This window comes from Heterodontus francisci, unplaced genomic scaffold (genome assembly GCF_036365525.1).
Source record: "Heterodontus francisci isolate sHetFra1 unplaced genomic scaffold, sHetFra1.hap1 HAP1_SCAFFOLD_121, whole genome shotgun sequence".
Lineage (NCBI taxonomy): Eukaryota > Metazoa > Chordata > Chondrichthyes > Heterodontiformes > Heterodontidae > Heterodontus > Heterodontus francisci.
Window position 1 is genome coordinate 1 of NW_027140425.1, and position 66,468 is coordinate 66,468.

General features: G+C 48.3%; 1 protein-coding gene across 1 annotated transcript; it reads right to left on the bottom strand.

The window, feature by feature from the left end:
- Positions 1–36,971: 36,971 nt before the first annotated feature.
- LOC137359681 (NACHT, LRR and PYD domains-containing protein 12-like) lies at positions 36,972–60,104 on the bottom strand. The gene is made up of 6 exons (XM_068025462.1): positions 60,075–60,104; positions 59,649–59,820; positions 59,478–59,543; positions 50,070–50,894; positions 49,157–49,958; positions 36,972–37,107 (listed from the first exon to the last, which is right to left on the bottom strand). Exons 1-6 carry the CDS (start codon positions 60,102–60,104, stop codon positions 36,972–36,974), a joined length of 2,031 nt encoding a protein of 676 aa, XP_067881563.1.
- Between the last annotated feature and the right edge of the window lie 6,364 nt (positions 60,105–66,468).

Genomic DNA, 66,468 nt, shown 5'->3' on the forward strand with positions numbered 1-66,468 from the left:
CCTGTGTGTTAATAACCTTTGTATCTTTATGAAATGAGTCTTGTTTTATAATAAATTAATAATTTTGTTTATTATTAAAGAAACTTGGTTGGTAGATTTTTATTCAGAAACTGAAATAGATGAAGTATATAATTAGCTGTATCAGTAACTGAGTAAAACATTTAAATATATGTTGTGACCTGTGGAGAAGTGGAACTAGAGAAAGACAGTGCACTCCTCCATCCTCGCTCATAACACCAACCAGTGGAGAGTTTTCCCCCTGATTCCCACTAACTTCAATTTGCCTCGGGCTCCTTGATGTCCCACTCGGTCAAATGCTGCCTCGATATCAAGAGCAATCACTTTCACCTCACCTGGTCATATGGTTCAGATTCTGAGAACATCGGAGGGTAATCAAAGCCCAACAATTTAAACTTGCTTTCGGCTATTTCTGATCATTGCTGCTAGGATTGTAGTTTTTTGTCTGTTATTTTTTTCGGAATATCTCCTGACAATGCAGAGCATGTGCAGATCGATCACTGACGTCATCACTGTGTCTGAACATTTGTCAGCTTGCCAGTATGGGTCTGTGCACGTGTGTGTCAACGTCACCATGTAATGACGTCAGACGTAATAATGCCCGAGTGTTGCTTCACCCCTCAATGGCCGTGTTCACAATCTCTCTCCCTCCAACAGTACCCCGCTCCCTCCCACCATCACGCCTCAGTCGCTGCTTCTCTTCCTCGCTCTCTCCCACTGTTCTCTCCGTGCCCGCCTGCTCACCACTCCCGACTCTTCACTGCTCCATCCTGCCTCGTCGCTAAATCCCCACCCACACCCTCCAACTGCCCCGGCCACTTCTCCTGCTCCATCCCGCCACTCGCTTCCTGCTGGACTCACTTCTGTCACCCACACATACAGCCCCAGCACCCCCGCTGCTTCTCTGGGTGGTGAGGTGGGGATCGAGCAGCGGGAGGAACAGCGAGCAGACGGGTACGGGAGAGAATGGTGAAATGGAGTGGCAAGAAGTCGGGAGTGGCAGGAAGATGTGTGTGGGAGGGAGCGGGAAAGAGAAGCGGCAATCGCGGGAGGGAGTGGTGTATTTGACAGGGGTGGAAGTGGTGCTCACTGCTATTGAGGGGTGAAGCAGTTCGGGTTCAATTGTTTTTGTTTTGTGTTGAATTGAGCAGCCTGACATCATCAGACTACACCGAGCTGTACACATGTGCAAACAGGCTCCTACTCTCTGCACGTGTGTGGCATTCCGCATTGCAGGACTGGTTAGTGCATGGGCAGAAGATGTCATCACGTAACGCGGGGAAACGGGGAGAAAACGAGAGAGAGCGAGTGGGGGAGAAGCGGGGAGAGAGCGAGGGGGGAAGTGGGGAGCGCGCGAAGGGGGGAAGCGGGGAGAGAGTGAGGGGGGAGAATGAGGGGGGAAGCGGGAAGAGAACGAGGGGGGGAAGCGGGAAGAGAACGAGGGGGGGAAGCGGGGGGAGAGCGAGAGGGGGCGAAGCGGGGGAGAGCGAGAGGGGGGGAAGCGGGGGAGAGCGAGGGGGGGGAAGCGGGGAGAGAGTGAGTGCGGAAAGCGGGGAGAGATTGAGGGGGGGAAGCGGGAAGAGAACGAGGGGGGGAAGCGGGAAGAGAACGAGGGGGGGAAGCGAGGAGACAGCGAGGGGGGGGAAGCGGGGGGAGAGCGAGAGGGGGCGAAGCAGGGGGAGAGCGAGAGGGGGCGAAGCAGGGAGAGAGCGAGAGGGGGCGAAGCAGGGGGAGAGCGAGAGGGGGCGAAGCGGGGGAGAGCGAGGGGGGGGAAGCGGGGGAGAGCGAGGGGGGGGAAGCGGGGGGAGAGCGAGGGGGGGGGAAGCGGGGGGAGAGCAAGGGGGGGGAAGCGGGGGGAGAGCAAGGGGGGAAGCGGGGGAGAGCGAGGGGGGGGAAGCGGGGGGAGAGCGAGGGGGGGGAAGCGGGGAGAGATTGAGGGGGTAAGCGGGGAGAGAGCGAGGGGGGGAAGCGGGGAGAGAGCGAGGGGGGAAGCGGGGGGAGAGCGAGGGGGGGAAGCGGGGAGAGAGCGAGTGGGGAAAGCGGGGAGAGAGCGAGTGGGGAAAGCGGGGAGAGATTGAGGGGGGTAAGCGGGAGAGAGCGAGGGGGGGAAGCGGGGGCAGAGCGAGGGGGGGAAGCGGGGGCAGAGCGAGGGGGGGAAGTGGGGGGAGAGCGAGGGGGGGGGAAGTGGGGGGGGAGCGAGGGGGGGGAAGCGGGGAGAGAGTGAGTGGGGAAGCGGAGAGAGATTGAGGGAGGAAAGCGGGGAGAGAGCGAGGGGGGGAAGCGGGGGGAGAGCGAGGGGGGTGGGAGCAGCCTGAAGAACTTGGTGGCGGCAGGTACGAGCGTGCACTCCTCCACCCCGGCCACTGACTCCCTGCTTCCTCCCGCGCTCTGCCCCCACCGGTCGCTCCCCACACCGCTCTTTGCTCCCCTCTCCCCACCCCTCTTCGTTCACCATCCCCACTCCCCCTGCTCCTCACCCCCCATCCTCTCACTGGCCATCCGCTGCCCCACCACTCCCTCGCTCCGCTTACCCCCCACACACACCGCTCCCTGTCCAGCGATTGTTTCTGCTATGGGTTTGGGTTGCCTTTCTGTGATTATTTGAGCAATGCCATCTTTAGTCCCAGCAGTTACCCGAACACCGCAGACAGTGACGTTTCAGTGCAGCAGGCTGCATTTACACATGTGCCAGTGCAGCGCCACCTAGTGGTTACATTGTCAGCAAACGCAGCCTTTTTTTCATAACCTTCGACCTTCACCTTGAGGTGAACATTCCCTGTTACCATATTCTACTCTGGAAATCCAGTTGGTGAAGAATATTACTGGAGCTAATCTTTACTCAGTTTTACATTAATTTAGAGTTTAGCATTACAAACATACACCTCCTCACTCAACCACACCACAGTATCGATAAGTGTCTCTTTATATGTGCTCAAGTGAAACCCCAGTTACTGCCCACTACCTGAACACAATTAATATATAATTAGCACTTACTGGAGTTTCTGTATTTTACAGTCTGGGTTCCTCAGAGCCTCAGACAGTAGTTTCACTCCTGAATCTCCGAGTTTATTATCATTCAGGTTCAGATCCGTCAGTGATCGGTTTGTATTGAGAGCAGATGCGAGATCTTCGATACAAGAATCTGAGAGATTGTTTCGTCCCAGCCTGGGATCAAAGATAGAGAAATAACAGGAATCAGAGTAAATCCCCAGTGTTTATTAATAACATTATTACTGATATTAATAGTAATGTACAGTGTCAGATACCCAGTTATTATAAAGGAGGGAAGCAGGGAGGGAGCGAGGGGGGAAGCGGGAGAGAGGGAGGGGGGGAAGCGGGGAGAGAGCGAGGGGGAAGCAGGGAGAGAGGGAGGGGGGAAGCAGGGAGAGAGCGAGGGGGAAGCAGGGAGAGAGCGAGGGGGGAAGCAGGGAGAGAGCGAGGGGGGAAGCAGGGAGAGAGCGAGGGGGGAAGCAGGGAGAGAGGGAGGGGGAAGCAGGGAGAGAGGGAGGGGAAAGCAGGGAGAGAGGGAGGGGGAAAGCAGGGAGGGGGAAGCAGGGAGAGAGGAGGGGTGAAGCAGGGAGAGAAAGAGGGGTGAAGCAGGGAGAGAAAGAAGGGGGAAGCAGGGAGAGAAAGAGGGGGAAGCAGGGAGAGAAAGATGGGGGAAGCAGGGAGAGAGGGAGGGGGGAAGCAGGGAGAGAGGGAGGGGGAAAGCAGGGAGAGAGGCAGGGGGGAAGCAGGGAGAGAGCGAGGGGGAAGCAGGGAGAGAGCGAGGGGGAAGCAGGGAGAGAGCGAGGGGAGAAGCAGGGAGAGAGCGAGGGGGGAAGCAGGGAGAGAGGAGGGGGGAAGCAGGGAGAGAGGGAGGGGGGAAGCAGGGAGAGAGGGAGGGGGGAAGCAGGGAGAGAGGAAGGGGGAAAGCAGGGAGAGAGGGAGGGGGAAAGCAGGGAGGGGGAAGCAGGGAGAGAGGGAGGGGTGAAGCAGGGAGAGAAAGAGGGGTGAAGCAGGGAGAGAAAGAAGGGGGAAGCAGGGAGAGAAAGAGGGGGAAGCAGGGAGAGAAAGAGGGGGGAAGCAGGGAGAGAAAGAGGGGGGAAGCAAGGAGAGAGGGAGTGGGGAGAAGCAGGGAGAGAGGGAGGGGTGAAGCAGGGAGAGAGGGAGGGGGGAAGCAAGGAGAGAGGGAGGGGGGAAGCAGGGAGAGAGGGAGGAGGGAAGCAGGGAGAGAGGGAGGAGGGAAGCAGGGAGAGAGGGAGGAGGGAAGCAGGGAGAGAGGGAGGGGGGTAGCAGGGAGAGAGGGAGGGGGGTAGCAGGGAGAGAGGAGGGGGAAGCATGGAGAGAGGGAGGGGGGAAGCAGGGAGAGAGGGAGGGGGGAAGCAGGGAGAGAGGGAGGGGTGAAGCAGGGAGAGAAAGAGGGGTGAAGCAGGGAGAGAAAGAAGGGGGAAGCAGGGAGAGAAAGAGGGGGGAAGCAGGGAGAGAAAGAGGGGGGAAGCAGGGAGCGAAAGAGGGGGGAAGCAAGGAGAGAGGGAGTGGGGAGAAGCAGGGAGAGAGGGAGGGGTGAAGCAGGGAGAGAGGGAGGGGGGAAGCAAGGAGAGAGGGAGGGGGGAAGCAGGGAGAGAGGGAGGAGGGAAGCAGGGAGAGAGGGAGGAGGGAAGCAGGGAGAGAGGGAGGAGGGAAGCAGCGAGAGAGGGAGGGGGGTAGCAGGGAGAGAGGGAGGGGGGTAGCAGGGAGAGAGGGAGGGGGGAAGCATGGAGAGAGGGAGGGGGGAAGCAGGGAGAGAGGAGGGGTGAAGCAGGGAGGGGGGGGAAGTGGCGGAGAGAGGGAGGGGGCACGTCGGGGGAAAGCGACGGGGGAAGAAGGGAGAGAGCGAGGGGGAAGCGGGGAGGGAGCGAGGGGGCAAGCGGGGAGCGAGTGTTGGGGAAGCAGGGAGAGAGGGAGGGGTGTAGCAGAGAGCGAACGAGGGGGATAGCGGGGATAGAGTGAGGGGGGGAGGAAGCACGGAGAGAGCGAGGGGAGAGAAGCGGGGAGAGAGCGAGGGGGGAAGCGGTCAGACAGCGAGGGGGGGAAGCGGGCAGAGAGCGAGGGGGGGAAGCGGGCAGAGAGCGAGGGGGGGAAGCGGGCAGAGAGCGAGGGGGGGAAGCGGGCAGAGAGCGAGGGGGGGAAGCGGGCAGATAGCGAGGGGGGGAAGCGGGCAGAGAGCGAGGGGGGGAAGCGGGCAGTGAGCGAGGGAGGGGGAAGATGGAGAGAGCGAGGGGAAAGAGGGGAGAGAGCGAGGGGGGAAGAGGGGAAAGAGCGAGGGGGGAAGAGGGGAAAGAGCGAGGGGGGAAAAGGGGAGAGAGCGAGGGGGGAAAGAGGGGAGAGAGCGAGGGGGGAAAGAGGGCAGAGAGCGAGGGGGGAAAGAGGGCAGAGAGCGAGGGGGGAAAGAGGGGAGAGAGTGAGGGGAAGAGGAGAGAGAGTGAGGGGGAAGAGGAGAGAGAGTGAGGGGGAAGAGGAGAGAGAGTGAGGGGGAAGCGGGGATAGAGTGAGGGGGGGAAGCAGGGACAGAGCGTAGGTGAAGAGGGGAGAGAGGGAGGGGGAAGTGCGGTAAGAGCAGGGGGAGAGAAGTGTGCAGTTAGTGAGGGGGGAATCGGGGGGAAAGTGAGGGGGGGAAGTGGGGGGAGAGCAAGGGGGGAAGCGGAAGAGAGCGAGGGGGGAACTGGGGAGAGAGGCAGGGGGGAAGCGGGGAGAGAGGGAGGGGGGAAGCAGGGAGAGAGGGAGGGGGGAAGCAGGGAGAGAGGGAGGGGGGAAGCAGGGAGAGAGGAGGAGGGAAGCAGAGAGAGAGGGTGGGGGAAGCAGGGAGAGAGGGAGGGGGAAGCAGGGAGAGAGGGAGGGAGGAAGCAGGGAGAGAGGGAGGGGGGAAGCAGGGAGAGAGGGGGGGGCAAGCGGGGGTGAGCGACGGTGGGGGAAGCGGGGAGAGAGCGAGGGGAGAGAAGCGGAGAGAGAGCGAGTGGGAAGCAGGGAGAGAGGGAGGGGGGAACAGGGGAGAGAGCGAGGGGGAAGAGGGGAGAGAGCGAGGGGGGAAGAGGGGAGAGAGCGAGGGGGAAGCGGGACAGAGCGAGGGGGGAAGCGGGGACAGAGCGAGGGGGGGAAGCGGGGAGAGGGAGGGGGGAAGCGGGGAGAGAGGAGGGGGGAAGCAGGGTGAGAGGGAGGGGGGAAGCAGGGAGAGAGGGAGGGGGGAAGCAGGGAGAGAAAGAGGGGGGAAGCAGGGAGAGAAAGAGGGGGGAAGCAGGGAGAGAAAGAGGGGGGAAGCAGGGAGAGAGGGAGGGGGGAAGCAGGAGAGAGGAGGGGGGAAGCAGGGAGAGAGGGAGGGGGGGAAGCAGGAGAGAGGGAGGGGTGAAGCAGGGTGAGAGGGAGGGGGGAAGCAGGGAGAGAGGGAGGAGGGAAGCAGGGAGAGAGGGAGGGGTGAAGCAGGGAGAGAAAGAGGGGTGAAGCAGGGAGAGAAAGAGGGGGGAAGCAGGGAGAGAAAGAGGGGGAAGCAGGGAGAGAAAGAGGGGGGAAGCAGGGAGAGAAAGAGGGGGGAAGCAGGGAGAGAGGGAGGGGGGAAGCAGGGAGAGAGGGAGGGGGGAAGCAGGGAGAGAGGGAGGGGGGAAAGCAGGGAGAGAGGGAGGGGTGAAGCAGGGAGAGAGGGAGGGGGGAAGCAGGGAGAGAGAGAGGGGGAAGCAGGGAGAGAGGGAGGGGGGAAGCAGGGAGAGAGGGAGGTGAGAGAAGCGGGGAGAGAGCGAGGGGGGAAGCGGTCAGAGAGCGAGGGGGGGAAGCGGTCAGAGAGCGAGGGGGGAAAGAGGGGAAAGAGCGAGGGGGAAAAGGGGAGAGAGCAAGGGGGAAAGAGGGGAGAGAGCGAGGGGGGAAAGAGGGGAGAGAGCGAGGGGGGAAAGAGGGCAGAGAGCGAGGGGGAAAGAGGGCAGAGTGCGAGGGGGAAAGAGGGGAGAGGGTGAGGGGGAAGAGGAGAGAGAGTGAGGGGGGAAGCGGGGATAGAGTGAGGGGGGGAAGCAGGGACAGAGCGTAGGTGAAGAGGGGAGAGAGGGAGGGGGAAGTGCGGTAAGAGCAGGGGGAGAGAAGTGTGCAGTTAGTGAGGGGGGGAAGCGGGGGGAAAGTGAGGGGAGGAAGTGGGGGGAGAGCAAGGGGGGAAGCGGGGAGAGAGGGAGGGGGGAAGCAGGGAGAGAGGGAGGGGGGAAGCAGGGAGAGAGGGAGGAGGGAAGCAGAGAGAGAGGGAGGGGGGAAGCAGGGAGAGAGGGAGGGGAAGCAGGGAGAGAGGGAGGGAGGAAGCAGGAGAGAGGGAGGGGGGAAGCAGGGAGAGAGGGAGGGGGCAAGCGGGGAAGAGCGACGGTGGGGGAAGCGGGGAGAGAGCGAGGGGGAGAGAAGCGGAGAGAGAGCGAGTGGGAAGCAGGGAGAGAGGGAGGGGGGAACAGGGGAGAGAGCGAGGGGGAAGAGGGAGAGAGCGAGGGGGGAAGAGGAGAGAGCGAGGGGAAGCGGGACAGAGCGAGGGGGAAGCGGGGACAGAGCGAGGGGGGGGAAGCGGGGAGAGGGAGGGGGGAAGCGGGGAGAGAGGGAGGGGGGAAGCAGGGTGAGAGGGAGGGGGAAGCAGGGAGAGAGGGAGGAGGGAAGCAGGAGAGAAAGAGGGGTGAAGCAGGGAGAGAAAGAGGGGGAATCAGGGAGAGAAAGAGGGGGGAAGCAGGGAGAGAGGGAGGGGGGAAGCAGGGAGAGAGGGAGGGCGGAAGCAGGGAGAGAGGGAGGGGGGGAAGCAGGGAGAGAGGGAGGGGTGAAGCAGGGTGAGAGGGAGGGGGGAAGCAGGGAGAGAGGGAGGAGGGAAGCAGGGAGAGAGGGAGGGGCGAAGCAGGGAGAGAAAGAGGGGGGAAGCAGGGAGAGAAAGAGGGGGGAAGCAGGAGAGAAAGAGGGGGGAAGCAGGGAGAGAGGGAGGGGGGAAGCAGGGAGAGAGGAGGGGGAAGCAGGGAGAGAGGGAGGGGGAAGCAGGGAGAGAGGGAGGGGGGAAGCAGGGAGAGAGGGAGGGGTGAAGCAGGGAGAGAGGAGGGGGGAAGCAGGGAGAGAGAGAGGGGGAAGCAGGGAGAGAGGGAGGGGGGAAGCAGGAGAGAGGGAGGTGAGAGAAGCGGGGAGAGAGCGAGGGGGAAGCGGTCAGAGAGCGAGGGGGGGAAGCGGTCAGAGAGCGAGGAGGGAAGCGGACAGAGAGCGAGGGGGGGAAGCGGTCAGAGAGCGAGGGGGGGAAGCGGTCAGAGAGCGAGGGGGGGAAGCGGGCAGAGAGCGAGGGGGGGAAGCGGGCAGAGAGCGAGGGGGGGAAGCGGGCAGAGAGCGAGGGGGAAGCGGGCAGAGAGCGAGGGGGGGAAGCGGGCAGAGAGCGAGGGGGGAAGCGGGCAGAGAGTGAGGGGGGGTAGCGGGCAGAGAGCGAGGGGGGGAGCGGGCAGAGAGCGAGGGGGGGAAGCGGGCAGAGAGCGAGGGTGGGGAAGCGGGCAGTGAGCGAGGGGGGGAAGCGGGCAGTGAGCGAGGGGGGAAAGAGGGGAGAGAGCGAGGGGGAAAGAGGGGAGAGAGCGAGGGGGGAAAGAGGGGAGAGAGCAGGGGGAAAGAGGGGAGAGAGCGCGGGGGAAAGAGGGAGAGAGTGAGGGGGGAAGAGGGGAGAGAGCGAGGGGGGAAGAGGGGAGAGAGCGAGGGGGTAGAGGGGAAAGAGCGAGGGGGGAAGAGGGAAAGAGCGAGGGGGGAAGAGGGGAAAGAGCGAGGGGGGGAAGAGGGGAAAGAGCGAGGGGGGAAGAGGGGAAAGAGCGAGAGGGGAAGAGGGGAAAGAGCGAGGGGGGAAGAGGGGAGAGAGCGAGGGGGGAAAGAGGGGAGAGCGCGAGGGGGGAAAGAGGGCAGAGAGCGAGGGGGGGAACGAGGGCAGAGAGCGAGGGGGGAAGAGGGGAGAGAGCGAGGGGGAAGAGGGAGAGAGTGAGGGGGTATGAGGAGAGAGAGTGAGGGGGGGAAGCGGGAGAGAGTGAGGGGGGAAGCGGGGATTGAGTGAGGGGGGAAGCAGGGACAGAGCGTAGGTGAAGAGGGGAGAGAGGGAGGGGGAAGTGCGGTAAGAGCAGGGGAGAGAAGTGTGCATTTAGTGAGGGGGGGAAGCGGGGGTGGGAAGTGGGGGGAGAGCAAGGGGGGAAGCGGGAAGAGAGCGAGGGGGGAACTGGGGAGAGAGGCAGGGGAACTGGGGAGAGAGGCAGGGGGAACTGGGGAGAGAGGCAGGGGGGAACTGGGGAGAGAGGCAGGGGGGAAGCAGGGAGAGAGGCAGGGGGGAAGCGGGGAGAGAGGCAGGGGGGAAGCGGGGAGAGAGGTGAGGGGGAAGCAGGGAGAGAGGGAGGAGGGAAGCAGGGAGAGAGGGAGGAGGGAAGCAGGGAGAGAGGGAGGGGGGGAAGCAGGGAGAGAGGGAGGGGGGGAAGCAGGGAGAGAGGGAGGGGGAAGCAGGAGAGAGGGAGGGGGCAAGCGGGGGGAGAGCGACGGTGGGGGAAGCGGGGAGAGAAGCGGGGAGAGAGCGAGTGGGAAGCAGGGAGAGGGGTAGGGGGGAAGAGGGGAGAGAGCGAGGGGGGAAGAGGGGACAGAGTGAGGGGGGGAAGCGGGAGAGAGGGAGGGGGAAGCAGGGAGAGAGGGAGGGGTGAAGCAGGGAGAGAGGGAGGGGGAAGCAGGGAGAGAGGGAGGGGGGAAGCAGGGAGAGAGGGGGGAAGCAGGAGAGAGGGAAGAGGGAAGCAGGGAGAGAGGAAGGGGGGAAGCAGTAGAGAGGGAGGGGGAAGCAGGGAGAGAGGGAGAGGGAAAGCAGGAGAGAGGGAGGGGGAAGCAGGGAGAGAGGAGGGGTGAAGCAGGGAGAGAGGGAGGGGGGGAAGCGGCGGAGAGAGGGAGGGGGCAAGTCGGGGGAAAGCGACGGGGGAAGAGGGGAGAGAGCGAGGGGGAAGCGGGGAGGGAGCGAGGGGGCAAGTTGGGAGCGAGCGATGGGGAAGCAGGGAGAGAGGGAGGGTGGGTAGCGGGGAGCGAACGAGGGGGGGTAGCGGGGATAGAGTGAGGGTGGGGGAAGCACGGAGAGAGCGAGGGAGAGAAGTGGGAGAGAGCGAGGGGGGAAGCGGTCAGAGAGCGAGGGGGGGGAAGCGGCAGAGAGCGAGTGGGAGAAGCGGGCAGAGAGCGAGGGGAGAAGCGGGCAGAGAGCGAGGGGGGAAGCGGGGAGCGAGTGGTGGGGAGTGAGCGGGAGGAAGCAGGGAGTGAGTGGCCTGCAGTCAGTGGCCGGGGGCTGGGGAGTAGGAGTGCACACTCGCACCCACCGCCACCAAGCTCTTCAGGATACTCCTGCCCCCCCCTCCCCCCACCGCTAACACCCCTCGGTCTCCCCCCGCTTCCCCCCTTCGCTCTCCCCCCGCTTCCTCCCCTCGCTCTCCCCCCGTATCCCCCCTCGCTCTCTGCCCGCTTCCCCTCGCTCTCTCCCCGCTTCCCCCTCGCTCTCTGCCCGCTTCCCCCCCTCGCTCTCTGCCCGCTTCCCCCCTCTCCCGCTCTCTCCCCGCTTCCCCCCTCGCTCTCTGCCCGCTTCCCCCCCTCGCTCTCTGCCCGCCTCCCCCCTCCCCCCCTTGCTCTCTGCCCGCCTCCCCCCCTCGCTCTCTGCCCGCTTCTCCCCCTCGCTCTCTGCCCGCTTCTCCCCCTCGCTCTCTGCCCGCTTCCCCCCTCGCTCTCTGCCCGCTTCCCCCTCCTCGCCCCTCTCTCCCGCCCTCGCTCTCTCCCCGCTTCCCCCTCGCTCTCTCCCGCTTCCCCCCTCGCTCTCTCCCCGCTTCCCCCCCTCGCTCTCTCCCCGCTTCCCCCCTCCCCCCTCGCTCTCTCCCCGCTTCCCACCTCGCGCTCTCCCGCTTCCCCCGTCGCTCTCTCCCCGCTTCCCCCGTCGCGCTCTCCCCGCTTCCCCCCGTCGCTCTCTGCCCGCTTCTCCCCCTCGCTCTCTCCCCGCTTACCCCCCTCGCTCTCTCCCCGCTTCTCCCCCTCGCTCTCTCCCCGCTTCCCCCCCTCGCTCTCTCCCCGCTTCCCCCTGTTGCTCTCTCCCCGCTTCCCCCGTCGCGCTCTGCCCGCTTACCCCCCCTCGCTCTCTGCCCGCTTCCCCCCCTCGCTCTCTCCCCGCTTCCCCCCGTCGCGCTCATCCCCGCTTCCCCCCTCGCTCTCTGACCGCTTCCCCCCCTCGCTCTCTCCCCACTTCTCTCAGAGTGGAGGGGGGGGGAGGAAGTGCAGAGAGTGCGGGGGGGGGGGGTTTTATTAATAACATTGTTACTGATGGTGTTATTAGTAGAGTAATATGTAGTGCTTAGTAATAACATTATTGCTGATACTAATAATAATGCACAGTGTTTATTAATAACACCATTACTGATATTAATAGTAATGTACAGTGTCAGATACCCAGTTATTATAAACACAATCTCACACAGTCTGGTACTTACCCCAGTTTCTGTATTTTACAGTCCGGGTTCCTCAGAGCCTCAGACAGTAGTTTCACTCCTGAATCTCCCAGTTTATTATAACTCAGGTCCAGATCCGTCAGTGATCGGTTTGTATTGAGAGCGGAGGCGAGATCTTCGATACAAGATTCTGTGAGATTGTTTCCTCCCAGCCTGGGATCAAAGACAGAGAAATAACAGGAATCAGAGTGGAGGGGGGGGGGAGGGGGAGGAAGTGCAGAGAGTGCGGGGGGCGGGGGGGGTTTATTAATAACATTATTACTGATGGTGTTATTAGTAGAGTAATATGTAGTGCTTCGCAACAACATTATTGCTGATACTAATAATAATACACAATGTTTATTAATAACACCATTACTGATATTAATAGTAATGTACAGTGTCAGATACCCAGTTATTATAAACACAATCACACACAGTCTGGTACTTACCACAGTTTCTGTATTTTACAGTCCGGGTTCCTCAAAGCCACAGACAGTAGTTTCACTCCTGAATCTCCCAGATTATTGGAATTCAGTCTAAACACAAACAGACAGAGAGTGAGAAACAAACTGAATCAAACCCTGGACCTGATACAATTCACTTTCTGTTGAATGTTACAGGAAACACTGAAAAAGACTTGAGGAAATTAATAACCAGATTTTCCCATCACTGACAATGAATCTCACACTTTAGAACTCCTCATATATTCAGGAGCTGTCAATAAACATCAAAGAGGGAAGTAACAGGACAGAAGGTAGGTGATTGGTTGTTGAGTATTACAGTGTGTTTTTGTCTCTCTCAGTGACAGCATTCGAATAAAGTATTGCTTGGGGAAATAAATCTATTATTTTATTAAATTAATTCGATAAATGAACTAATTAATACATTTATTATGAATTGTTTTAAAAGACCTAATTACATTTATTCAGGTTATCAATAAGGAAATTAATGATAAAAGACTGGAGATGACAGGGCAGGCTACGTGTTGTGACTGTAGGATGTGGGAGTTTGTGGATAGTGAGACTGTCCCACATTCCCACACCAGCAGGAAATGTCTCCGTCTTCAGTCATTCCAGCTCAGAGTCAATGGGCAGGAATGTGAGTTAGAGACATTCCCAAACATAAGGGAGGGGGTGGAATGTATTCACAGTTTTATCCAGAACACAGTCACAGCTCAGAGAAAATCACAGGTTCAAGAAGAAGATGTAACCATTAGGGAGCAGCATGGTGAGGACTGAGGAGAGATTGAGAAGGAGGTTCCTCAAACACAGGTCCTGTCCAAAAGGTACAATGTACTTGTTACCTGTGAGGACAAGGAGAAAGACTGTGGGGAGGACAGTCACAATATAGACCAAGGTACTGTGGCTCAGAAGACTGTCCAAGGGGGAAAGAGCAGAATAGAATGTGGTAGTGATAAGGGTTTCTATAATTAGAGGGATGGATAGTGTCCTCTGCAGACATGAATGAGAATCCTGTCGGACGCGTTGTCTACAAGGTGCCAGGGTAAGGGATATCTTATGGTGGCAGGAGAGCAATTTGGAAGGGGAGGGAATAATCCAGTTGTCGTGGTCGATGTTGGAACAAACGACATATGTAGGAACCGGGAGGAGATCCTGCTGAGGAAATATCAGGTGTTAGGAGCTAAATTAAAAAGCAGGACCTCAAGGGCAATAATCACTGGATTATTTCCCAAACCACATGTAAATTGGCAAAGAAACAGTCAGATCAGGAGAATTAAAGTGTGGCTAAAGAGCTGGTGTGGGAAAGAGGGGTTCCTTTAAATGAAACACTGGCACCGGTACTGGCACAGGAAGGAGTTATACTGAGTTTACAGACTCCACCTGAACCGGGATAGGACCTGTGTCCGAGTGGAAAGGGTAAATAGGGAGATGGTAAAGGCTTTAAACTAATAAGACGGGGCAGGGTGGGGGAGGGTGGGGAGATGGGGAGGGATGAACAGAAAATGAAATGAACCTGAAAATAAACAATACAGGTAAGTGGAGCATTCTCATAGAGTCGTACAGCATAGAAACAGACCCTTCGGCCCACTGTGTCCATGCCGACCATAAAGCCTATCTATACTAATCCCACCTGCCTGCATTAATTCCATATCCCTCTATGTCTTTCTCATTCAAGTACCTTTCCAGATGCCTCTTAAATTTTGCTACTGTCCCTGCCTCCACCACCTCCTCCAGCTCATTCCAGATACCCACTATTCTTTGTGTGAAACATTTACCCCTTTGATCCCCTTTAAACCTCCTCTCTCTCACCTTAAATCTATGCCCTCTATTTTTAGTCACCCCTACCATGGGAAACAAACTCTGGCTATCTACCCTATCTGTGCCTCTCATAATTTTATATACTTCTATCATGTCCCTTCTCAGCCTCCTTCGCTCCAGGGAAAACAGACCCAGCCTATCCAATCTCTCTTTATAACTCAGGCCCTCCAAACCAGGTAACATCCTTGTGAATCTTTGCTGCATTCTCTCTAGCTTAATCACATCTTTCCTGCAGTACGGCGACCAGAACTGCACACAGTACTCCAAGTGTGGCCGAACCAACGTTATGTACAACTGCAACATGACGTCCCAACTCTTGTACTCAATGCCTCAGCTGATGAAGGCAAGCATGCCAGACACCTTCTTCACCACCCTGTCTACCTGTGTTGCCACTTTCAGGGAACAATGTACTTGCACCCCAAGGTCTCTCTGCTCAAGAACACTCCCCAGGGCCCTGCCATTCACTGTAAATGTCCTGACCTGGTTTAACTTCCCAAAATGCATCACTTCACACTTGTATGCATTAAATTCCATTTGCCAATCCCTTGCCCACTTTCCCAGTTGATCGATATCCTTTTGTAACCTGAGACAACATTCTTGACTGTCCACTATACCACCAATTTTGGTGTCATCTGCAAACGTACTAATCATGCCCCTTGCATTCACATCCAAGTCATTAATATATATGACAAACTACAGAGGGCCCAGCATCAATCCCTGCGGCACACCACTGGTCACCGGCCTCCAATCTGAAAAACAACCCTCCACTACCACTCTCTGCCTCCTATCACCAAGCCAATTTTTGTATCCAATTGGTTAGCTCACCCTGGATCCCATGTGTTCAAACCTTCCGGACCAGCCTACCATGTGGGACCTTATCAAAGGCCTTGCTAAAGTCATGTGGACAACGTCCATCGCCCTGCCCTCATCAATCCTCTTGGTCAAATCCTCAAAAAATTCAATCAAATTCGTGAGACATGATTTCCCACGCACAAAGCCATGCTGACTATCCCTAATCAGACCATGCCTTTCCAGATGCATATAAATCCTGTCTCTCAGAATCCCTTCCAATAACTTTCCCACCACTGATGTAAGGCTCACCGGCCTGTAGTTCCCTGGCTTATCCCTGCTGCCCTTCTTAAATAAAGACACAACATTAGCTATCCTCCAGTCTTCCGGTACCTCACTGTGGGAGCAGTTTTGCTGAGCTTTTGCTTCTGTAACTGTTATTTGAGTAAGTAGATTAATATAATCCTAGCGATATATATATATATATATATATATATATATATATATATACTCTCATATATAAGTTGAAAGTATAGTTACATATTGGTACAAAATGGAGTATTTACCCGAGGCATTGTGGGACAGGTTAGTTAGCTCGCAGTTTGAGCCTGGTACAGCATAGCACAGACACCGAGAGGGGCCCCTCTTATCAGTGTAACTGCAGACTGCACCGCACCCTCAGGAATGCAGGCCCAATTAAAGTGATAGTCGGAAGACTCCAGGATAATTGATGGGGCCTGAGATCATCAATTGGTGATCAGGGGCTTGCATGAGCTGATCACGTTGCCACATGATGATTAATCAGTAATCTAATTGGTAATATGTGTAATGTATGTAATCAATAACCATTCTGATTGGATTGTGTCCAGCCGGGATGGGCTGAGTAACTGTCTATCCATTGTGGATTTTCCTTTGTCCGGTGGAGTAGCACTGGACCGCCTTAAGGGAAGGTGTGCACCCCATGATATCATGCAATAAAGTGTTTATTCTCAAAGTCTGAGTCCGGAGAATTTGTTCAACAATTTGACATAATCTGGATTTCTCCAACAGTTTGGCGCAGTCGGCAGGATCCCTTTTGTATGGGATCCTAAACGAACCTAACAGGGATTCGGAACCTAAAGTAGAAAATCCAGAAAATTAGAAAATTTGGCGTAGCACCAAATTCCGGGAATTTGGTGATCCTAATTTGAGTTTGCACAGGCTGTTCCTCCACCGGGTGGAGTAAAGAGGCTGTGGGACAAAAGGAGTTAGGACAACCGTCTGGGACGGTAAACGACTGGGGCTGTAACTAAATTTAATACCAAACTGACCCGACAGGCACGTGATTGTTGCTCCTGAGTACATGAGCCGGGATCTGGCCCTAGAGAGAGAGGCTGTGAGACGGAGGGAGAACGGAAGAGCGTTGGCCTGAGAGACAGGGGTGAGCCGGTTAGCTGACCTTGAGAATTTAACATTAACTGCGCCTGTTTGTCTCCTTGTGTGTGGTTCGTCCTTTCTTTGTGTTACTGTGTCTATTCGTTTTCTTGTGTCTTGTTCGTTTTCTTTTGTTTTAATGCTACTTGATTCATAGAAAAGAACTCGCAAGTGAAGAAGGTTTTTGAGAAAGTAGAAGGAAATCTGGACTCAACGGCTTCCAAGAGGGAAGGGTCGCCCCCGGGGACAAGTAATTCGTGTCCTCTGGAGAAAGGCGACCCACGTCCGTTTGACCCCTCGAAGGAGACGCAGAAGCACCACGGTAAATATGTGTTTTAAAGATAGGTCTGTTTTAGAGTAAAAACAAGTTACTGTATCTTTGATTCGACTGTGAGAATGTTGGAAGCTTCCGCGAATGAATTGAATGTCTGGGATGTACAGCTTGTGTTCTGTAGAACTGACTGTCGTTAACTCTTTGTTGTCTGGCTTTGGTGTTGAAAGCATGAGTCTATTAAGTTGTTTGGAATTGAGTGAGTGTGAAAAGTGATTGTTGAGTGTGTTCATTTCAATTTAAGATTGTGCACCCAGGAATGGGATATAAAATGGAATTATATTTTAACTTAAAGTTTTATGTTTAATTGGTTTTGCAACTGTGAAAAGACAATGAACAATTTTCTAAGAGATAAGCTTCAACCTTGACGGTCTGAAGATGTTTGGCAGAAATCCAATTTGAAATTTACAACTCCTGCTTTAATTGGAGTTCCAGTTTAAAATCTGTTCTAGTTTTTTTTGAGTTTAAATTAAAGACATGTTTTACTGACTGTTTTTAAGTAGCAAATGTCAGGAATTGAATATTGTTTTAAGGGAGAGAAGGATTAAAAAAAAAGGAGATAATGGGAAAGATTAAAGTTTGTGGAAGGACCTAGTGTTAAATCTTTTGTTGTAAGAATGTTAAATAACTTTTTCTTTAGTTTTTGGTTTTATTACAGTCATTTGAAAGGCGCCTGAAGAACAAGAAAAATGAAGTAATTTACCTATGTTTTAAAATAAGCACATGCTATTCTATTCTGTGTGTAGTTATAAGTATTATAAGTTAATAAGTCTGAATTGAATTAATACTGTTAAGGTTAATTGACCTGTTTAAGTTGAAGAACTGGAAATTTCATTTGTTGCCACAATGAACTTACAAGTTTATTATGTCATATTTTGGAGGAGTCTTCAGTTCCGGACAGAGGACTCACTCATATAACATTGGCAGTTTTGATTTTTAAATATTATTGCAGTGAATTGGAATTTGGAATCATCTTTGTTTAAAAAAAATAATAATCCTTGGATTAGGAACCTCTTATTTAAGGATAAAAAAAAACATTTAAAATGAAATTTAGTTCTTTTCCATTAAAACAAAAGGGTTACGTAAAGCGACGCAGCGGAGAATGCTTTGCTCCGCCCCCTTGGAGACAAGCAAGAAATTAACCCTGCTGCAACTATCTTTATCAATGAGACAAAGTGCTTGAGAAGAAGAGATAGTTGCAAGCACTTCTGTCTTTAACGTACAAAAAGTACAACCAAGTCTGGGCATAAGAAATTGGAATCTATAAACAAAATGTAATTGATCTGGGTGGTTATTTAAAGCACTCAAAGGGAAATTTACTGTTATTTGAATTTGGAATAATGTGAGATGTCGAAAATCCAGTTTAATTTGGCAAGTTATTTAAGGAGTTAAAATGTCATCTAAGGTAAAAAAAAACATAAACAATATACACTAATGTCTGGAATCAAATGGAAATGTTTGATTTCTGTTTTAAGGAATTATGAATATTAATTGTAAAGGTTCTCCAGGGCTCAAAATGAGAGAGAATTATAATTAATGGGAATTGGCAATCAGATCTGGCTGATGCAAGCGCTAATAAAGGAATTCTGGGGATAAACAAATAGTGAAATAAACAGCTAATTTCCAAGAAGCCTCGAATTTTCCAGTGAAAGTCAGGAAAGTGTAGATAAGACTAGCAATTGATAGTTTTCTCTTGGAGATATGAGTTTTTAAGAGAGCTACATTTGAAAGTCTGGCCATAACCTGAGACATCAGGACCCTGCAGGGGGAGGTAAGCAAAGATCTCAGATAGGCACCACCAGTGCTCCCCCATCCCCCCTTTTCCTCACCGCTGATATTTGATCTTTTGATAAGATCTCCTGAGAGTTCAGAATATGTGGCATGACAGTGGAATACCAGTGTAAGTGTGCAGATGTGATTTGTTATTTGGAAAGCAACGGAAGCATTTGTGGCATTTTCAACTTCAAAGGAGAGCAACCCTAAGGATACCAAAAGGATTAAAAAAAAGATTCAAATGGAGTGTGGTTTTTTCGATCAAAGAAAAAGGTTTTGTAAAGTGACGCAGCTGAGACGATTTTGCTCCACCCCTTGAAAAAAAAACCCCGCTGCAGCTGCTGTTTTTCCATTTAACCCACCACACAATTTTGCATTGCTGAGAGTAAAATTTATATATATTGGACATTATTAAACATTAAATTTCCAAATTGACAGATAGAATTGGACAAATTAACCCATTGGGCTCAGGGGCAGAGCCACAATGGATTCTTTGTGGGTTGTTATTAAGCAGGTGATGAAAGGCCATGTGAGAATTAATGCCACAGCGAGAGATCCAGCAGCTTTGAGAATTTAGGACCTTAATTGCAGACATCAAATATCACAGCATCTTTATCAATGAGACAATTTTCAGCATCTGCAGTATTTTGCTTTTATTTTAGTGGACAATTTAATCTACCAGGTGTGTCAGATTTTGACAGCAAAAGCCCTCAAGGGACCTTTTGTGTCAAAAAATAAATAAAAAAATTGGGGGGTGTATAAGAAAAGGAGCCAGCAATCAAACCAGCATTCAAAATTTATTAAACGGACAACAAGCTCCAATCACCACGATTACCCCCACATTTTAATTACTAACAAGTAAGGTTACGACCCAACAGCCACAAGTGACTGATCTCCCTTGCCCGGCCTTGACTACAGGACCAGAAAATGGACTTGCGATAATAAAAACTAATAAAATTGTATATGATAATATAAAGCTTTAGTTGGTACCGGTAATATTGAATATCTCAGATATCCAGCTACCTGGCTGGTGCCCTGAGAAGACCAGAGAGTTGTACAAGGTTTTTTTGTTTAGAGATACAGCACTGAAACAGGCCCTTCGGCCCACCGAGCCTGTTCCGACCATCAACCACCCATTTATACTAATCCTACACTAATCCCATATTCCTACCACATCCCCACCTGTCCCTATATATTTCCCTACCACCTCCCTATACTCGGGGCAATTTATAATGGCCAATTAACCTATCAACCTGCAAGTCTTTGGCATGTGGGAGGAAACCGGAGCACCCGGAGGAAACCCACGCAGACACAGGGAGAACTTGCAAACTCCGCACAGGCAGTACCCAGAATCGAACCCGGGTCGCTGGAGCTGTGAGGCTGCGGTGCTAACCACTGCGCCACTGTGCCGCCCTACTGCGCCACTCTGCCGCCCGACAGTAAGGTATTACTGTAACAATTGCTGAGACAGGAATTTGGTAATGAGGGAATAATGGTCGTATTGATAGGTATTTGGATTATTATTAGATGGGTTACTAACTGGGCAAGGATTGTGGGGAACGAAACCCAAGCACGACGGGACCATACAGATAATTTTGAAAGAGTAGAGATGATAAGAATATAAATTAACTCCTGGATTCTCCAGGACATGTACAACATGTTGGATGGGAAGTGTGTACGGTGTTCCACAGATGACCGTGCTAACTGCGTGACCAGACAGAAAGGGGAAGGGGTAACTGAGAGCTGTGTCTTTGGAATTGTTTGTGCCCCTCCCATTGGGCAACAGATGATAAGGAAAGTTGAAAGTAACATGGATGTATGTGGGTACATCGAGCCCAGGGGAAGCGTTGTATGATAATGTTAAACATGAGATTGTGCCTGTCCTGGTCAATATCTCAGAGATGCAAATGCTGGGATATTGTACGGAACAGGCAAGAAATATGTATAGTGTATTAAGTAAGATTGTAATGCAGCAGGCTGCCGATGCCATGGGTGCCACTAGATTTAGAGGCCAGGATCAGCTTTATAGAACAAAGTAGAAAATATAGGGGTGATAAGGGGAAAAGATTACATAAAATACAACGATATTTTACCCTATGTTATGGAAATTGGAAAAGAGGTAATTGGAACAACATTGTCCATTGTCTGAGTGTAGTCTGGAAAACCAGATGATCATATGTCCTCATCCTAAAAATAAAATGGCAGAATCAAAATGTGTATTTAATGCCACTGTAAATTACACCATGGAGACTAGGAAAGCATTGTCAGGGTTAACCCATGTGGCCTATATGGGAAAGGGGAGATATCGCTTAACCACCACAGTGAAGGAGTACCAGTATGGACATAAACGGACCTGCCCGGTGAGCAACAGTACATTTTGGTTCAACCCACAAATACCAACCCGAGTAGGGAAGATGGAGTTGGTACAGATACATAAGCAAAAGACAGAAACGATAACTGTGACAGAAAGTATTAAGGAGGATTTGACAAATTACCTCCAGGACTATGAATATACTATTCAGCCATTGCCCACATGCTTGGGTAAAGATAGACAGCAGCTAGAAGTCATTGCTGTAGTGTACTACAATCTGGAACAACAGTCGAAGATGCTACAAGATGAGATTGACAAGATAAATGATTCTACCTGGCAGGAGGACTTATGGAACTGGGGGTCAGACGTGCAGATACACCCCTGGTTTAGAATTATCTCCCATGTCCTGATAGTGGTTTTGGGTATTATGGTGTTAGATGTGACCTACTTAATTTGGCAATTTAAGAAATTAATTAGGCAATGCAAGAGGATGTATGAATACAGGTTGGACAGCTACCCGAAAAGCAATTAGTGTTCGAACTTGCTCTGTCAAAGGTGGGACAATTAGTTGTGCCGTAAAAGGGTAATTGGATAACCTTTTCATATATACTTAAAATGAATGATCCATGTTCTTTATGAAATTGTGTTATGTTTGTACAATCGATTATGTAACAGTGAAGCTTAAATGAGATGGTAATTGTATAAGTGTACCACCTTTTATGTTATAAACAAGTAACTGAAGCCCCTGCAAAACTTATGCCTTTACAGAGTTTCCGCAGGCCCCTCTTGTGGCACAAGCAGGCAACGTATTGAGTGCGACCCCTCTGGGTGTTGAAGGCTGTTTCTAGCCAAATAGAGACCATTAAAGGCACCTAGGTGGGATCAAGGGAAGGATTCTTAAAAGGGTTTTGAAGAGTCAAGAGGGGGACTGTGGGAACGGAATTTTAGAATTTTAAGAACAGAATTTTATGGGAACATTTAAGATGAAATTAATCAATCATGTATTGCTAACAAGCTTGCTTCAGTGCAGGAGGGAGGGACAGCTGATCAGAAATGACTTCATAACTTCAGGGCTGCCGAGGCAACTTGGCCTTGCGGCTGGTGCATTGTGGAGGGGGAGACACATTATGCTTTAACAACATTTTAACCCCTACCTCTCCCCTCTGCAGACGATGATGTTTTGTAATCATGATATGATAAAAGGAGGGATTGTGGGAGCAGTTTTGCTGAGCTTTTGCTTCTATAACTGTTATTTGAGTAAGTAGATTAATATAATCCTGGCGAATATATGTATATATATATATATATATATATACACTCTCATATATAAGTTGAAAGTATAGTTACATATTGGTACAAAATGGAGTATTTACCCGAGGCATTGTGGGACAGGTTAGTTAGCTCGCAGTTTGAGCCTGGTACAGCACAGCACAGACACCGAGAGGGGCCCCTCTTATCAGTGTAACTGCAGACTGCACCGCACCCTCAGGAATGCAGGCCCAATTAAAGTGATAGTCGGAAGACTCCAGGATAATTGATGGGGCCTGAGATCATCAATTGGTGATCAGGGGCTTGCATGAGCTGATCACGTTGCCACATGATGATTAATCAGTAATCTAATTGGTAATATGTGTAATGTATGTAATCAATAACCATTCTGATTGGATTATGTCCAGCCGGGATGGGCTGAGTAACTGTATATCCATTGTGGATTTTCCTTTGTCCGGTGGAGTAGCACTGGACCGCCTTAAGGGAAGGTGTGCACCCCATGATATCATGCAATAAAGTGTTTATTTTCAAAGTCTGAATCCGGAGAATTTGTTCAACAATTTGGCATAATCTGGATTTCTCCAACACCACCTGTGGCTAACGATGATACAAAAATCTCTGCCAGGGCCCCAGCAATCTCCTCCCTTGCTTCCCATAGCATCCTCGGATACACCTGGTCAGGTGCTGGGGACTTATCCACCTTAATGCGCTTCAAAACTTCCAACACCTCCTCCTTTGTAATGTTGATATGCTCCAGGATATCACTGGTCCCTCCCTTGAAATCACTAGCTTCCATGACCTTCTCCACGATAAATACAGACGAGAAGTATTCATTTAGGACCTCGCCCATTTCCCATGGCTCCACACATAGATTGCCACACTGATCTTTAAAGGAACCTACTTTCTCCCTAGCTACCCTTTTACTCTTGATATACTTATAGAATCTTTTAGGATTCTCCTTTATCTTAACTGCCAGGAAAAACTCATGGCCCCTTTTCGCCCTCCTAATTTCCTTCTTAAGTGTACTCCTACATCCCCTATACTCCTCGAGGGACTCGCATTATCCCAGCTGCCTATACCTGACATATGCCTCCCTCTTTGTCCTGAACAGACCCTCAATATCCCTCATCAACCAAGGTTCCCTAAACTTGTGAGCCTTGCCCTTTAATCTAACAGGAACATGCTGGCCCTGAACTCTTTTTATCTCACTTTTAAAAGCCTCCCACTTGCCCGATGTCCCTTTACCTGTAAACAGCCTCTCCCATTCAACTTCTGAGAGTTCCTGTCTGATGCCATCGAAATTAGCCTTCCCCCAATTTAGGACTTCAACCTGAGGACCAGTCCTATCCTTTTCCATAACTATCTTGAAGCTAATAGAGTTATGGTCACTGGTCCCAAAGTGCTCCCCCACTGACACATCAACCACCTGCCCAGCCTCATTTCCCAAGAGGAGGTCGAGTGTAGCCCCTTTTCTAGTAGGGCCATCCACACACTGCTTCAGAAAACTATCCTGGACACACTTAACAAATTCTTCCCCATCTCATCCCTTGGCATTAAGGCAGTCCCAGTCAATATTGGGGAAGTTAAAATCACCTACTATTACAACCCTATAATTCCTACACCTATCTGTGATTTCCCTATATATGTGCTCCTCCAATTCCCTCTGACTATTGGGGGGCCTATAGTATAATCCCATCAAAGCGATCACCCCTTTCTTATTTTCTAAGTTCTACCCATATGGCCTCACTGGACGTTCCCCCCGGGATATCCTCTCTCAGTACTGCCGTGATGTCCTCCCTAATCAATAGTGCAACTCCCCCTCCTCTCTTACCTTCACCTCTGTCACACCAGAAGCATTGGTACCCCGGAACATTGAGCTGCCAGTCCTGCCCATCCCTCAACCATGTTTCCATAATAGCTATAATATCACAATCCCATGTACTGATCCATGCTCTGAGTTCATCTGCCTTACCTGTAAGGCTTCTCGCATTAAAGTAAATGCAGTTTAGCCAACCAGACCATCCATGCTCCCTGTCCTGCCGACTGGACTTGCTTCCTTTAACCTCTACATTTATCTCAACTATCTCATCGGAGAGACTGCTACTTTGGGTCCCACCTCCCTGCCAGACCAGTTTAAACCCTCCCGAGTAGTACTAGCAAACCCCCCCCGCAAGGATATTGGTCCCGTTCCAGTTTAGATGCAACCTGTCCCTTTTGTGCAGGTCACCTCTGCACCAGAAGAGATCCCAATGACGCAAGTAGCTGAAGCCCTCCCGCCAACAGCAGCTCTTCAGCCACGCATTCATTTACCTTATCCGCCTATTCCTACCCTCACTAGCACGTGGCACAGGGAGTAATCCTGAGATTACAACCCCAGAGGTCCTGCTTTTTAACCTTCTGCCGAGCTCCCTATATAAACTTTGCAGGACCTCATCTCTCTTCCTGCCTATGTCGTTAGTACCAATATGGACCATGACCTCTGGCTGCTCACCTTGCCTTTCAGAATGTCCTGCAGCCGCTCCGAGACATCCTTGACCCGAGCACCAGGGAGGCAACATTCCATCCTGGAGTCTCGTTTGCGGCCACAGAAACTAATATCTGCATCCTTTACGATAGAAACCTCCCATCACTATCGCTCTTCCAACCCTTTTCCTCCCCTGCTGTGCAGCAGAGCCCTCCGTGGTACCACAGACCTGGCTGTTGCTGCTTTCCCCTGGGAGCTCATTCCCCCCCAAACAGTATCCAAAGAGGTATATGTGTTTGAGAGGGGGATGACCACAGGGGACTCCTGCACTAACTGCCTGCGTCTACTACTCCGTCTGGTGGTCACCGATCCCTTTTCTGCCTGTGCAGCCATTACCTGCGGTGTGACCACCTCACTAAACGTGCTATCCACGACGTCCTCAGCATCGCGGATGCTCCACAGTGAATCCACCTGCAGCTCCAGTTCTGGAATGCGGGTAGGCAGTAGCTGCAGATGGATACACTTCCTGCACACATGGTCACCAGGGACACTGGAAGCATCCCTGATTTCTCACATAGTGCAGGAGGAGTATACCACAGGGCTGAGCTCTCCTGCCATGACTTACCTTTAAGTTAATTTAGTTACTCGCTTTAAAAAATACGAATTACACTTGGGGCCTTGTTCGACCCACTACAATAAAAAGTCCTTAACAAGCTACACTGAATTAAATAAAAAGACTCTTTAGTAGTACTCATTGGAAAGAAAAAAAAAGTGAGGACTTTAGGGGATTGTGGGAAGGGATCAACTTTAAACTTTGTGCAGTCTGGGGGACCAAAGGTCACGTTTCAAAGGTAAGTGTTTTGTGGTGGGAAAGGGAAAATACTTAATGTAATTGTAATCAGGGGTGGGAAAGGGGCGTTACAAATTTATTTGGTAAATTTTGGGGGCAGCACTGGTTGCCCTGGAAAGATGGCACCAGCTCCTGCACACAGACATCTGAAACCATTGCAGATGTCAGACTGCCTGACCCCTCCACGTTGTCGGGGAAGGCCGTGCCGGCTATTTAAATGAGCTGCCGTGCGGGAGATTGCTGTGGCTCTGATGTGTGTGGTCATCTGAGAATGGAATGGCAGTTAACGTAAAAGGGAACCCAAAAATCTTCTAACAGTTTGTAAATGGTAAGAAACATAGAAACATCGAAAAAGTACAGCACAGAAGGAGGCCATTCAGCCCATCGTGTCTGTGCTGGCCAAACAAGCTATCCACCCAAACTAATTCCATCTACCAACACCTGGTCCACAGCCCCGCAGGTTAAGCACCCTCGGTACATGTCCAGGTACCATTTAAAAGAATTGAGAGTTTCTGCCTCCATCACCATTCCTGACAGTGAATTCCAGACACCCACCACCCTCTGGGTGAAAACGTTTCTCCTCATGTCCAGTCTAATCCTTCTACCAATCACCTTAAGGGCTTCAGGGGGTAGTAAGATGTGGGGTGAGGCCTCTTCAGGTCAAAGAGGGTGATATGTGCTTGGAGGTGCAGGGCAAGGCTAGAACATGAAATGAATACTTCGTATTGGTGTTCACTAAGGAAGTGAAATGTGACAAAATACCGGTTGAAGCGGAGATGGTAGGGGTAATGGATGGGGTGAAAATTGATCGGCAGGATGTACTGGAAAGGCCGGCTCTGCTTAGAGTGTATATGTCAGCTGGTCTGGATGTCTTGCATCCAGGTTGCTTCAGGAAGTGGGGGTGGAGATATGGAAGGGCTTGCCATAAACCTCCAATCTTCCCCAGATACAGGGAAGGTGCTCGAGGATTGGAGAGTGGCAGATGTGACACCCTTGTTCAAGAAAGTTTGTAAGAACATGTGTGGGAACTGCAGACCAGTCAGTTTAACTGTGTTGGGTAAGATTTTGGAACCAATGATCAGGGAAATTATTAACAGGTATTTGGAGAGGTTTGAGTTCATTAAGGAGAGTCAGTACGGATTTGTAAAAGGCAGATCATGTTTGACTAATCTAACTGAATGTTTTTAATGATGTAAGAGAGAAGGTTGATGAGGGGAATTCGGTGGACGTTCTCGATATGGATTTTAAAATAGCTTTTGACAAAGTTCCACATAAAAGGCTGGTTAATAAAAAAATCGAGGTGCCTGGAACAGAAAGGTCAGTGTCAGCTTAGACAAAAAAAACTGGTTTAAGGATGGAAACCAGCGCGTGGTGGTAAATGGTTGTTTCTCAGACGACTGGATGGTAGACATTGATGTTCCCCAAGGGTTAGTGCTGGTGCACTGATTTTATTTGTGACATATATAAATGACTTGGATGTTGGAACACAGTAAAATTTCAAAATTTACTCAAGATACCAAACTCGGAGATGTAGCAGACTGTGAGGATGTCACCAATCGACGGTAACAGGGCAGAGATAGACTAGTAATATAGGCAGACAAGTGGCAGATGGAATTTAATACAGTGAAGTGTGAGGTGATGCATTTTGGCAGAATGGGGAGGGAGAGGCAATATAGACTTAATGCCATAGTTCTAAAGAGTGTGGAGGGACAGAGGGACAATGTCTTCCCTAATCAGTACTGTCAGCACACTTCCCTTTTATCCTTCCCTATCTTTACATCAGTTCTGATGAAAGGTCACAGACCTGAAACGTTAACTCTGCTTCTCTCTCCACAGATGCTGCCAGACCTGCTGAGTATTTACTGCACTTTCTGTTTTTATTTCATATTCCCACATGCTGTTTGTACTTGTAGCTCAACAAACTTATTCACCACACTTTGTGTTTATACACACATGTCTAAACATGTCTTTGTATTCCTTGTAATCCTTCTTAATCTCTCTATCTCTGTAATCTCCTCCAGCCCCACAACCCTCCGAGATATCTGTGCTCCTCTAATTCTGGCCTCTTGTACATCCCCGATTTTAATCACTCCACCATTGGTGACCTTCAGTTTTCCAGGCCCCCAAGCTCTGGAATACCCTCCCCAGATCACTTTCCTCCAATAAGACAATCCTTAAAACCTACTTTAGACCAAGCTTTTGGTCACCTGATCTAATATCTCCATATAAAGAAAAAGACTTACATTTCGCTTTTCACAACCACCAAACATCTCAAAGCACTTTAGAGCCAATGAAGTAAATAAAGTGTCTACAAAGAGATATAGATTGGTTAAGTGAGGAGGCAAATATTTGGCAGGTGGAGTATAATGTGGGAAAATGTGTACTTGTCCACTTTGGCAGGAAGAATTGAAAAGCAGTATATTATTTAAATGGAGAGAGATTGCAGAACTCTGCAGTACAGAGGGATCTGGGTGTCCTGGTACATGATTCACAAAGTTAGTCTGCAGGTACAGTGAGTGATTAGGAAGGAAATGGAATGTTGTTGTTTAATGCAAGGGGAATAGAATATAAAAATAGGGAAGCTTAGTTACAATTGGACAGGGTGTTGGTGAGACCACATCTGAGGTACTGCAGTCAGTTTTTGTCTCCTTACGTAAGAAAGGATAGAATTGCATTCAAAACAGTTCAGAGAAGGTTCATTCGACAGATTCCTGGGATGAAGGGGTTATCATATTCATTGGAGTTTAGAAGAATGAGGGGTGATCTTATTGAAACATATAAGATCCTGAGGGGACTTGACAGGTGGATGCTGAAAAGATGTTTCCCCTTGTGGGAGAGACTAAAATTAGGGAACACAGTTTAAAAATAAAGGGTCTCCCATTTAAGACAGAGATGATGAGAAATGTTTTCTCTCATAGGGTTGTTAGTCTGTGGAATTCTCTTCTCCAGAGAGCAGTGGAGGCAGGGTCATTGAATATTTTTAAGGCTGAGTTCGACAGATTCTTGATTGATGGGGTGTCAAAGGTTATAGCAGCTGGACAGGAAAGTAGAGTTGGGGATCAGTCATGATCTTATCAAATGGTGGAACAGGATTGAGGGGCCGAATGGTCAACTCCACCTGCGAAGGTGTATGTTCGTATCTAATATTGGACTACTTCCTTCTGTTGTATTCTCCAATACTCACTCCTTTATGTACCTTATTCCTCTATTGTACTTCTATATGCTGGTGACCATCCTCCTGCCACTTTAATTTAAACCCTCCGCAACCGCGCTAGTGAACATCCCCACACGGCCATTGGTCCCAGTCCTGTTGGGGTGGAACCTGTCCCTTTTGAATCGGTGCCTCCTTCCCCAGAACTGGTCCCAATGCCCCAAGAATCTGAAGCCCTCCCTCCTGCACCATGCTTCAAGCCACGTATTGATGCTCCTTATCTTCCGATTTCTACTCTCACTGGCGTGTGACAATGGGACTAATCCAGAGGTTATTACCTTCGAGATCCAACTTTTTAATTTTCTCCCGAGCTCCTGAAAATCAGACTATAGGACCTCAATACCTGCCCTCTCTATGTCATTGGTACTGATGTGTACCACAACTTCTAGCTCGCTTCCTTCCCCCTGCAAACTATTCTACACTCTCTCCTTTACCCCGGCATTGGGGAGACAACACACCATGTGGGACTCACAATGACAGTTACAGAAATACCTGACTATGGAATCTCCTATAACCACTGCATTCCTACACTTTGCTGTTCCCCCTGTGCAGTCTCTTGCTCATTGGTGCCATGGTCTGGACTGCTCTCCAATGTCTTGTCATTCTCAGCAGTCTCCAATGGGAGGAGATGTTTCAGGTACAGGTTCCAACAAGGGTAAAAGTTAGTGGAACCAAAGCCAGGACTCCTGGGATGATGAACGAGGTAGAGAATATACTGAAACAAGAAAAGGGTGTATGATTCATGTCAGCTGGATTCTTCATGAGAGAACCAGGACAAATACAATAAGTTGAAAGGGGAAGTGAAGAGCAAAATAAGACTGGCAAAGAGAGAATGTGAGAATAGAATGGCAGTTAATATAAAAGGGAATCCAAAAATCTTCCACCAGCATGTAAATGGTAAGCGGGTAGTCAGAGGCATGGTGGGGTCTATTAGTAACTAAGAAGGTGATATATGTTTAGAGACACAGGGTAAGGTTAAAATACCTAATGAGTACTTTGTATTGGTGTCTGCTAAGGAAGATAATGCTGACAAAATAGCAGAAGTGGAGATGCTGGAGGTAATGGACAGGTGAAAATTGCTCGGCCGGATGGACTGGAAAGGCTGGCTTTGCTTGGAGTGGATAGGTCGTCTGGTCCGGATGGCTTGCATCCCAGGTTGCTCAGGGAGGTGGGGTGGAGAGAGCAGAAGGGCTTGTCATAATCTTCCAATCTACCCTAGATACAGGGGAGGTGCCAGAGGATTGGAAAGTGGTAAATATGACACACTGACTCAAAATAGGGTGCAAGGACATTCGTAGTAACTACAGGACGGGCAGTTTAACATCAGTGGTGGGTAAGGTTTTAGAAACAATCATCAGGGAAAAAACATTGATCAGCACTTGGAGAGGTTTATGTTAATTAGGGCGAGCCTTTGTAAACAGCAAATCGTATTTGACGAAAGTAACTGATTTTTTAAAAAATGAAGTAACAGGGAAGGTTGATGAAGGGAAATCGGTGGATGTTGTCTCGAAGACTTTAAGAAAACATTTGACAAAGTACCACATAAAAGTAAATAGCTGGAATTGGAGGGTCAGCGTCAGTTTATTCCTGCTAAAGTGGACAACCTCACATTTTTTGCATTATACTACATCTGCCAGCAGGAATACAATTATTTACATGGAGAGAGACTGCAGAATGCTGTGGTCCAGAGGTACCTGGGTGACCTTGTACATGACTCACAAACACTCAGCATGCAGGAACACCAAGTAATTAGGAAGGTAAATTAATGTTGGCCTTCATTGCAAAGGGGATGGCGTATAAAAATAGGCAAGTCTTGCTACAACAGTACAGATCATTGTTGTGTCCGCATCTGCAGTACTCTGTACAGTTTTGGTCACCTTATTTAAGGAGGGATACACTTGCATTGGAAGTAGTTGAGAGGTCACTAGGCTAATTCCTGAATGAGGGTGTAGGCCCTGAAAAGTTGGTCAAGTAACGCTTTATACCCAGCATGCTCTAAGGCAGCTCAAGATAAGCGCAGAACTTAAGAGTCATAGAGAGATACAGCACTGAAACAGGCCCTTTGGCCCACCGAGTCTGTGCCGATCAACAACCACCCATTTATATTAATCCTACATTAATCCCATATTCCCCACCACATCCCCACCTTCCCTCATTCCTCCTACCACCTACCTACACTAGGGGCAATTTACAATGGCCAATTTACCTATCAACCTGCAAGTCTTTGGCTGGCAAGCTAACAGACATGTCGAAGCTTGTGGTTAGGGATATGTGACCATGAGACTAGAGTGTTGAACAATAATAGATAAAAGAGGAACAGATATAGGGGAACGAACGGTGGTTATTGTAAACAAGTCTGGACTTCTGTCCAGGTGGCTAAATGGCTAATGCTGTCCAAAGATGAGATAATGCTTGAAGATTTGTGCAAAACAAGATCTTGTGAGTCATGGATTGAACAAGGAGCCTTCAAAGAATATATAAGGGTTAAAACTGGAGGGTATTCTCGGCGAGAAGCCGGGAACAACTCTCGAAGACAGGACCCTGAGTTTGGAGGCTCAGTGATCAACCGTGACAAGAGACTGATCACCTCTGTGTTGACGGGTAATATCTTGTGCAAGAAGCGAGACTTGTACTTATTTGATGTCTAAATAAAACTGTTGTAAGCTTTTGTATGCTTTAAGTGATTCGAGTACTAATAAAGTGAAGTTATCCGAGATTTTGGTTTCAGTGTATCTTTGTCTGTCACATCAGTTGATACCCTGCAGAGAAAAAGGGTCAACAAGGGGTTTGTCTGATGAGGAAAGGTTCAGCAAGTTGGACGTATACTCGTTGGAGTTCAGAAGATTGAGATGTGATCGAATTGAAAAATATAAGATTCTGAGGGGACTTGACAGGGTAGATGCTGAGGGGATGTTTCCCCTGGTGGGGAATGTAGAACTGGGTGGGGGGGGGGGGGGGGGGAAAGCACAGGTTCAAACTAAGGGGCCTCCCATTGAAGACGGAGATGAGGAGGAACTGCTTCTCCGAGGGTTGTTAGTGTTTTGAACACTCTTCCCCAGACAGCAGTGGAGGCTGGATCATTGAATATATTCAAGGCTGAGTTAGACAGGTTTCTGATTGACAAGGGAGACAAGGTTGATTGGGGGCAGGCAGGAAAGCAGAGATAAGGCCACAATTAGATCAGTCATGATCTCATTGAATGACAGAACAGACTCGAGGGGCTGAATGGCCTACTCCTGCTCCTATTTCTAATGTTCTTATGAGGATGATACCAATTGCCTGCATCAGGACATTGATAGGCTATCAGAATGGGCAGACAAATAGCAGATGGAATATCATACAGAGAAGTGTAAGGTGATGCATTTGGCAGAAGAGATAGGGAGAGGCAATATCGACTTAATGACACAGTTGTAGAGTGTGCAGGAACAGAGGGATCTGGGGGTTCATGTGTATGGGTCTTTGAACATGGCAGGACATATTGGGAGAGTAGTTAACAAAGTTTATGGGATCTTGGGCTTCATAAATAGAAGTATTGAGTACAAAAGCAGGGAAGTTATGTAGCATCTTTATAAAGCTCTGGTTAAGCCACAATTGGAGTATTACACCCAGATTTGGTCACCACACATTTGGAAGGATGTGAGTGTCCCTGAGAGGGTGCAGTGGAGATTTAACAGAACAATTCCAGGGGATGGAGGATTTTAGCGACAAGGTTAGATTGGAAAATCTGGGGTTGTTCTCCTTACATATGAATTAGGAGCAGGAGTACGCCACTCAGCCCCTTGAGTTTGCTCCGCCATCCAACATGATCACGGCTGATCTCCTACCTATCCTCAATAACCTTTCACCCCCTTGCGAATGAAGAATCTATCTACCTCTTACTTAAAAACATTCAAAGACTCTGCCTCCACTGCCTTTTGAGGAAGAAAGTTCCAAAGACTCACAAACCTAAGAGAAAAAAAATTCTCATCTCTGTCTTAAATGGACGACCCCTTATTTTTAAACAGTGACCCCTGATTCTAGATTCTCCCACAAGAGGAAACATCCTTTCCACATCCACCTTGTCAAGACCCATCAGAATCTTATATGTTTCAATCAAGTCGCCTCTTACTCTTATAAACTTCCAGCAGTTACAACTCTAGCCTGTCCAGCCTTTCCTCACAGGACAACCCACCCATTCCAGATATTAGATTAGATTATGATTAGATTAGATTAGAGATACAGCACCGAAACAGGCCCTTCGGCCCACCGAGTCTGCGCCAAACATCAACCACCCATTTATACTAATCCTACACTAATCCCATATTCCTACCAAACATCCCCACCTGTCCCTATATTTCCCTACCACCTACCTATACTAGTGACAATTTATAATGGCCAATTTACCTATCAACCTGCAAGTCTTTTGGCTTGTGGGAGGAAACCGGAGCACCCGGAGAAAACCCACGCAGACACAGGGAGAACTTGCAAACTCCACACAGGCAGTACCCGGAATCGAACCCGGGTCCCTGGAGCTGTGAGGCTGCGGTGCTAACCACTGCGCCACTGTGCTGCCCAACTCGAGTAAACCTTCTTTGAACTGTTTCCAATGCATTTCCATCCTTCCTTAAATAAGGAGACCAATACTCTACACATTACTCCAGATGTGGTCTCAACAATACCCTGTATAACTGAAATATCACCTCTCTACTTTTGTATTCAATTCCCCTCACAATAAAGGATAACATTCTATTAGCTTTCCTAATTACTTGCTGTACCTGTATACTAACTTTTTGTGATTCATGCACTAGGACACCCAGATCTCTCTGTATCTCCGAGCTCTGCAATCTCTCACCATTTAGATAATATGTTTCTTTTATTCTTCCAGCCAAAATGGACAATTTCAGAATCACAGAATTGTTACAGTGCAGAAGGAGGCCATTCAGCCCATCGTGTCTGCACCAGCCCTCTGAATGAGCAATTCACCTGATGCTATCCCCCTGCAAATCTTTCCTTTCAAGTATTCCCTTTTGAAAGTTATGATTAAATCTGCTTCACTGTCATTTCAGGCAATGCAATCCAGATCACAGCAAATGACTGTGTAAGACTTGTATAAGACTTCAGCCTCCGCTGGAGTATTGTGTCCAATTCTAGGCACCACACTTGAGGGAAGACGTGAGGGCTTTGGAGAAAGTACAGAAAAGATTAAAAAGAATGGTTCCAGGGATGAGGAACGACAGTTATGAAGATAGATCGGGGAAGTTAGGACTGTTTTCCTCAGAGAAGAGAAGGCTGAGAGGTGATTTGATCGAGGTGTACAAAATCATGAGGGATCTGGACAGAGTAGATAGAGAGAAACTGTTCCCATTTGTGAAAGGATCTAGAATGAGAGGGCACAGATTTAAAGTGTTTGGTAAGAGAAGCAAAAGCGACATGAGGAAAAACTTTTTCACACAGCGAGTGGTTAAGGTCTGGAACGCGCTGCCTGAGAATGTGGTTGCAGCAGGTTCAATTGAAGCATTCAAAAAGAAAATTAGAGAGTTATATGAAAAGGAAGAATGGGCTGTGTTATGGGGAGAAGGCAGGGGAATGGGACTGAGGGAGTTTCTCTTTCAGAGAGCCAGTGAGGACATGATGGGCTGAATGGTCTCAGTCTACACTGTAACAATTCTGTGACTCGGTAAAAAGATTCGCCTCACCTTCTCCCTGATTCTGTTGCTAATTATCTTAAACCTGTGTTTTCTGGTTATGGCCCCTCCCACCAGTGGAAACAGTTTCTCCCGATCTACTCGATCAAAACCCTTCATGTTTGTAAGAATAAAAAAATGGAACATTTTATCAAGAGAACTTGCCCTGTAGCTCACTGGGCTAGTGTTTGTAAAATACAGTCCTACAGCAGTTCTTAAAGGGCTGTAGCTTTTTACAAAAAGGGAAGTTTTCATTGTACATAATGACACAGTGGAGACATGTGAGCAGCACTATGTCCTTTGATAAAGAGTTGGAGTTCGTGCAGGAAGTGCACTAAAGGAGGATGGTTCTACTTGAGATTGAGTGTCACCCTTCAGTAAAAGCACAGTCGGCAGCTGCATGAAGGGAGGTTGTCAATTGAGCCAAAGTAGTTCCCCAGGTGTCTGGAACATGGCTGCAAATGAGGACGAGGTATGTTGGTGTCAAGAGAAGGTGAAAGTAAATATCCTTCACCAGGGCCGGATGGATTGTATCCCGGGTTGTTAAAGGAAGACAGGTAGGAAATAGCTGATGCACTGAGGATCATCTTCAAATCCGCACTGGATACGGGCGAGGTGCCAGACGACTGGAGGTCTGCGAACGTTACACCATTGTTTAAAAAGGGTGCGAGGGGTCGGCCTGATAATTATAGACCACTCAGTCTGACCTCGGTGGTGGGTAGATTATTAGAATCAATTCTGAAGGACAGGATAAACTGCCACTTAGATCAGGGATAGTCAGCATGGAATTGTTAAGGGAAGGTCATGTCTTACTAACTTAATTGAATTCTTTGAGGAAGTAACAAGGAGGTTTATATGGATTTTAGTAAGACATTTGATAAGGTCCTGCATGACAGACTGGTCAGTAAAATGAAAACCCATGGGATGAAGGGGAATGTGGCAGGTTGGATCCAAAATTGACTCAGTGACAGGAAGCAAAGTGTAGTAGTGGACGGTTGCTTTTGTGAATGGTAAGCTGTTTCCAGTGGCATTCCACAGTGCTCAGTGTTGGTCGCTTGCTGTTTGTGATATATATTAATGATTTGGACTTAAATGTGGGAGGCATGATGGGGAAATTTGCCAATGACACAAAAATTGGTCGTGTAGTTGATAGTGAAGAGGATAGCTGTAGACTCCAGAATGATATCAATGGTTTGGTTCAGTGGGTGGAAAAGTGACAAATGGAATTCAATCCGGAGAAGCGTGAGGTAATGCACTTGGGGAGGGTAAATAAAGCGAGGGAATACACAATAAACGGGAGGATATTGAGAGGGATACAAGAAGTGCATGCCCACAGGTCCCTGAAGGTGGCAGAACAGGTAGATCAAGTGGTGAAGAAGGCATATCGAATGCTTTCCTTTATTGGGCAAGGTATACAATTCAACAGCAGGAAAATAGTGCTGGAACTGCACAAAATGCTGGTTCAGCCACAGTTGGAGTATTGTATACAGTTCTGGTCACTACATTACAGGAAGGACATAATTGCTCGGAGAGAGAACAGATGAGATTTACTAGAATGCTGTCATGGCTTGAAAGTTACAGCTTTGAGGAAAGATTGGATCGGCTCGGGTTGTTTTCCTTCGAACAAAGAAGGCTGAGGGGTGATTTAATTGAGGTGCACAAAATCATGAGGGGCCTCGATAGAGTAGACAGGAAGGACCTGTTTCCACTAGCGCAGAGGTCAATTACCAGGGAGCACAGATTTAAGTGATTGGTAGAAGGATTAGAGGGACATGAGGAAAACTGTTTTCACCCAGAGGGTGGTGGGTGTCTGGAATTCACTGCCAGGAATGGTGGTGGAGGCAGAAACTCTCAATTCTTTTAAAACGTACCTGGACATGTACCTGGAGTGCTGTAACCTGTGGGACTATGGACCAGTTGCTGAAATGTGAAATTAAATTGGGAGGATAGTTTTCGGCCGGCAGGGACATGACGGGTTTAATGGCCTCCTTCTGTGCTGTAATTTTTCTGTGGTTCTATGATCACATACATTCCTGTTCTGGTCCACCAATCACTGCACAAACCTCAGCTGGGAATCCAAACACCTGAAGGATTTTGGATTTTTCGATGCCAGTTTTAAGGATTGATTACCTGCTAAAAGATCTGAGTTTGTTTCAGGGTATTAATTTAACAAAGGAACTTTTAAATGGACTGATCAACAGCATGATGGTAAGGGTGACTGCATTCAAAATGTCTTATTCAGCAGACTGTCTCGAAAGTTAAAGATAAGACAGTTGCAAGGTTTTGAAAATCTGTGAGAAGCTCTTGTCAGCATCAGATGTTGTCGTAACAATCTGTTTGAAACTATGAGAAAGAGGTAAAGTGTGTGGAAAAGCATAAACTGTATTTTTCCAGCAAGATTATAAAACCAGGATTTTAGCAAGTTCGAGTAGACAGTTCATTAGGTGATCACGAAAACAATTCAACAGAAAACCACACTGGATGCCGATGGAGAAATGGGACTGAATTTTATCAGCAGCGAAGAAATCCTGCCGCCAGGACTGAAAGTGGGACGCCAGTGGGTGGCGGGACCTGATCCCGTGCCGATGGGTGGCGGGACCTGATCCAGTGCCGGTGGGTGGCGGGACCTGATCCCGTGCCGGTGGGTGGCGGGACCTGATCCCGTGCCGGTGGGTGGCGGGACCTGACCCCGTGTCGATGGGTGGCGGGACCTGACCCCGTGTCGATGGGTAGCGGGACCTGACCCCGTGTCGATGGATGGTGGGACCTGACCCCGTGTCGATGGGTGGTGGGACCTGACCCCGTGTCGATGGGTGGCGGGACCTGACCCCGTGTCGATGGGTGGCGGGACCTGACCCCGTGCCAGTGGGTGGCGGGACCTGACCCCGTGCCAGTGGGTGGCGAGACCTGACCCCGTGCCAGTGGGTGGTGGGACCTGACTCCGTGCCGATGGGTGGTGGGACCTGACCCCGTGTCGATGGGTAGCGGGACCTGACCCCGTGTCGATGGGTAGCGGGACCTGACACCATGCCGATGGGCAGCTGGACCCTGTGGCAGCATTTTAACAGCAGCAGCCAATTCAAACTCTGCCCGAGCCAGGCAGGCAAACCTCAGTGATCGGGAGGAGAGGGAAATTCCTCTTCAATCGTTGGTGCTGTCGCCACGAGGGTGACCATTGTGAGCAGGAGGCCTCTTCATGGACCAAGGAGCAGCCATAAAGGAGGATTTTTCATTGCAGCAGCTTATTCGGGAGCAGAGAGTGCGAGCGAGTGAGCAGCTGGGAAGGTCAGTTTCAGCTTAAACTTAATTTCCTTTTGTTTTCGGCGGACCAAGGGGCTGCTGGGTAAGTAAAACCCTATACATTTGGGCCGATGTCCCTGACTCCTTCATGTGCAGGAAGTGTGTCCAGCTGCAGCTCTTGTTCGACCGCATGACGGCTCTGGAGCTGCGGATGGACTCACTTTGGAGCATCCACGATGCTGAGGAAGTCGTGGATAGCACGTTTAGCGAATTGGTCACACCGCAGATTAGGATTGCTGAGGGAGAAAGGGAATGGGTGACCAAAAGGCAGAGAAAGAGCAGGAAGGCAGCGCAGGTGTCCCCTGCGGTCATCTCCCTCCACAACAGGTATACCGTTTTGGATACTGTTGAGGGAGATGGCTCACCAGGGGAAGGCAGCAGTAGCCAGGTTCATGGCACCGTGGCTGGCTCTGCTGTTCAGAAGGGCGGGAAAAAAGAGTGGAAGGGCTATAGTCATAGGGGATTCGATTGTCAGGGGAGTAGATAGGCGGTTCTGTGGTCGAAAACGAGACTCCCAAATGGTATGTTGCCTCCCAGGTGCACAGGTCAGGGATGTCTCAGATCGGCTGCAGAACATTCTGAAGGGGGAGGGTGAACAGCCAGTTGTCATTGTGCACATAGGCACCAATGATATAGGTAAAAAACAGGATGAGGTCCTACAAGCAGAATTTAGGGAGTTAGGAGCCAAGTTAAAAAGTAGGACCTCAGAGGTAGTAATCTCAGGATTGCTACCAGTGCCACGTGATAGTCAGAGTAGAAATGAAAGAATAGTCAGGATGAATGCGTGGTTTGAGAGATGGTGCAGGAGGGAGGGGTTCAGATTTTTGGGACATTGGGACCGGTTCTGGGGGAGGTGGGACTATTACAAATTGGACGGTCTAAACCTGGGCCGGACTGGAACCAATGTCCTTGGGGGTTCTTTTGCTAACGCTGTTGGGGAGGGTTTAAACTAATGTGGCAGGGGGATGGGAACCAAATGAGGAGGTCAGTGGACAGTAAGGAGGTAGTAACTAAAGCCTGTAAGGAACTAGATAATGAAGTCAGCGTGACTAAGGGGAAGAGTAGGCAGGGAGCAGATGATGAACGCAAAGGGACTGGTGGTCTGAGGTGCATTTGTTTTAATGCAAGAAGAGTAGTAGGTAAGGCAGATGAACTTAGGGCTTGGATTAGTACCTGGGAGTATGATGTTATTGCTATTACTGAGACTTGGTTAAGGGAAGGGCATGATTGGCAACGAAAGCCACATTACCAAAAGGATGTGGATGCTTTGGAGAGGGTGCAGAGGAGGTTCACCAGGATGTTGCCTGGTATGGAGGGCGCTAGCTATGAAGAGAGGTTGAGTAGATTAGGATTATTTTCATTAGATAGACGGAGGTTGAGGGGGGACCTGATTGATGTGTGCAAAATCATGAGAGGTATAGACAGGGTGGATAGCAAGAAGCTTTTTCCCAGAGTGGGGGATTCAATTACTAGGGGACACGAGTTCAAAGTGAAAGGGGAAAAGTTTAGGGGGGATATGCGTGGAAAGTTCTTTACGCAGAGGGTGGTGGGTGCCTGGAACGCGTTGCCAGCGGAGGTGGTAGACGCGGGCACGACAGCGTCTTTTAAGATGTATCTAGACAGATACATGAATGGGCAGGAAGTAAAGAGATACAGACCCTTAGAAAATAGGCGACAGGTTTAGATAGAGGATCTGGATCGGCGTAGGCTTGGAGGGCCGAAGGGCCTGTTCCTGTGCTGTAATTTTCTTTGTTCTTTTCTTCTTTGTTCTTTGATTTACCTGGCACTCTCCCCATATCAGTGAGGGTGGGAGGTGCCTCTTCATTGGGCACTTAATTGACTCAATTTGCTGCCCGGTGGGTGGCAGTGCCACTGAGGTTCCCACTGCTGGTAAAATGCCCTGGAGAAAAGAAGGTTGAGAGGGGATCTGATAGAGATGTACAAGATTATGACAGGTTTAGATAAGGGAGACAAAGAAAATTTGTTCCCATTAGCTGATGGTGCAAGGACTGGTAAAAAGTTTAAGTTTTTGAGCAAACATACATGAGGGGTTACTTTTTTTTTTACAGTGAGTAACAGAAAATAGGAGGAGTAGGCCATTCGACCATTCAGCCCTGCTCCCAACTCAAAAAAGATCATGGCTGATCGTCTAATTCAGTACTCTGTTCCCGCTTTCTCCCCATATTCCTTGATCCCTTTGGCACTAATATATCTATCTCCTTCTTAACTATATTTAATGACTTGGCCTCCACTGCCTTCTGCAGTAGAGAATTCCACAGGTTCACCATCCTCTGAGTGAAGAAATTTCTCCTCATCTTGGTTCTAAATGGCTTACCCCGTATCCTGAGACTGTGACCCCTGGTTCTGGACTCCCCAGCCATCGGGAACATCCTCCCTGCATCTAGCCTGTCTAGTCCTGTTATAATTTTATAGGTTTCTATGAGATCCCCTCTCATTCTTCTAAACTCTAGTGAATATAGGCCTAGTTGACCCAATCTCTCCTCATATGTCAATCCTGCCATCCCAGGAATCAGCCTAGTAAATCTTCTTTGCACTTCCTCCATGGCAAAAACATCCTTCCTCAGATAAGACCAAAACTGCACACAATACTCCAGATGTGGTCTCACCAAGGCCCTGTATAACTGCAGCAAGACATCCTTGCTCCTGTACTCAAATCCTCTTGCAATGAAAGCCAACATACCAGTCGCCTTCCTAACTGCTTGCTTTCAGCAACTGGTTTACAAGGACACCCAGTTCTCGTTGCACCTCCCCCCTTCCCCAATCTACCACCATTCAAATAATTTGCCTTTCTGTTTTTACAACCAAAGTGGATAGCCTCATATTTATCCACGTTATACTGCAACTGCCATGCATTTGCCCACTCACCCAACTTGTCCAAATCACATTGCAGTCTCTTTGGATCGTCCTCAGAGCTCACATTCCCCCCCCAACATTGTGTTGTCTGCAAACTTGGAAACGTTACATTTAGTTTCCTCAAACAAGTCATTAATATATATTTTGAATAGCTGGGGCCCAAGCACTGATCCCTGCGGTACCCCACTAGTCAGTGCCTGCAACCCGGAATAAGACCTGTTTAATCCTACTCTCTGTTTCCTGTCTGTCAACCAATTCTCAATCCATGCCAGGATATTACCCCCAATCCCATGTGCTATAATTTTGCACACTAACCTCTTATGTGGGACCTTATCAAAAGCCTTCTGAAAATCCAAATAAACCACATCCACTGGTTCTCCCTTATTTATTCTACTAGTTACATTCTCAAAAAACTCCACTAAGTTTGTTGAGCATGATTTCCCTTTTGTAAACCAATGCTGACTTTGTCCAATCCCGTTTATGCTTTCCAGGTGTTCTGTTACCACATCTTTTATTATAGACTCTAGCATTTTCCCTACTACTGATGTAAGGCTCTTTTGGGCCTCCTTATCTCGAGAGACAATGGATATGCGCCTGGAGGTGGTCAGTGGTTTGTGAAGCAGCGCCTGGAGTGGCTACAAAGGCCAATTCTGGAGTGACAGGCTCTTCCACAGGTGCTGCAGAGAAATTTGTTTGTCGGGGCAGTTGCACAGTTGGCTCTCCCCTTGCGACTCTGTCTTTTTTCCTGCCAACTACTAAGTCTCTTCGACTCGCCACAATTTAGCCCTGTCTTTATGGCTGCCCGCCAGCTCTGGCGAATGCTGGCAACTGACTCCCACGACTTGTGATCCATGTCACACGATTTCATGTCGCCTTTGCAGACGTCTTTATCGCGGAGACATGGACGGCCGGTGGGTCTGATACCAGTGGCGAGCTCGCTGGACAATGTGTCTTTGGGGATCCTGCCATCTTCCATGCGGCTCACATGGCCAAGCCATCTCAAGCGCCGCTGACTCAGTAGTGTGTATAAGCTGGGGGTGTTGGCCGCTTCAAGGACTTCTGTGTTGGAGATATAGTCCTGCCACCTGATGCCAAGTATTCTCCGAAGGCAGCGAAGATGGAATGAATTGAGACGTCGCTCTTGGCTGGCATACGTTGTCCAGGCCTCGCTGCCGTAGAGCAAGGTACTGAGGACACAGGCCTGATACACTCGGACTTTTGTGTTCCGTGTCAGTGCGCCATTTTCCCACACTCTCTTGGCCAGTCTGGACATAGCAGTGGAAGCCTTACCCATGCGCTTGTTGATTTCTGCATCTAGAGACAGGTTACTGGTGATAGTTAAGCCTAGGTAGGTGAACTCTTGAACCACTTCCAGAGCGTGGTCGCCAATATTGATGGATGGAGAATTTCTGACGTCCTGCCCCATGGTGTTCGTTTTCTTGAGGCTGATGGTTAGGCCAAATTCATTGCAGGCAGACGCAAACCTGTCGATGAGACTCTGCAGGCACTCTTCAGTGTGAGATGTTAAAGCAGCATCGTCAGCAAAGAGGAGTTCTCTGATGAGGACTTTCCGTACTTTGGACTTCGCTCTTAGACGGGCAAGGTTGAACAACCTGCCCCCTGATCTCGTGTGGAGGAAAATTCCTTCTTCAGAGGATTTGAACGCATGTGAAAGCAGCAGGGAGAAGAAAATCCCAAAAAGTGTGGGTGCGAGAACACAGCCCTGTTTCACACCACTCGGGATGGGAAAGGGCTCTGATGAGGAGCCACCATGTTGAATTGTGCCTTTCATATTGTCATGGAATGAGGTGATGATACTTAGTAGCTTTGGTGGACATCCGATCTTTTCTAGTAGTCTGAAGAGACCCCGTCTGCTGACGAGGTCAAAGGCTTTGGTGAGATCAATGAAAGCAATGTAGAGGGGCATCTGTTGTTCACGGCATTTCTCCTGTATCTGACGAAGGGAGAACAGCATGTCAATGGTCGATCTCTCTGCACGAAAGCCACACTATGCCTCAGGGTAGACGCGCTCGGCCAGCTTCTGGAGCCTGTTCAGAGCGACTCGAGCAAAGACTTTCCCCACTATGCTGAGCAGGGAGATTCCACGGTAGTTGTTGCAGTCACCGTGGTCACCTTTGTTTTTATAGAGGGTGATGATGTTGGCATCGCGCATGTCCTGGGGTACTGCTCCCTCGTCCCAGCACAGGCATAGCAGTTCATGTAGTGCTGAGAGTATAGCAGGCTTGGCACTCTTGATTATTTCAGGGGTAATGCTGTCCGTCCCAGGGGCTTTTCCGCTGGCGAGAGAATCAATGGCATCACTGAGTTCCGATTTGGTTGGCTGTATGTCCAGCTCATCCATGACTGGTAGAGGCTGGGCTGCATTGAGGGCAGTCTCAGTGACAGCATTCTCCCTAGAGTACAGTTCTAGGTAGTGCTCAACCCAGCGGTCCATCTGTTTGCGTTGCTCAGTGATTATGTCCCCCGATTTAGATTTGAGGGGGGTGATCTTCTTGATGGTTGGCCCAAGAGCTCTCTTCATGCCATCATACATTCCTCTGATGTTTCCGGTGTCTGAGGCCAGCTGAATATGACTGCAGAGGTGTTGCCAGTCGTCGTTTGCGCAACGCCTAGCTGTTCTTTGTGCAGTACTTCTGGCTGCTTTAAGTGCTGCGGATGTTAAATCGCTGGGGGCTTTCTTGTAGTTCAACAGTGCAATGCTCTTAGCGGCTATGACAGGTTCCAGCTCTTCATTATGAGATTGAAACCAGTCTGCATTTCTCTTCCCACTTTTGCCGTAGGTGGTCAAAGCTGACTCATAGATGGCGTCTCTGATGTGGGCCCACTTGGTCTCAGCATCCCTTGTGGGAGTGTTTTGAAGGGCTGTTACAAGTGAATTTAGAAACTTTTGTAACAGCTGTGGGTGAGAAATTCTGCTCGTGTTGATGCGCGGGTGGCCCTTCTGCTTGGAATGATGCAACTTCTTTGGTCTGAGTCTAACCTTGCTGCACACCAGGGAGTGGTCGGTGTCGCAGTCCGCACTGTGGAAGCTGCGTGTGATTTGAACACTGTTTAAGGCGGCTCGCCTTGTGACAATGAGGTCTAGCTGGTGCCAACGACGTGATCTTGGGTGCCTCCATGAAACCTGGTGACAGGGTTTAGTGTGAAAGAACGAGTTGGTGATGCAGAGGTTATGATAGGTACACAACTCAAGCAGTCTCTGCCCGTTCTCATTCATCCTTTCAACGCCATAGCGCCCAAGGCAGGAGGGCCATGAGTCATGGTCGGCCCCAACACTGGCATTAAAGTCCCCCAGCAGGAATAGGTGTTCGGTGTTGGGGATGCTGCTAATGATGTTATGGAGTTGTTCATAGAACTGGTCTTTAGCTTCAGGTGCGGAACAGAGTGTTGGAGCATAGATGCTGAGTAGGTGTACTGGACCAGAGGTGGTGAGCAGTCGGATGGACAGTATGCATTCCGAGCCATTTGAGGGAGCTTCTATCATGCTGAGCAAGGAGTTTCTGATGGCGAAGCCCACTCCATGCTGTCTTGGTTCTTCAGGATCCCTGCCCTGCCAGAAGAAGGTGTAGTCTTGCTCTGCTAGAGAGCCACTCGCGGGGAGGCGAGTCTCCTGAAGTGCTGCAATGTCTACATTGAGTCTACTGAGCTCGTTGTTAATGATGGCGGTCTTCCGAGAATCGTTGATTTGTGTAAGGTCTTCCGACAGGCCAGGACACATAGTTCTGACGTTCCAGTTTGCAAAGCGAAGGGCTGGTACCTTCTTTCCTTTTTTCATGTTGTTTGGTGCGGTGTATCAGTCCACCTTTCGGGCAATGACCCTGAGCTCCAAGCACCCACTGAAGCAGGCAGACTGTGGTGGGACAGAACCTTATTGACCGGGGGCTGCCCGGTTTGAGGCGGGCGGTAGCTGTCCAGTGAGGTGCGATGACCTCTCCCACCGACAAAGGCAACCCGTGGCGCCCAGTTTCTACGCCAATTTATCTGGACTTATGATTTTAGATTAGATTAGATTAGAGATACAGCACTGAAACAGGCCCTTCGGCCCACCGAGTCTGTGCCGAACATCAACCACCCATTTATACTAATCCTACACTAATCCCATATTCCTACCAAACATCCCCACCTGTCCCTATATTTCCCTACCACCTTCCTATACTAGTGACAATTTATAATGGCCAATTTACCTATCAACCTGCAAGTCTTTTGGCTTGTGGGAGGAAACCGGAGCACCCGGAGAAAACCCACGCAGACACAGGGAGAACTTGCAAACTCCACACAGGCAGTACCCGGAATCAAACCCGGGTCCCTGGAGCTGTGAGGCTGCGGTGCTAACCACTGCGCCACTGTGCCGCCCTTATAACCCGTAACTGCTGCCTTCCGTGTTGTTTTAGTCGCTGTGAGGCAACTATGGAGTGACCTCTCCATGGCGCATATCTGGGCAAATTTATGGAGGTTGAGAGTTGCCCAGTCGTCAAAACCCCCCTCTCGGCCTTTCTGGTGGGGTCCAAAGGAGTGCAGGACACGACGTTTGGCACCAGTATGGCTGCAGGAACTGCCGGAAACATGCCAAAGGTGACACATGACCGCCTACGGGTTTCCGCTCCGGATTTTCTGTTAGGGTTTACTCCTTTAGCCTTGGTCTCTCCCGAGACGCCCACAAGGCAGTGGGGTTGTTGGGGCCCCTACACAGGTGTAGGATGGTGCCGGTGGGCGGAGGGGATGCAAGGGGGAGGGGTAGAAGGAGGGGGTGGGGGGGTGCAGGGGAAGGGGGGTGCGGGGTGAAGATGGTGCGAGGGGGGGGCGGGCTGGGACGGGGTTGTGAGGGGGTGAGCTGAGAGGGTGGAGCAGGGAAGGGGACGGGGGTGGGGGGGGTGGAAGGGGGGTAAAGGGGGGGGTGGGGGGGGAAGCTGGTGCAGGTAATAAGCCATTTCCTCAGTGCCCGCCATCGACGTCCGGAAAGCTCATCCACGTCCTTCGGGAGGTGAAGCATCATTTGGCAGACTTAGAGGTGATTACATTTGCTAAGGGTTTTTTTTTTGCAGTGGTTTAAATAAAGGCATGCAGCATTGCCGACAGTGCGCTGCAGATGCTCTCCGAGCCATCTCCCGCGGGCGCTTTGAAGTTGCGGCCGGGGGTGCCGTTCGTGGATTTTTTGGGTGTTCGGGGCACCTTTTCTCAGGACTTCTCTCGGGTCCCGCTGCTCCTTCTTCACCTCAATGGACTTACCGCACGCCGGAACCGCAGACACTCTGGGCGGTGAAGACAGCGGGATCGGAGATTGAAGTATCGGCAGCTGTGCTCGTCAGTTTCATCCGGATCAATTTCATTGAGAAAACAAAGAGCAGGTGTGGCTGGGGGAGGGCAGTGGGCCCAGGTAACATACACTAAACTAACTGTTAGCCTTTAGATAGGGCTAAAATGAACTGATTTAAAGAGCCAGGGGAATTTAAACAGTTTAAGAGGGCAGATTGGTGGAGAAAACGTTAGGGATGGGAGCAGATGGCCATGGATAGAGTTGAACAGCAAGGGAGCTTCCTAGGGAGGTTCCAGCCCAGGAGCCATCTTGAACCTGTAAGGCTAACTGGTCTGTAATTCCCTGTTTTTTCTCTCTCTCTTTGTTTAAATTGCGGGGGTACATTTGCCACCCTCCAATCTGTACGAACTGCTCCAGAGTCTATAGAATTTTGGAAAATGACCACCAATACATCCACTATTTCCAGGGCCATTAATGAGTAGGAATGACTTGGAACTCACTGCCGATGGTGGTGGTGGAAGAGGAGATGATCAATGATTTCAAAAGAGAATTGGATCGGCACTTCAGGGAAACAAACTTGCAGGGCTATGGGGATAGAGCAGGGGACTGAGTGAACCGCAATAGAGAGAGCTGGCATGGGGAGGCGGTGGCGTAGTGGTATTGTCACTGGACTAGTAACCCAGAGACCCAGGATATTGCTCTGGGGACATGGGTTCAAATCCCACCACAGCAAAAGGTGGCAATTTGAATTCAATTAATAAATCTGGAATTAAAAAGCTAGTGAAACCGTTGTCAATTGTTGTAAAAACCCATCTGGTTCACTAATGTCCTTTCGGGAAGGAAATCTGCTGTCCTTACCTGGTCTGGCCTACATGTGACTCCAGACCTACAGCAATGTGGTTGACTCTTACATACCCTCTGAAATGGCCTAGCAAACCACTCAGTTCGGGCAATTAGGGATGGGCAATAAATGCTGGCCTGGCCTGTGACGCCCACATCCCATGAATGAATTTTAAAAAACTCAATGGGTCAAATGGCCTCCTTCTGTGGCAGAAAGAGTCTCTAATGAGATTGTGGAACCTGCTACCACAGTAGGTGTTTGTGGTGAATAGTTTATATACATTGAAGGGGAGGTTAGATAATCAGATGAGAGAGAAGACAATAGAGAGTTATGTTGATAGAATTAGATGAGGAAAGACGGGAGGAGGCTCGAGTGCAGCATAAATGCCTGCATGGACTGGTTGGGCCGAATGGCCTGTTTCTGTGCTGTATATCCTATGTAATACAGTACTGGCTGTGTGAAGTCTTTAACTGTCCCTCAGTCTGGTCTCATTACCTGATGATCAGAATTACCCTCCTGGAGATTAGTGACCAGCCTCGTCATGTTTGGGGAAAATGGTCTCATTTCTGTCACTTCTTAAATCCTGGATTTTATGGGAATGGGGTGATTTCCCCTGAATTAAATGAAAGAACGGTGATTTCCTGTACTTTTTACTCTGTACAGAAGATCAATCTGTATAATACCTACCTAGGCTCAACTATCACCAGTAACCTGTCTCTCGATGCAGAAATCAACAAGCGCATGGGAAAGGCTTCCACTGCTATGTCCAGACTGGCCAAGAGAGTGTGGGAAAATGGCACGGAACACAAAAGTCCGAGTGTATCAAGCCTGTGTCCTCAGTACCTTGCTCTATGGCAGCGAGGCCTGGCCAATGTATGTCAGCCAAGAGCGACGTCTCAATTCATTCCATCTTCGCTGCCTCCGGAGAATACTTGGCATCAGGTGGCAGGACCGTATCTCCAACACAGAAGTCCTCGAGGCGGCCAACATCCCCAGCATATACACACTACTGAGTCAGCAGCGCTTGAGATGGCTTGGCCATGTGAGCCGCATGGAAGATGGCAGGATCCCCAAAGACACATTGTACAGCGAGCTCGCCACTGGTATCAGACCCATCGGCAGTCCATGTCTCCGCTTTAAAGACATCTGCAAATGCGACATGAAGTCCTGTGACATTGATCACATGTTGTGGGAGTCAGTTGCCAGCGTTCACCAGAGCTGGCAGGCAGCCATAAAGGCTGGGCTGAAGTGTGGCGAGTCGAAGAGACTTAGTAGTTGGCAGGAAAAAAGACAGAGGCGCAAGGGGAGAGCCAACTGTGTAACAGCCCCGTCAAACACATTTCTCTGCAGCACCTGTGGAAGAGCCTGTCACTCTAGAATTGGCCTTTATAGCCACTCCAGGCGCTGCTTCACAAACCACTGACCACCTCCAGGCGCTTACCCATTGTCTCTCGAGATAAGGAGGCCAAAGAAGGAGCAATACCTGGGGTGAGTTATATTGTGAAATGGTGCTAACTGCTGCTGTAAAATCCATTCCCCAGGATTTTGTGTAACAAGGAGAATTGATTCTGTCCCACTGTAAGTTTTAAATGTGCCTGTGCTCCTATTTTACAGGGGAGGGGAGTCTCTCACTTGATTCCCCAATAAACTGGCGCTGCATTTATTTCAAACGTTAACTGGTCCAACAGTTTTTGGGGAATCTTTGGGAGTTCCCTTCCCGATTGGGGCCTCGTGCACAGGGGACAGATTATGGGAAATCCCTGGGTTCAGGCCCAGGTTTTTCCCAGGAGCTGCTGCTGTGAGGCCCCACCGCTGACCAGTGTGTGTCTGTACTCCGGGGTTAATACCCATAACATGTTAGATTGGAGCCTTTTTATCAGCAAGTTTAACCTCCCAAATGTCACTCTTTACTTAATGTTCAGGACTGTGAATAATTCTCAACATTTACAGTTAAAATAATTCCTGTTTTCCCAATACTCCCAATCCAGGGAACGTCTCCCTCGACATACACATCCTGCATGGGATTGGATTAAATATCTAATGTTAATTATTTAAACTCAGGTTTCTGTCCTGTTTCTAGTTAAAATGGTGGATGTGGAAAATATTTGACATTAATTTTCTGGACTGCTGGTTTATATTTTATATTTACATTTTGCTGTCCAGCCTTATTAATGATGATTTATTGTAATTAAATTATCAGACCCTTTCAGTGACCTGTATTTACTGATTCCATACAGATTGTAAGATCCCTGATGGTTCACAAGGATCCATTTTAGATTTTCCAGTCCTGATGGTAAAACTAAACAATCCTTTTATTATTTGTCATTGTTGTGTCAAATCTGTTTCTCTCTGGTTCAACTGAACTGCAGCCGAAGGTTAACAACTAAAACTGTGCAAGGCATGAAGGTAAAAGTTGCCAGCTTTACACAAGGAGAAGGAGCTGTGAAGCAGCTGAAGTCATTATTTTCCAGCCTGCTAGGCAGTGGGTGATAAAACATTCGATGAGACTGTGGGATGCTGTGGTAACAAGGTTACAGATAAGAAGGAAGGTCATCAGATGGATTTTGATTTTAAAACTAAGCAGACAGACGACTCCAGGTCCTGAGTGTACGTGACAAAGAACATTCACGATGCTGGGAGAAACTGGATAAGAAGGGGAGGCTAGGAGCCCCGAAAGGAGAAGACCTGCAGGACCATCACGGAAAGGGAACCCTGAGTCCACTTCAGTGAAGAGATCCCATCAGAGGGAGACTGATCACCTCACCTCACAACGGGTCGTATTGAAGTCCAAGCCGTGAGTCTTGTGATTTATTGTAACAAGTAGTTTAACAAGTGAAATAACAAGTAGCTAAGTGATTTAAGTAACAATAAAAGTGTTTATACGAAGTATCTCGTGCAGGTGTCTTTTGTCTGCCACGTCAGTTGACACCTGAGTTTGAGGGTCAACAGAACGGTTTCTTTCCCTTCATTACGGAGCGACAACACAAAAATGTGACTGTTCAACATTTCAACAGTTAGAGACAAATAAACAGTTACCTCAACTCCTGGCATTTGTGCAATACGGGTCCCAGCCGCTGGAGTCCTTCACACTGAATGTTGCAGCCAGACAGACCAATGTTTTTTATGGTATCACAGAGACCAATAACGTGAGACAGGACGGCACAGTCAATTGGAGTCAGTCGCAATCCACTAAATGTAAGTGTGTTCACAGATCCCACTGTGTCCTGAACTAGTGCTTTATTCTGAGACTCAAACAGGTAGTGCAATGTGTTCAGGAGCTTCCTTTTACCAGTTTCACGGTTTGAGTTTCTAATCGCTCCTTTAACCTTCTCCTTCACCCAGTCAATCACTCGGCAGGTTGTTTGATGATGAAATCGACCCAGAAACTCCTCCAGGGGTCGAGCTGACTGTGGGGAGGAGAGACCAGCAACAAAACGCAGAAATATCTCAAATCTCCCATCCTTCTCACTGTGAGCTTCACTGAGGAGATTCCGGATGTCCCCGCGACCTGCAGTCAGGAATTGTGCGAGTGCAGCCACAAACTCTTGGATGATGAGGTGCGGGAATGTGTAAACCACATTCTGGACAGAATCATCTCTCTCCAAAAGTTCCATCAGGAATCCAGACAGGAACTGGGAAGGTTGCAGATTGTACTCGATCAAATCTCCATTTCGAAACACAATCTTCTTCCTGGAGACTCCTGTGAAGGCCATCTCACCGATCTTCAGTAACACATCACGGGGGTTTTCAATCTCTTGGCTATGGTTTTTCAGAATGTTGTAAATATAGTAGGAATATAGCTGGGTGATGGTCTTGGGAACTTGCTGCTGTTTTCTGTCTCTTTGTGTAAAGAAGGGACCCAGTGACAGACAGAGGATCCAGCAGTAGGAAGGGTTGTAGCACATGGTGTACAGGATCTCGTTCTTCTCCACGTGTTTGAAAACAGCTGCTGCCACCGTCTGATCTTCAAAAAACTTGTTGAAATATTCCTTCCGTTCATCACCAACAAATCCCAGGATTTCAGCCCAGACACTGATCTCAGCCTTTTCCAATAAATGTAATGCAGTGGGACGACTGGTCACTAACACTGAACATCCTGGGAGCAGCTTGTGTTGTATTAAACTGTACACAATGTCAGACACTTCACACCAGCATTCGGGATCTGTGCACATGTACTGAGGTTCTGTATTTCTCCGATTGTCACCAAAATCGATCGTGTCCTTGAATTCATCCAAACCATCAAATATAAACAGCAATCCCTCTGGATTCTTCCAGAGCTCTCCCAGGATATTCCCAAAGTAGGGATACTGATCCAGTACCAGATTCCTCAGGTTTATTCTGCAGTTAATAGTATTCAAATCCCGGAATTTAAAACTGAAAACAAATTGAAAGTGTGGGTATATTTTCCCAGTGGCCCAGTCATAAACAATCTTTTGTACCATTGTTGTTTTTCCAATCCCCGGGACTCCACTCACTGCTGCTGAACTCCCAGATTTGGATTTTCCCCAGGAAAAACTGCTGTGGAATAATTGATCAGTCCGGATTTTTTCCAGTTCTTTCCGGAGATGTTTCTCTCTCCACTCTTCATGATCTCGGCCTCTTACCAGCAGTTCATGTTCTACAAGTGTCCGATCTCGAACAGTAGAAATGACCGTTAGCTCAGCGTATCGATCAACCAGCTGGAAAATCTTAACCTTCTCCTTTATTAGGATAGTGTTCACTCTCAGTGTTTCAGTTTGTACCCGGAGTGTTTCCTTGTGTTTCTGTTGAACATCTTTAATTCGAACAGACAGAAAGTGGTTTTCAATGTTAGCTGTATTGATATAAAAACAACTTCTGAAAAACATTTTATTATTCAATAAATGTTGCAAGATTTAATTCACAGCTTCAATAGAGGTGTGTGTATAAATTAAAACTCAGTTAATGAAAACTTCACCTGAAAGTGAACAATGGTGAAAAGAAGTTTTAAATCCTGATTTGATTCTAACATTTCCTGAACATGGAGATGCCGACACAGGTGATATTTTCCCTCTGATGGCTAACATGATCTGTCCTGCCCTGTACGATGAGAAATCTCATTACAAATCCACACGTGATCCTGGTTTTACAACAGTAGAGATTCCATTGGATTAATTTTTTAAACCATCAGCAGTGTTTACCTTCTACAGAAACGGGACATTTGACATCGGACACAAGTGGGTTATACTGTGAATTGTCAGTAATCCCGCTGTTATTGTATCAGACAATGAGCAGTTTATCTGGCTGGACATTGGCTCTCAGTTCGGCAACATATCAATGGCAGCAGTGTGTACCATCTACAAGATGCACTGCAGCAATGCACCAAGGCTCCTTAGACAGCACCTTCCAAACCCGTGACCTCTACCAACTAGAAGGACAAGGGCAGCAAATACATGGGAACACCACCACCTGCAAGTTCCCCTCCAAGTCACACACCATCCTGACTTGGAACTATATCGCCGTTCCTTCACCGTCATTGGGTCAAAATCCTGGAACTCCCTTCCTACCATCACTGTGGGTATCCCTACCCCAAATGGACTGCAGCGGTTCAAGAAGGCAGCTCACCACCACCTTCTCAAGGGCAATTAGGGGTGGGCAATAAATGCTGGCCCAGCCAGTGACGCCCACATCCCATGAATGAATTAAAAAAAAAATTCTCACTGTTTTCAAATGCCTCCATGGCCTGGACCCTCCCTATCACTGTAACCACATCCAGCCTGGCAAAACTCTGAGGTCTCTCCATTCCACCAAGGGTAGAGTAACACAGTTATGTCACTGGACTAGTAAGCCAGAGGCCTGGACCACTGATCTGGAGATATGAGTTTCTATATAACCATGGCAGCTGGGGAATGTAAATTCTGTTCAGTAAATAGATCTGGAATAAAGCTAGTATCAAGAATGTTGTCCATGAAAACTACCAAATTGTCATGAAAATCCACCAAGTTCACCAATGTCGTTTCAGGAACGAAATCTGCCGTCCTTATCCAGTCTGGTTCTAGGTGACTCCAGACACACAACAATGTGGTTGACTGTTAACTAATGGCTGAAATGGCCGAGCAAGTTACTCAGTTCTATCAGATCAGTACAAAAATGTGTAGGCAGCAGAAGAACATATGAACTAGGAGCAAGAGTAGGCAATTCAGCCCCTCGAGTCTGCTCCGCCATTCAATACGATCACGGCTGATCTCATCTCAGCCTCAACTCCACTTTCCTACCCATTCTCCATAACCCTTCAACCCATTACTAATTCAAAATCTGTCTATCTCCTCCTTAAATTTACTCAATGTTCCGGCATCCACCGCACTCTGACACACAACTGGCATTGACCGACACTCCTGACATCACATGCATAACCAGCCCAGTCAACCCTGTAAACTCCTCTTCACCAACATCTTGTGCCAAAACTGGGAGAACTGTCCCACAGACCAGACAAACAACAGCCTGAGATATTCACCATCACAGAATCATACCTTTCAGCCAACGTCCCAAACGACTCGATCACCATCGCTGGTTACGTCCTGTCAGACTGGCAGGCCATACCCACCTGAAGTGGCAGCACAGTAGTACAGAGTCAGGAGGGAGTGGCCATGAGAGTCCCTAAAAAATAACTCACGACCCCATGAAGTCTCAGGGCATCAGATCAACTATGGGCAAGGAAGCATTCTGATTATTACCGACAGCCCTCCCACAGCTCACAAATCATTACTCCTCCATATTGAACATCACATGGGAGAAGTACAGAGGGTAGGAAGGGCACAGAATGTTTGTGGATGGGAGACTTCAATGTCCATCACCAAGACTGTCTCTCTAGCTCCACTACTGACCGAGTTGGCCGTGTCCTGAAGGACATAGCTGCCAGACTGAGCCTGTGGCAGGTAGTGACAGAACCAACAAGAGGGGAAAATCTACTTGGCTTTCTCACCATTCTACATATTGCGGATGAACCAGCCCATGATAATATTGTTCACAATCAATACAATCATGACTGATCTTGGACTTCAATTCCACTTTCCTGCTCGCTTCCCATATCCCTTGATTCCCTGCGAGACCAAACATCTATCTATCCCAGCCTTAAATGCATTCAACAATGGAGCATCCACAACCCTCTGGGGTAGAGAATTCCAAAGCTTCACAACACTTTGAGTGAAGTAATTTCTCATCTCAGCCTTGAATGATCGTCCCTTATCCTGAGACTGTGCCCACACGTTCTCGATTCCCCAACCAGCAGAAACAATCTCTCATCTTCTACCCGATCAAGCCCTTTTCAGAATCTTGCAAGTCTCAATTAGATCACCTCTCATTCTTCTAAACACTAGAGAATATAGGCCCAGTTTACTCAGCCTCTCATCATACGACGACCCCCTTTTCCCGGGGACCATTCGAGTAAATCTTCACTGCACTGCCTCCAGTGCAAGTATATCCTTTCTTAAATGTGGAGTACAAAACTGCACACAGTATTCCAGGTGCGGTCTCACCAAATCCCTGTACAATTTTGGGAAGACTTCTTTATTCTTGTACTCCAATTCCCTTGCAATAAAGGCGAACATGTCATTTGCCTTCCAAATAGCCTGCTGCACCTGCATGTTAACTTTGTGCACTCCTTATACGAGTACCCTAAGTCTTTCTGATCAACCATTACCAGTTTCATAACTTTTGAAAAGTAGTCTGCATTTCGATTTTTACGACCAAAGTGAACAACTTCACACTGCATTAAATTATCCTCTATCTGCCATCCTGTTGCCCACTCACTTAACCTTCTATGTCTCTTTGCAGCTTCTTTATGTCCTCCCCACAGCTGAACTTTCCACTGAGCTGTGTATCATCAGAAAATTTAGTGATATTTTTCTCTGTCTCTTCATCCAAGTCATTAATATAGACTGCAAATAACTGAGGCTCCAGCACTGATCCTTGCGGCACACCACTATTCACTGCCTGCCAATTCAAAAATGCCCCATTTATGCCCTCTCTGCTTCCTGTCTGCTCACCAGTCCTCTATCCATGCTAATATATTACCCCAACACCATGAGCCCTTGATCATCTCCAACAAAAGAGAATCTAACCATTTCCCCATGACACTCAGTGACATTGCCATCACTGAGCATCGCACGCCCCACCCTGCTCACCCTCAATACCCTGGGGTTACCATTGACCTGAAACCTAACCGGACCAGCCGCAAAAATACTGTTGCTACAAGACCAGGTCAGAGGCTGGGAATTCTGCGGCAAGTAACTCACCTCCTGACTTCCCAAAACCTGTCCACCATCCACAAAGCAAAAGTCAGGAGCATGATGGAATACTCTCCACTTCGCTGGACGAGTGCAGCTCCAACAACACTCAAGCAGCTCGACACCATGCAAGACAAAGCAGTCTACTCGATATGCACCCTAACCACTAACTTAAATATTCACTCTCTCCACCAGCAGTGTGTACCATATACAGATGCACTGCAGCAACTCGCCAAGCCTCTGCCGACAGCACCTTCCAAACCCACGACTTCTACCAACTGAAGGACAGGGGCAGCAGCTGCATGGTGTCACACTCACGAGAAGTGCAAGGATGGAAATACAGAAGCAAACTGAAGATTTATAAAAACAGACTGTTCTTTTGAAAAGTGGACAGTGTGCTGCAAAATGGTCGGCGAAGGTTGGGCTGACTTGGCCTGTATATTCAAACTGTCTCAGTATCTGTTAAGAACAAAAGGATACATTCCAGACTAGGAGGTGTCAATTACACCCATCCTGAAACCATCAACAGACATTCCTTAATTGGGTTCTTTCGAAACAAAGAAGGTGTCAAGTAGCCACATCCTGGGCCACTGTGTGATCACAACAGGCAGGGGGCAGGCATCTCCTAACAGAGGCTAATGTGAGAGATTGTTTTTACCTTAAAAGGTAGCTCTCTGCACAGAGAGACCGAGACCGAGACCGAGAGTGAGAGTGAGAGTGAGAGTGAGAGAGAGAGAGAGAGAGAGAGAGAGAGAGATCACAAGAACGTAACCAAAAAGCAGTCCAGCCAAGGGCTTTGAAAAGTAGCCCAGCAAAATCCAAAAAAGGAGCCCTGCTGCAAATTCTACACTTCAACTTGGTGCAGCAGAGAACTGAAAGTGACCAGCACCTCCTCCAGTCTGAAGTCTTAACCACCAGAGAACCGCAAACACCCAGGCCTGCAACTTTACAGAAACTGTCCTCTGAGAAGGTTCAACAGGTTCACCATGAACACCGAACACCTACCTCGCTTCAAACCAATTACCCTTTTCCTCTCTATCTATCGATTTTTTTTTGTGTGTGTATGTGAGTGAATGCGTGTGTGGGTGCAGTTGCTACCATTTCAGGAATGAAAATTGTTCAATAAGTAATTAATCTTCTGTTCTAAGCCTACAAGAAAACCTAATACTGACTGCTTATTTGGCAAATAAAACACACGGAGTGAAAACACTAATTACCAAATTACAGTGGCGCAGTGGTTAGCACCACAGCCTCACAGCTCCAGTGATCCGGGTTCAATTCTGGGTACTGTCTGTGTGGAGTTTGCAAGTTCTCCCTGTGTCTGCGTGGGTTTTCTCCGGGTGCTCCGGTTTCCTCCCACAAGCCAAAAGACTTGCAGGTTGGTAGGTAAATTGGCCATTATAAATTGCCCCTAGTATAGGTAGGTGGGAGGGAAATATCGGGACAGGTGGGGATGTGGTAGGAATATGGGATTAGTGTAGGATTAGTATAAATGGGTGGTTGATGGTCGGCACAGACTCGGTGGGCCGAAGGGCCTGTTTCAGTCCTGTATCACTAAACTAAACTTGCTGTGGTCAGTTGTCACCCACCTGGCCGTAACAATGGGAACACCATTGTTCCCCTTCAAGTCACACACCATCTTGACTTGGATCTATATTGCTGTTCCTTCACTGTCACCGGGTCAAAAACCTGGAACTCCCTTCCTAACAGCAGTGTGGGTGTACCTTTCCCAGACAGACTGCAGCAGTTCAAGGCAGCTCCCCACCACCTTCTCAACAGCAATTAGGATGGGGAACAAATGTGGGCCTTGACGGCAACATTCAAATTCCATGAAAATATAAACAAATGTACAGGACTGCTGAGCTTTGATCTGATACATTGGTTGTGGGATCGCTTATCTCTGTCTATAACATGCTGCATGTTATAATGCATGTAGTCCTGCGTCATTACATTATCAGGTTGGCACCTAATGTTCAGGTATGCCCAGTGCTGCTCCTGCAATGCTGTCCAACACTCATCATTGAACTAGGGTTGAACCCCTGGCTCGACAGTAATGGTAGAGTGAGAGATATGTCAGGCCACGAGGTAACTGATTATGATGGAATACAATTCTGCTGCTCCTGATGGTCCACAGTGCCTCATAGATGCCCAGATTTGTGTTGTTCGATCTGTTCTGAAACTATTACATTTAGCACTATGGTAGTTGCCCCACAGCACGATGGAGGGGGTCCAAGGTGTGAAGATGGGATTTACTTCACAACGATTATGTGGTTGTCACTCCTACCAATACTGTCATGAACAGATGCATCTGCAATAGGTAGATTGGCAAAGACGATACCAAGCTGGATTTTACCTGGTGTTGGTTCTCCCACCTGCCGCAGGCTCCGTCTGGCAGTTATATCCCTCAGGACTGAGCCAGCTCGGTCAGCAGTGCTGCTGCACTGAAGTGCCCCATTCAGAATACATTCTGTGTCATCTCTTCTCAGTGTTTATTCAACATGGATGAATAGTAATTCATCAGCTGAGGGAGGGCAGTAGGTGGTAATCAGCAGGATAATTCCTTGTCTATATGTGACCTGATTGAGAATTCAAGGGATCTGGAGTCAATGTTGAGAGCTCCCAGGGCCACTCCCTCCTGACTGTGTAACACTGTGCCACCACCTGTGATGGGTCTGTCCTGTCGGTGGGACTGGACATATCCAGTGATTGTGATGGAGGAATCTGGACCATTGACTGAGATATATGATGATGTAACTATGACTATTTCAGGCTGCAGTTTGACGAGCCTGGGGGACAGTCTCCCAATTCTGGCACAATTCCCCAGATGTTAGTGAGCAGCACTTTGCAGGGTCGACTAGGCTGGTTATATCTGGTGCCCAGGTCAATAGTGAATAGTGTCAGCAGTGGCTCAGTTGGTAGCACATTTACTGTGAGTCAGAAGGTTGTGGTTTAAGTCCCACTCCAGAACTTGAGCATAAAAGTCAAGCTGACACTCCAGTGTAGTACTGAGGGAGTGCTGCACTGCCAGACGGGCCGTATTTCTGCTGAAACATTAAACCAAAGCCATCTACCCTCTCTGGTGAACGTACAAGATCCCATGGCACTATTTCGAAGACGACCAGGGGAGTTATGCCCAATGTCTTGGCCAATATTTATTGTTCAATCAACATCACAAAAGCAGATTATCTGGTTATTATCACATTGAAAAGCATGTGGGATCTTGGGATTCTTAAATAGAGATATTGAGTACAAAAGCAGGGAAGCTACGCTGAATATTTATAAAGCACTGGTTAGACAACAACTAGAGTAATTGCAGCCAGTTCTGGTCACCAAACTTAAGGAAGGATGTGAGGGTCCTTGAGAGGGTGCAGAGGAAATTTACCAGAATGGTTCCAGGGAGGAGGGATTTTAGCTACAAGGTCAGGTTGGAGAAGCAGGGGTTGTTCTCCTTGGAACAAAGGAGATTGAGGGGAGATTTGATAGACAGGTTTGGACAGGGTAGATAAAGAAAAGCTATTGTCATTAGCTGATTGTCCCCAAGACCATGTACTCAGATTTAATGTATCAGGCAAGAGATGCAGGGGGAATGTGAGGATTTTTCTTTTCACTCAGCGAGTGGGAATGACCTGGAACTCACTGCCTACGAAGGTGGCGGAAGCAGAGACGATCAATGATTTCAAAAGGAAATCGGATGGGGGACTTGAGGGAAGTAAACTTAAGAGGCAATTGGCATAGGGCCAGAGAATGGGACTAACAGGATTTCTCTACAAAGAGCCAGCATGGATACGACGGGCCAAATGGCCTCCTTCGGTGGGGTTATGACACTGTAATGTTTCAGGGAATTTACTGTGTGCAAATTGGCTGCCACGTTTCCAACATCACAACACTGACCGCACGTCAAAAGTACTTCACTGGCTGTAGAGCACTTTGGGACGTCTGATGGTCGTGAAAGGCTCTACACGAAAACAAGATTGTTTATGATCTGTCTGTTTTGAGTACAGTAGCACCGTGGTTATGTACTGGATTTGTAATATAGATGCCTGCACTAGTGATCCGAAGACATGAGTTAATATACAACCATGCCAGCTGGGGATTTTAGTTCAGCCAATTAAACACATCAGGAATGAAGCACAAGTTTCAGTAACAGTTGACAACAAGACTACTGAGTTGTTCTGAAAACCCATCTGGTTCGAGCCATTCAGCTGTATCAAACCACTTCTATCATGCCAGGTGTGTATGAGGTTTCACAGTGTATCATGATCCTGCCAGGTGTGTATGGGGTTTCACAGTGTATCATGATCCTGCCAGGTGTGTACGGGGTTTCACAGTGAATCAGGATCCTGCCAGGTGTGTATGAGGTTTCACAGTGTATCAGGATCCTGCCAGGTGTGTATGGGGTTTCACAGTGTATCATGATCCTGCCAGGTGTGTACGGGGTTTCACAGTGAATCAGGATCCTGCCAGGTGTGTATGGGGTTTCACAGTGTATCAGGATCCTGTCAGGTGTGTATGAGGTTTCACAGTGTATCATGATCCTGCCAGGTGTGTATGAGGTTTCACAGTGTATCAGGATCCTGCCAGGTGTGTATGGGGTTTCACAGTGTATCAGGATCCTGCCAGGTGTGTATGGGGTTTCACAGTGTATCAGGATCCTGCCAGGTGTGTATGGGTTTCACAGTGTATCAGGATCCTGTCAGGTGTGTATGGGATTTCACAGTGTATCAGGATCTTGCCAGGTGTTTATGGGGTATCAGGATCCTGCCATGTGTGCCTGGGGTTTCACAGTGTATCAGGATCCTGACAGGTGTGTATGGGATTTCAGTGTATCTGGGTCCTTTTAGGTGAGTAAAAGGCTTCACAAGTGATGCCCATCTGCAACTGTATTGAGTGAAATAAAGGCAATTCCACATAATTACAACTTACATCAGAAATTGTACAAATTGAAACTTGAATCTATGCAGAATAATGAGAATTGCTGACAAATTTGAGGAATGTTCAATCCTGCTCCCACATTCTTTGAATTTGATTCCCAGATTCTGACAAACGTTTGCAGTCAAACATTCTGTTTCTCAAAAGTGAAATGAACGGTTTGAAATCTCCGTATCATCTCTTACCTTTCAGGTGACCGGATACTTCGAATAAATCTTGTGCGATATTCATATAGTCAAATGGATCAGAACCTGTTTAAATTATTTAGATTTCATGAAATCAGATTTGTGCAATATTATAGTAAATTCTGCAGTGTTTGAATCTGAAGTTGAATTCAGTGTGTGATTTTACCGTACCACGTTCCAGTATTTCTTTCAGTATTTTCTCCAACTTTGGTACCACATGGCGCATTTTCACAAAGGATTCCCACATCACCCTTCGGGCCTGAGAGCCTTTCTCCATCACCAGATTTAGGAGAAGTTTGGAACTGTCCGCCCTGTTTCCCTTCTCTGTGAGTTCAATGATCTTCTGTAAAGAATAATAATGATTACATTGAGGAGGGGAGTGAAAGACACACATGGAGAATGAGAAGGAAAGGATCTGCTCAATGATGATATCTCCCAGTGGTTTTCAGCACAGAAAGCAGTCACTGGGCTGGGTACTGATCCATTCTGATCATGAGCGGAATATTCTAGAAACATCTTAGGAACATGGGAACAGGAGGAGGCCATTCACTCCTCGAGGCTGCTCCACAATTCAATCAGATCATGGCTGATCTGTACCCTAACTCCATCCACCCACTTTGGCTCCATATCCCTTAATACCCTGGGTTAGCAATAATCTATCAATCTCAGATCTTGATTCAGTCATTAATGGAAATCAATTAGATGGAACCAAAATAGAAATCAGAAGAGTTGTTCCAGGAGAGTGAGGAATCACTGAGAATCTGCAGCAATTTTAATGGGATTAGTTTTCTCTGTCCTTCAGTGTCCAACATGACATCAGATACTGACTGACAAAATGATCCACTTGTTTCTCACACTTACTTCCTGTTGTCACACTTTCTGATTTACTCAGAAATAAAAGACCAGAGAATCAGAACTCAAGTGACAGGGAAGGGTTAATTCTGAAGTGAGGGAAGCAGCTAGAAAACTGTCTGAGAAATGACCACCGACTAATCGAAATAACCACTGTTGATTTATCGTTCAGGAGGGTCAACCAATAATAATGAAAATCCAATCACTTGTCCCTCACTAATTAAACATTTGATTCCCAGTATTTTACATGCCCACTGTTTGTGGAAACCTCGACTGGGAGAACATATTGAGCAATGGGGCTTGTGTAGTCAGGACGTTCATCAACAGCTTAGCTCTGTATAGCGGCTTTCATGAAGGTTGTCGTAAAACCTAATGTCCTTTCTGTCTGGCCTCTGCGTGACTCCAGTCCTTCAAGAATGCAGTCGCTGCTGAAATGGCCTAACTCCCTCGATAAAGGTGGATATATTAGAATAAAACAGAGTCGGCCACTTACTTTTCACCTCAGCATCAGATTTGGACACGATGAAGGAAAACGGAGTCCAGTCGCCCTGTAACATCTCACTAACATCTGGGACTTGTGCAAAAACGGGGAGAGATGCACCACACGTTACTCAACAAGAGTGTGAGAAGGGGCAGGACTGGGTGTTAAATATTCCTGGATACAAGGTGTTCAGGAAAGATAGAAAAGGAAGAAAAGGGAGAGGAATGGAGGTATTGATTAAGGAGAACATTGCAGTGCTGGAGAGACAGGATATCCCTGAGGGGTCAAGGATGAAATCTGTTCGGCTGGAGCTAAGGAACAAAAAAGGTGCAATTGCATTGTTTGATGTAGACTATAGGACCCAACGAGCAGGAAAGGATGAAAAGGAACAAATTACAGAGAGATGCAAGAATTATAGGATAGTTACAAAGGGGGATTTTAATTGTACAAATATAGACTGGGATATTGGAAGTGTAAAGGGCAGAGAGGAGCAGAGTTCCTAGAGTGTGTTCAGGAAAATATTCTACAGCAGTAGGTTTCCAGTCCAAGGAGAAAGGAGGCCCTGCTCGAACTGGTCCCTGGGAACTAGGTGGGCCAAGTGGATCAAATATAAGTAGCAGTACATTTAGGGGACAGTGATTATTGTATCATAAGGCTTAGGTTGGTAATTGAAAAGAATAAAGAACAATCTGTGGTCCTATGTTTGTGGCTTCATTGGTAGTTATCTTGCCTCTGATTCAAAAGGTTGGGGGTTCAACTCTCACTCCAGGCACTCACTCCAGTGCAGTACCGAGGGAGTGTTGCACTGTCAGAGGTGTCGTCTTTCAGATGTCGTGTTAAACTGAGGCTCTGGCCAATATTTAGGGCGGCGCAGTGGTTAGCACTGCAGCCTCATAGCTCCAGCGACCCAGGTTCAGTTCTGGGTACTGCCTGTTTGGAGTTTGCAAGTTCTCCCTGTGTCTGCGTGGGTTTCTCCGGTTTCCTCCCACAGCCAAAGACTTGCAGGTTGACAGGTAAATTGGCCATTGTAAATTGCTCCTAGTGTCGGTAGGTGGTAGGAGAATGGTCGGGATGTGGTAGAGAATATGGGGTTAATGTAGGATTAGTGTAAATGGGTGGTTGTTGGTTAGCACAGACTCGGTGGGTCGAAGGGCCTGTTTCAGTGCTGTATCTCTAAATAAAATTTAAAAATCTTGAGTCAGAATAATTAACTGGGGTAAAGCCAACTTCAATGGGGTAAAAATGTACCTGGGACAAATAAATTGGAATCAAAGGCTGGCGGGAAGAACAGCAGCTGAACAATGGGCTACCTTCAAAGAAGAGATAGTTTGGATACAGTCAAGGTATCTTCCTTTGAAGCATAAAGGTAGGGCAAATAAATCCAGAGCTGCCTGGATGACAAAAGAGATAGAGATGAAGAAGCAGAAGTGTGTTTATGACAGATATGAGATAAATAATACAATGGAGAACCAGGCTGAACATAGAAGGTTCAGAGGGAAAGTGAAAAAGCGAACAAGAGAAGCAAAGAGAGAGTATGAAAAGAGACTGGCAGCTAACATAAAATGGAATCCCAAAGTCTTCCATTGGCATATAAATGGTAAAAGGGTGGTCAAAGGTCGAGTAGGGCCGATTAGCGACCAAAAGGGGGATTTACGCAAGGAGGCACGGGGAATAGTTAAGGTATTAAATGAATACTTTGCATCTGTCTTTACCAAGGAAGATATTGCTGCCCAGACCACAATGGAACAGGAGGTAATTAATACATTAGAAGGATTTAAAATTGATAAGGAGGAGGTATTAGATAGGCTGTCAAAATTTAAAGTTGATAAATCACCAGGGACAGATGAGATGCATCCAAGGTTACTGCAGGAAGTGAGAGTGGAAATTGCAGAGGCCAACTTTTTCTGTCTTCCTTAGACTCAGGGGTGGTGCCAAAGTACTGGAGAGTGTTATGAAACTGCCTCTGTGCTTTGTTAACTATATTTTTTAATGATTCATTTTTGTTAAGATTGAAGCAATGTTAAACTTTGGGGTTTTCAAAATGGATCATTTAAAGGCCACTTGACTTTGAAAAACTGTCCCCGGGAATGTTTTTTAAAAGGGGCACAGAGTGGTCTTGTGAGGAAACAAGTCTTTCCAGGAAACCACCTGACTTCCAGCAACAACAACAAGCCTCTCTGGGAAACCACCTGACTTCCAGCTCAATAAACAGGAGAACTTTGGACAGCTGGAGAAGTTGTTTATAAAGAAGTGACAGGTCAAGATTGATGGAGGTCAACTCATGTTGTCGGTTTCGCTTTTGAATTGGTGTCTGTGTCTGAGAGAGAGAGAGGGAGAGACAGACAGAGACAGAGAGAGAGAGAGAGACAGACAGACAGACAGAGAGAGACGAGAGAGACAGAGAGAGAGGGGGAGGGAGGGACAGAGACAGAGAGAGAGGGGGAGGGAGGGAGAGAGACAGAGAGGGAGGGAGAAAGAGAGAGAGAGACACACAGAGAGGGGGAGGGAGGGGGAGAGAGAGCGAGAGCAAGAGAGAGCGAGAGCGAGAGCGAGAGCGAGTGAGTGAGTGAGTGAGTGAGTGGCTAAGTTCAAAAGGGAACTTTCATATTTCAATCTATGTGTTTATGCTTTACTTCATTACTGGTTAACACTTGTTTTGTAATAAACTGATAACTTTGCTGTTTATTAAAGAAACATGGTTGGTTTGTTTCACTCTGGGATAAAAATAGAGTCTATAATTGACCATATCAGTAAGTGGAAAAACATTTCAATACATGTTGTGACCCTTGGAGATGTGGAACCAGAATAAACTGTGCACTCCTCCCACCTCGGTCATAACAGGAGTTGCAAATGTTACATCTCAGTTCAAAAAATGATGTAAAGAAAAGGCCAGCAACTGCAGACCAGTCAGTTTAACTTCAGTGGTGGGGAAACTCCAAGAAACAATAATTCAAGAGCAAATTAAGTCACATGGACAAATACAGGTTAATTAAGGAAAGTCAACACCGATTTCTTCAGGGAAAATCATGTTTAACTAAGTTGCTGGAGTTTTTTGAACAGATAACAGAGAGAGTTGATGAGGGAAATGTTGTTGATGTGGTGTAAATGGACTCCCAGAATGTATTTGAAATGATGCTGCACAAGCGACTTGAGACAAATTATGGCACATGGAATAAAAGAGTCAGTAGCATGAATATGAAATTAGTTGAGTGACAGGAAACAGGGGGTAGTGGTTAACGGATGCTCTTCAGGCTGGAGGAAGGTTTGTAGTGGGGATCCCCAGGGATAAATATTGGGACCCTTGCTTTTCCTGTTATAAATTAATGACTTAGACCTCGGTGTACAGGGCCAAGGGATGGGCAGACAAATGGCAGATGAAGTTCAATGTGGAGAAATGGGAAGTTATTCATTTTGATAGGAAGAACATGGAGAGACAATATAACAAAGGGTACAACTCTAAAGAGGTGAAAGAGGAAAGAGCAGAGGGACCTGGGGGTATATGTGCAGAAGTCATTGAATGTGACAGGACAGGTTGTGAGAGTAGTTAATAAAGCACACAGTATCTTGGACTTTATTAATAGGGGTATGGAGTACAAGAGCAAGGAGGTTATGCTGAACTTGTATAAGACACCAGTTCAGCCTCAGCTGGAGTACTGCGTCCAGTTCTGGGTATTGCACCTTGGGAATGATGTGAAGGTGTCAAAGAGGGTGCAGAAAAGATTCACGAGAATGGTTCCAGGGATGAGGAACTTCAGTTATGAAGACAGATTGGAGAAGTTGGGACTGTTTTCTTTGGAGACGAGAAGGCTGAGTGGAGATTTGATAGAGGTATTCAAAATCATGAGGGTTCGAGACAGAGTGGATATGGGAAAACTGTTCCCACTCATGAAAATATCGAGAACGAGAGGACACAGATTTAAAGTGATTTGCAACAGAAGCAAAATGACACGAGGAAAAACTTCTTCATGTAGCGAGTGGTTAGGATCTGGAATGTACTGCTTGAGAGGGTGGTGGAGGCAGGTTCAACTGAAGCATTCAAAAGGGAATTAGACTGTTATCTGAAAAGGAAGAATGTGCAGGATAATGGGGAGAAGGCAGAGGAATGGCACTGGGTGAATTGCTCATTCGGAGAGCTGGTGCAGACACCTTCTGCACTGTAACAATTCTGTGAAGTTATACTCATGAAATCACATTTATTAGCCAACGTCCCAGACTCCTTCAACAGCATCCCTGGGTAGGTTTTGTTGCAGTGGCAATGGGGCACAGTGGAATACACTCGGCTGGGTCTGACCCTGAGAATCTACCACACTGACTGCAGACCCAATGTAGTCTCATGAATTCAGTAAAACTAGAGCATGGAAATCTCCTGCTCATTACAACCTGCCACCCTCCGGAACTGAAGACTCAGTTCTGTTCCATGTTGAAATGCACATGGAGGATGCACTGAGGATATAAAGTGCACAGAACCTAGGCTAGGTGGGGAATTTAAATGTTCAGTTTCCAAGCAATTTGATTCACTTCACATATCATCAAGAAATGGTTGAGCACACTGGACCAAGCAAAGGTTATTGGTTTAGAAGAACGAGAGGTGGTCTCATTCAAACATACAAAATTCTTAAAGGGCTCGAAAGGGTAGATGCAGGAAGGATATTTCCCCTGGCTGGTGAGTCTATAATCAGGGGACACAGTCTCAGAATAAGGGGCAGGCCATTTAGGACTGAGATGAGGAGGAATTTCTTCACTGAGAGGGTGGTGAATCTTTGGAATTCTCTGCCCCAGAGGGCTGTGGAGGCTCAGTCATTGAGGATGTTCAAGACTGAGATTAACAGATTTCTACATATTGAAAACATCAAGGGATATGGGAATAGTGCAGGAAAATGGTGTTGAAGTAGATCAGCCATGATATCATTGAATGGTGGAATGGGCTTGAAGGGCTGATTGGCCTACTCCTGCTCCTATTTTTAGGTTATGTTCCTTTATGCACCTCATTCCTCTTTTCTACTTCTATATGCTGGTGCCGATCCACCTAACAAAATAGTCCTGTTCAGGTGTAACCCATCCCTTTTGAATATGTGCCACCTGGCCTAGAACTGGTCCCAATGGCCCAAGAATCTAAAGCCCTCCCTCCTGCACCATACCTCAAGTCACACATTGATGCTCCTTACCTTCCTACTTCTACTCTCTGTCTCCAATAAGGGACAGTCTAACCACTTTCCTTCCCCCTTCAATGACATTACCATCTCTGGCCACCATTGGTAAGGCAAAGAACTAGGTGCTGGGTGAGTGCACAGAGGCCAGTGTAAGAGGGAACAGAGAATTTCAGTGGCACCAGAAGTTTATAGGGACAGAGCAGTTTACAGAGAATAGGGAAGGACAAGACAATGAAGGTATTTAAATTGGAAATGGAGAATTTTAAATTGGAGTCAGAAATAAAAACTGAGAATGCAGAAAATACTCAGCAGGTCAAGCAGCATCTGTGGAGACAGAAACTGAGTTCACATTTCAGATCAATGACCTTTCATGTGAACTTTCATGGAGTCATTAGAGAATCAGGAACCACAATAAGTGAGTGAGCAAACGAGTGGTAGCTGAGCAGGACGTGGACAGGACAGGGAACAGGCAGCAGAGTTTTAGATGAACTGAAGTTTACAGAATGTG

Coding starts and splice junctions, on each gene's coding strand:
- LOC137359681 (XM_068025462.1), bottom strand. CDS start 60,104: ATGGAGCCAAAGTGGGTGGATGGAGTTAGG. Junction 59,821..60,074: donor AGTGGGTGGATGGAGTTAGG/GTACAGATCAGC, acceptor TATTCTTTACAG/AAGATCATTGAACTCACAGA. Junction 59,544..59,648: donor GAAAGAAATACTGGAACGTG/GTACGGTAAAAT, acceptor TAATTTAAACAG/GTTCTGATCCATTTGACTAT.